At 48.0% G+C, this 65,084-nt stretch overlaps 3 protein-coding genes across 10 annotated transcripts in view; 1 reads left to right on the top strand and 2 right to left on the bottom strand.

The window, feature by feature from the left end:
* Window positions 1-20,529: 20,529 nt before the first annotated feature.
* Window positions 20,530-51,831, top strand: ARHGEF18 (Rho/Rac guanine nucleotide exchange factor 18). 3 transcript variants are annotated; one of them, XM_036399336.2, is made up of 22 exons: window positions 20,530-20,598; window positions 26,712-26,779; window positions 28,312-28,372; window positions 31,244-31,388; window positions 32,137-32,249; window positions 32,410-32,550; window positions 33,013-33,263; window positions 33,981-34,106; window positions 35,326-35,443; window positions 36,268-36,516; window positions 37,330-37,406; window positions 39,135-39,313; window positions 39,660-39,751; window positions 40,055-40,243; window positions 40,868-40,999; window positions 41,977-42,092; window positions 42,493-42,549; window positions 43,048-43,095; window positions 43,630-44,097; window positions 44,736-45,060; window positions 46,774-46,896; window positions 46,991-51,831. In XM_036399336.2, the coding sequence occupies exons 4-22, from the start codon at window positions 31,321-31,323 to the stop codon at window positions 47,149-47,151; spliced, it is 3,033 nt and encodes a 1,010-aa protein (XP_036255229.1). In that variant the 5' UTR covers window positions 20,530-20,598; window positions 26,712-26,779; window positions 28,312-28,372; window positions 31,244-31,320; the 3' UTR covers window positions 47,152-51,831. The 3 variants fall into 3 exon arrangements, with proteins under 3 accessions (XP_036255229.1, XP_036255228.1, XP_036255227.1); XM_036399335.2 differs by having other exon boundaries at window positions 28,309-28,372; XM_036399334.2 differs by lacking the exons at window positions 20,530-20,598; window positions 26,712-26,779; window positions 28,312-28,372 and having other exon boundaries at window positions 30,991-31,388.
* Window positions 51,832-56,780: 4,949 nt separating this feature from the next.
* Window positions 56,781-60,835, bottom strand: LOC118696947 (ectoderm-neural cortex protein 1-like). The gene is made up of 3 exons (XM_036399359.1): window positions 60,784-60,835; window positions 58,228-60,022; window positions 56,781-57,317 (listed from the first exon to the last, which is right to left on the bottom strand). The coding sequence occupies exon 2, from the start codon at window positions 60,005-60,007 to the stop codon at window positions 58,238-58,240; it is 1,770 nt and encodes a 589-aa protein (XP_036255252.1). The 5' UTR covers window positions 60,008-60,022; window positions 60,784-60,835; the 3' UTR covers window positions 56,781-57,317; window positions 58,228-58,237.
* Window positions 60,836-63,234: 2,399 nt separating this feature from the next.
* The window catches only part of PEX11G (peroxisomal biogenesis factor 11 gamma), a 4,427-nt gene continuing 2,577 nt past the window's right edge, over window positions 63,235-65,084 (bottom strand). For 2 of the 6 annotated variants that reach the window (XM_036399665.2, XM_036399663.2), the window contains one exon: window positions 63,235-64,794. In XM_036399665.2, the coding sequence (XP_036255558.1) occupies window positions 64,569-64,794 (226 nt within the window). In that variant the 3' untranslated portion in view covers window positions 63,235-64,568. The remainder of the gene's footprint in view (window positions 64,795-65,084) is intronic. The other 4 variants (XM_036399666.2, XM_036399664.2, XM_036399667.2 and 1 more) reach the window with 3 other exon arrangements.

Genomic DNA, 65,084 nt, shown 5'->3' with positions numbered 1-65,084 from the left:
AACAAACTGGTATTTTAAGATGTTTCGGAGTTGTTTCTTCTGGCACAGGCTTGTTCTCTGGGGATCCTAAAATGCAAAAATAAACAAAGCCACAAAACTTGAACTTGCTATCCCAGGAGGTTTGCTTCTCACTGGGCTCTCTGAGATACTGTGGGGAGGCTGCTGAGGCTCAGACTGTCCTTGTGCCATTATCCCTCATCACTCTTCCAGGCTGCCTGCGCAGCTCAGCTTTGGCACCCCCCAAGCTGTGTCAGACACGTGGCAGGAGGGAAAGAGCTCTTGTCCTTGTTTGAGCCAAGGACAACTCACCATCCCATCAGCCAGAGCAGCTGCCTGGTGTTTAGGAGCTGCCCTGATCTCTGATGCTCATCGAGCTCTTGTGGACTTCAGAGAAATTAAACCTTAATTCCTCTTTGCTCTTGTGGTTTCCTGGAGCACAGGGTAATTGCTATTCTAAATGCTGCCAAAGCTGCGGTCTCTGAGTAATTGGAGTGTGAGTGGTTCTTGTTCTGATTAGGGTTTGGCTGGGGCTGATGAGTGCTCGGGGCTCTGGGATGAGGAGCGTGTGTGCCTCAGCCCACGGGGCTTGTTGGGAAGGAGGGAACGGCTGTGCCAACAAACCCGAGCCTGGACGTGCCAGGGGCTCTGTCTGCTGGCCAGGAGCAGGGCAGGGGCTCTGCCTTGGAGCTGGAGCCTTTGTCTCTCTCCTGTACAGGTGAACATGGTCAGTACGGGCATTTCTGTGCTGTGCTATCACTTCACCCTGTGTAAAACAAACCTGCTGGGCTTTGTGGTCCCTGTTGCTCCTGAAGGTCAAACCATGACGGCAAAGACCAAGGACTCGTTAAGAGGAGCCCTGTGTAGGAGGCTAATGAGCCATGGTGCAAGGAGCCCACGGGCCGGGCTGGTTGTGCGGGGTTTTCAGGGCACACACAGCGGTTTTTCCCCGAAGGGAACAGGAAGCTGTTGCCTCAATAGCTGCTCCTCGCAGCCATCGTGACTTCAGGGCTGCCAGGGCCCCTGCAGCGGCTGCCTCGGGGTCCAGAGCCCTCCTGGCGGCTTGGCTGGACCCTTGCAGAGCCCAGAGCCCCGTGAGGGTGGGAGGGAGCAGCCCTGGGGCACGGCGGTGAGAAGTGCAGCATGGGAGAGGTGGGTTTGGTTGTGCCGTCGGAAAGGGGAAGCGGTGAGAGGGCTGAGCCAGCGGCCCCCGTGAGCAAACCGCCCTCATGGCCGCTGCTTCCCCCGTGAGGCTCCGCTTCTCGCTCTGCTCCAGCGGCCGGAGAAGAAGCCACGGCTGTCAGATGTGAGGACTGTGCACGAGGAACCTGCCACAGAGATGCCTCCAGCCCGCAGGGTAAGTGGCTCTGTGCACAAGCTCCATCCCACAGCAGCGGGGTTGTCACTCACCTTCCTCAAGGCCTTGTGAGGAAACAGCTTGTCGTGAAGCCAAAAGTCCCAGGGCTGGGTTTGGTGCAGCTTCAGTGCAAAACATGGGCTGGGGAGGATCAGCCTACACGGGGTTTTGCTCTGCTGTGAGTGAAGAGGAGGAGGTGAAGGCAGGATTTAACCCCCAGGTGCCATCATGGTGGGCTCTGGGGCAGTGCTGGGCTGGCTTGGCACCCTTTGGGTGCTGCTCTTGGTTCCTGCTGCTGCTGTGCCACAGCTGAATGTTTGCAAAGACAGCCTGGCATTGCCCACAGCTGGGTTTGGGCTGTGCACAAGAGGGGTCCATGCCCAGGACCCCCAAATTCCATTCTGGACAGGAAGGTCCAGAATGGGCTGCTCTCCAGTGTTATCAGGGAGATGGAAGCACAGGGGATGTAGACAGGGCTGTGCTGGGCAGGTGACACTTTGCGGTTTGTGGCTAGGCGAGAAAAACGCTTTTTGACACCTGCTTTTGGGCATCACCAGCCCAACCTGGGCTTCAAGCTGTGGAGGTACCTGTGGGCATTCCCAAACTGGCTGGGCTCTCTCAGTGAGGCCACAGGGAGGAGTTTTGGTCTGGCTCCAGAGCCCAGCATCTCCACTGGGGTAAAACCTGGCTTCTTCAGCCTAATTGAGGGGCTGGGAGCAAAGTTTGGAGCCTCTCTGGGCTGTGGGGCTGGGGCCAACTGGGAGCAGTGGTTTGGAGGGTACGGAGTTGGGTCTCTTGGGGCAGTTTGAGATTGGTCCCACCTTCCTCCCTGTGTGGGAGAGCTGAGGAGGGCTTGGAGAAATGCTCTTGCCAGGGGACTGGGACTTGCTATGAGCAACAGAGTGATGCTGATGTTACAGATGGACAGGGTTTATTGCAGTCCCGTGCAGACGCTCTGCCACAGCATTTGAAAACGAGAAAAAAGTGTACCTAATGAGCCTTCATAAATGTCTTGTAAAGACACCAAGCCCTGTCACTATCAACTCTGACCCTTCACTGAAGGTGAAAGTGACTCTTAGCCAGGTGAGAAGTGCCTGAAAGTGCTCACAAAGTGTCTGTCACGCTCACAGCCACGAATGGAGCCGGGAGGTTTTGGCAGAAGGGCTGTGGTGTGTTAACAGCTTGTTTTCTGTTTCTGTCTGCAAGCCTCCAGCAGCACTCAGGGGCTGTGTGTGCTCTGAGGCCACTAATCCCCAGGCCCAGCTGCAGGAAGTCACTGACCTGCCACACAGGTGGGAATGCCAGGGACCAGGAATGCCTCTCTGGCTACAGCTTCCATCAGCTGATACTTCTGACAAAACACTTGGCTTCTCCACTCCCCCCTTGGCAGCCCCTGGGCTGCAGCCTGCAGCGCTCGCTGCCTTAGAGCGCGCTGAGCTCTGCCGTGCTCCGTGCCGGCGTCTCCTGCTCGGGGCTGGACCTTGCCCGGGGCTCCCAAATGTCAGACTCGCTGCTCAACCACTCCTGGCCATCGTTTTCCAAGCGCTGGAAGAAGAGATGGTCCTTCAAGAGAGGTAATGGCCTGTGGGGACAGGGGGCTGAGCGTGTGGAGGGAGCTGGGCTGTGGCAGGGACAGCTTGTCCTGGACTGAGCAGGTACCAAAGAACCCCAGGGGCCCGGGCAGAGCTTGTTTGGAGGTGCCCCCTGCTCCTCCCTGCACGGGACACTGCTTTAAGTGGTAGTTAACACTTTTCCTTGCATTTAATCTTCTTTTCAAGGCACATAATTGCCTCCAGGAGCTGGGTAATGGGTTAAATATCAGCCTTTTGGTTTTGTAATAAGTTTGTTTCGTGGCTGGCAGTGAGCCGGATGTCCCGGTGCTTGCAGACAGCTGTCTCTGCATGCTGCCTGGCCAGAGTTTGGTGTTTGAGCAGATGTGGGGGAAAAGATTCCTTCAGTCTTTCAGTGAGGGCTGACGAGCAGAGCCCCAGTGTCCGGAGCCCTGGCGGTTTGGGTGGCCCTGGCTGGGCTTCACTGTGTCCAGCAGCAGGGGTGGGAAATGGCAGCAACTGGTGTCAACTGGCCTCATTTCTGCATGTGGTGCCATGACCTGGAAAGAGGGAAGTGAGAGCCCCAGGAAGCAGGACATTTGCAGTCCTGGAGGAGCCAGACACTTGTGTCCTTGTGAGCTAACACTGCCTTCAGGCTGATGCTTTTGGTGTCTTTACCTGCAGCATCAGAGCTCCTGCTCCTCTTTCTCCTTCATTATTCCCCACCCACTCCCAGTTCTCTTCTGGTGTGGATGTGCAGGAGACCAAGATCCAAACTGAACAGTTGGGGGAAGGTTAATTCAGAGCAGGACGCAGGGGGTCCTGCAGGCTCTGGTGTGTGGTGAGCCCCAAGCCCCAGCTGGATACCCCACTCCAGCCATGTCTGCTGGGGGGGTTATGAGCTGGCTGGTACCACTCAGGTGAGCTGATTTCACTAACAAATGAATCAGCCTCACCGTGCTCCCAAGCACTGACTGCTTTGCCAACGGCCTGGGTGCAGCCAGCTCCCTTCAGCAGGTGCTTGCAGAGCAGTTTGTCCTGTTGGGGCTTGTGCTTGGGCACAAAATGCTCAGGTCTCACTCAGCCCCTCTCCCACACTGATATTCTGTAGTGTGGCACTCGCTGGTCCGTGTGGGCCCTTCCCTCAGTACCCCCTGGGGCCGCTGCAGGAACCTGCCCAGTGACCTGGAGGGAATCAGAGGGGCTGCAAACCCCCTCAGCCCTGCTGAGACCCTTCACTGAGAGACAGCAGGGAACTGTCCCAGTCCCTGCTCCTCTGCCCTCCGTGCCCAGAGCCCGGCCCCAGCAGTGTGGTGATAAGGCAGTGGCTCTGTACAGTGTGTTACAGTGTGGGACAGCTTATCTCCCTCTGCTCCTGCCCAGAGACAGTCCCCACTGCTGCCAGGGCTGGCCAGGAGGGGCCCACACCAGGCAAGGGATTGCACTTCAGCCCATCTTGGCACAGGGAGTTCAGCATTTGCTTTCCAGAGGTTTTTCCCTATAGCTCTGCACCCCCTGCAACAAGATACGTGAAGGGCAGCTGGTGCAGGGCCAGGAGGGCAGGGGTGGGTCAGGGGAAGATGGAATAATTTTTATTTCGTGTCTGTGATGCTCTCCATGGTTTCCCAACAGTCTCTATCCCTGACTTCTGGGAAATGCCCAGACATTCTCGTCTTTCCTTCCTCCTGGGATTGTTTCATGGAGCAGAACTGCCCAGTGCCTTTGTCCTGTCGTGTTTGGTGTGGTCTTTCCCCAGTGGGAATGCAGACAGTGTTTGATGTTGGAGGATGTGACTGGTGTGGCCAGAGCTCACATCCATGTTTTCTTCCAACGTGTCCCCTCCCAGCGCCAGCCTGGCTCCAGGGTCACTTGGGGACATGCAGCATCCTGCACCAAGCCAAGGGACAGGCAGGTGAGGCTGGGACACTGCTGGCAGGGCTTGTTCCAGTGCTGGCTGCCCTGGTGCTGTCACCTGCTGTGACACTTGTGGGTGCAGCTCCAGGGACCAGCCTGTCTGAGGGAAATCAGCACAGCCAGCTACAGGAGACCTCCAGAGGTCTGAATGGAATGATGAAAATCTCTGTTGGGATCCCAGTGGCCTTGGGCATGGTTAGAACAGCATGAAGCCTTCTTCCTTGAGCCAGAGCAGCTCAGCCAGCAGATCCTGCTGTCCCCACAGCATCAACCCCCCTGAGACCATCCCAGACTGTCACATGCCGTGGATGCCTGTCACAGCTTCCTTCCTCCTCACACAGCAGCCCAGAGTCATCATGTTTCACCCGTGGGAAGCTCTGGCAAAGTGCAGGAACCATCCCAGCCCAGCAAGCGATGCTTCCTCTCAGCTCTGCCCTGGGAATTCCTCTGAGGAGGCTGCTCCCTGCAGCAATAACCTTTTATGGTTTCCAGCCAGAGACGAATTAAGCAACTGCAATACCTAATCTGCTTAATGTTCTCCTAAAGCAAACAGCATTTGTTCTTGAAAGTGTCATTTTGTTATCCCATCTCCAGCTTCAGCTGAGGAAAGGTGACTGCTGCTGTCTGCCAGAGCCTGGGGGGCCAAGATTCCCTGTCCCCTTGCCACCATGCTGGAGCCTGGCTCCTTCCAGACAGATTCAAGGGCAGAGTATGTGAGACTCAAGGTGCTCCGGAGTTTGCCACACTTGCTGACACATTGGTGACCACCTTGATCATTGGCATGGGGATGTTCACAGCCCCCCAGCCCTGCCTCTTTCCTGTGTGCTCTCCATGCTCAGCTCAAGGTGCTCCAGAGTTTGCCACACTTGCTGACACATTGGTGACCACCTTGATCATTGGCATGGGGATGTTCACAGCCCCCCAGCCCTGCCTCCTTCCTGTGTGCTCTCCATGCTCGAACTTCCTCACCCACCATCCCACAACCCGACGCCTGGAGGGATTTTTCCCCATGAGCTCCTCCATCGCCCCCTTGCCCATGCACGGTGCCAGCCCAGCCTCTGAAGAGGGAGCCCAGCAGTGCCTGGTGCTCACACATTGCCTAAAATGGTGTCCCCACTGCAGCCACCCTCCCGCCCGAGCGCCGCTGCCCCGACCCCGCGCTCGCGGCGCCTCTGATTTATCGCGTGTTGAACGGAGTGTCTGAAGCCTCCGAGCAGGATTTAAATCCTTTGGTGGGTCTGGACCGGGTCTGTTGACTGCAGCCTATGCCTTGGCCAAATCCTGAGCCCTGCATGGCACAGGCAGAGCTCAGGGAATATTTTCCAGGCCTCTGAGGAGATGACTCTGTTCCAGGGATCCACTTTAGGGCTGCATGGAGCTTGGTGCAGGCCCAGAGTAGCCTTGGCGGGATGGCTGGACACTGCTTGGGAGGGAAAAACTCCTTGTTTTAGTTAAACCTTCAGCCCAGGGCTCTGGCCTCTGTCAGGCCACAGCCTTTGTCAGCTCCTGCTGCCTCCCAGGGCTTTGCTGCTCTCCCTGTGGGTAGTTCAGCTGCTGAAGGGATGATGAGAGTGGGGAATCTCCTTTTTCTTCCTTCTTTGGATTTGTATGAGGGGAAGCACCCTCTGTCCTGGCCCCCCCTGGGATGTTCCCCACATCCTGGTTGCTCCCCATGGGTCCATTCTACCTTAGCCATCATCCCAGCCTGTTTGGGGGCATGTTTGGTTTTCACTGCCCACTGAGAGCTTTGGCTGCTGTTTCCTACAAGTTCATGCCAAAATCTGTGCTGGTTCAAGGGTGTATTCACTTTAAAACACTGATTTTAGATTGCAAGCTGAATCCAGGTGCACTGAAGAAAGCAAAAGGTGATGTTTAATAGCTCACTAAATCTCTGCCAGTTGCAGATGCAGCTCAGGGATATCCTCAGCAAGAATTGGTCTATTCATTAAAAATGTCATGTGAAGTAAATTTTACAGCCTTGCTAGAAAGCCTGTTTCAAATTTTCCCTGGTCTTGTAGCTAGAAACCCTTTAATTAAAATAGTGCCTTCAGAAGTGTTTGCTTTCTATATTATTTATAGTCCTTCACTTGAAACCATCACACACATTTGAACACACCAAATGCTCCTTAAAACAGAAAATCTGGCATCTGCAGTGTGGAGCAGGATCCAAGGAACAAACCTCCAAACTCTCCCTCACGTTTGCTGCCTTTTTTTAGTTGGCACCATGCAATTCCTGGCTGAATTGTGTAGCTTTATAATCCACAGCAGGATGCAGGCTTTCCAAGAGTGTGTTTTTTAACAATGTCTTCCTTACATTAATGTTTTTATGCTTGATTTTCCTGGAGTGTGATGGGTTTCTAGCAGTTTCCTGCTGGCTTTTCCCATTGGATAGATAGGGCTTCTTACAGTCTCTTGCTGTTGTTCTCTTCATCTTCAGAGATCCACCACAGTGCTTCAGCCAACAGCCTGGCTTTTTTTCCTTTGCCTCAGCCTTTTGCCTCAGCTGTGTGTGTCTCAAAGGAATAAAAAGCCTCCATGAGTAATGCAATGGTTCAGGGATTGTGGCTAAGGTTTACAGTGTGTCTCGCTCCACAGGAATGTGCTTCAGTCAGCTGGACCATCTATTGTACCACAAACACATCCAGACTTTGGTTTGTTTCTCAGTGAGTTATCAGATGGAATATGGGCACTCAGGTTCACACTCCTTGCCTGGGGAAAATCCAGAGGAGTGATCCAGAACCAGGAGAATTATGTGCTTCTGGTATTGCTCTGCATATTCAGGGTTGTCTGGAGCCACCAATTTGCCTCCCAGTATCCTTTATTACCCACCCACCCAGGAGTCCTTTATTCCTTGTGGATGAAAATAAAACCACTGTCAGTATTTTTATTCCTAGATTTCTGATTCAAAGGTCCATAATGTCAATAACAGATATTAAAATGTGCTCAATTCTTTTACTGTGGAAAAAGCTTCTGCAGCACAGGACACCCTATGAGGGTCTGGCTGGGACAGTGCAAGCCTGGTCTGTCCCCTTGCACGTGTTTCTGTAGAGGGATGAGGTTTCTGCTGGCAGGAAATCCCTGCACCAGGTTCCTACAGGATCAAGGCCTCTGTGGTCTGGAGATTGCCTGGCACTGCCTGTCTGTCAAGGAGCAGAGGGCACGTGGAGCATTTCAGTGCTGCCTGATGTCACCTGTGGGTGTACAGCAGGTTTTCCATCCCTAACAGATGTCTGGTTACCTGCTGAGACCTTCTCTGTCTTGCAGGATCTGACTGCAAGCCGTGCTTACGGGAATTCACTGACCACCACAGCCCTGCTTTGGAGTATCCCAGCCCCAAAAGCTTCCTCCCATCCCTGATCGCTGAGGATGATTCCTTCTGCACCAGCATGGCTGAGGAGAAGGCAAGTGTCCTCTTTGCTGCTGCTACCACCATGCAAGGCAGAGATCAGGGGCAGCAAACTGGGTGGTCAGCACCACATCCAGAGGGGTTTGTGGTACAGTAGGAATGGAGGAAAGTGGTCCTGATCCAGATTGTCAAGGAATACAAGGTTATGTTGCTGTGAGCGACAGCAGGGGAGGGTATAACTATTAGAAAGTCACTTGCAAGTCTGGCTCTGCTCTGCACCCCAATTTCTGCACAGGAGGTGTCCCCTTTGCAGGGTTGGTGTGAGGCTCTCAAAGAATTTGTGCTGCCTTTGCAGGAGGACTCATCTTCCACAGAGCTGGATGTGCCAGCAGCAGACTTGCACAGCAGCACGGAGGATCTCCTCTCAGACTCTGCTCTCCACGGCACAGAGTATTACAAAGATCTGGGACTCCTGAGCCTGCCGTCTGCCAAAACAGCACCAGACACAGCAACACAGCCAGAACAAGGATCCCAGACTGTGTCTGCCCTTCACTCATTGGAAGACAGACCAAGGGCTGTGAGCAAACTGTCTGTGGATGTTGCTTTTTCCAATCCCGTTTCCTGCTCGGTACGTTATGGAGAGGCCGACTGTCGTTTTCTGAACAAAGGCCACCTGTGCTCCTGTGCAGCCATGCCAGAGGGTGGTACCAGCACTTCTGAGCATCCTGCAGAGGCAGACAGCGAGCTGGACCTGCAGGAGGCCCAGGATTCCTTCCCCACGCTGGTGAGATCGATGTCCACGTCCCGCAGGCACAGCTGGGAGAGCCCCGTGTCACCCGTGGACTGCAGGCGCAGGTACGGGGGACTGTGAGTGGTGTTTGATGTACACAGTGCAGTGAGCATCACGCTGCCCACAGCTCCAGATGCTGCTGGGTGGTCTCCCTCGCCTGTCAGCCTCTGCCAGAGCAGCTGGACACCCACTGCTCATGCTGGGTGGGATGTGGAAGAGGAAGGGCTAGGGCAGCAAGAGGCTTTAATGTCTCCTTGCAAGCAGGAAGGCCCTCTTTTCCTGGTGCTGGGGCTGAGAAGAGGATCTCTCTTTTCTGTCTGGAGGGAATCTTGAACAGCATCAGTTGCCCCGATGACCTCCATCCTCTGGCTCAAAGGGAATTTTTCCCATCAAAGAGGGATTAAGAGAGCTCTGTCAAATCCTTTTTCTTCTCATCTGTGAGCTGGCTTGGTGGGGCCTTTGCCAGCCCTCTGCCCTCCACGTGGCTGCAGAGGAGGTTGTGTTTGTAGCACGGTGCTGAGCCCTGGCTGGGAGCAGAGGCAGGCCTGGCATTCCTGCCATCCTCTGCTCCTGCCACATGAATGCCTTGAGCTCCAGGTTCCTCCAGGAATGCTTTCCCTGCTGACAAATGTATTGATCTCCCAGCTGACTGGGATTTAGGTGCAAGCCAGCAAGGACTATTTTTATCTCTCCTCCTTATACGGTACCCTAAAATTATCTCTGCCTGAAATCTTGGCAGTCCTTTATCAAGCTCAGACTTTGGTTCTCAGACCTATTGTGGTGCCATGTGCCATGGATCATTCACAGTTTATGCTGTAACAGGCACATGAGTAACAGTGGCACAGAGTGGCTGTTGGTGTCAGGGACACGTTCTGTCTCCTTGCTGGGTGATGAAGCACGTGTGAGCAGGAGGCCAGGGAAGGGGAATACACCCCACTGTTCCCTAAGCAAACACTTCCTGAAGCCTGCCTGTGGCAGCAGGAATGAAGTGACAGTGATCTGCAGACAGAACCCATGCAGAGACTAAGATTTTCCACTGAGCTTTATCCATCATTTTGCTTCTGTGTTGTCACTGTAACAGCACCTGGTGTGCAGGACACTGTGAGACACTGGGGGAGCTGGCCCACCACTCATTTCCTAGAAAATAACTTTTTTCCTTCCTCAAATCTGGGCCCTGGTGGGAGCAGGATTTATGGCATGATGCCACAGCGGTGATGTGATAAACATCATCTGCCACTTCTAAATGCCCAGAGGGACTTTCCTGGATGGCAGCTGACAGGGCAGCAGCTCTGGGGCAGGCAGGACAGGCTGCTGCCAGGGTGGCTGCACAGTCTCAGGGGTTGCTAAGAGATCAGTGTGAGCCATCCAGCACTAAACATCCTGAGTGACCAGGGAGCTGGGGACTGTCTGGTGGCAGCCAAAGAAGCTGTTTGTAACAGGCTCAGGACTTGGTGTCCAGGCTGACAATTCCTGCCATTTCCTTTCCCTTTGCCTGCTGAGGGAAGCCTCCTTGTCCCAGCTGCATGAGGTTGTTAGGACCACCCAACCAGGGACACTGCAGGGGCTGTGCCATGCCGGGCACAGTGTGCCAGGTCTGCTCTGAGGCTTCTTCCTGCCCCCTGATTAGGTTCAGCCTGGATGTCACAGAGCTGGGCAGTGACCCAGAGCAGGACGATGTGGAGAAGAGGAGCCAGGCCTGCCTCCAGCCTCATGTGTCCCTTCAGCTGCCCAGAGGGGAGCGGGGAGCCTGGAGCAGCAGCCGGGGTGGCACAGTGATCAAAGTGGAGATCGAGCCGCTGCACCCAGACCTCGTGGCCAGCCCCAGCCTGCAGGAGGTGGTGAGTGTGGAGGGCTGGGCATGGGGGCAGCAGGGCAAGCTGAGGGTGCAGAAAAGCACACACAGGTGTCAGCTGCAGGCTGGACTCCTTCAATGCCAGCGTGGAACCAGGAGGTCTGCAGGAATCTCAGCAAGGATGGGATTTTTCAGATAAACTGCCCCATCTTGTGGGATTAAGGCCCTGGGAGCTGCCTGTAGTACAGCCCTCTTTTGCCATATCTTTAGCTGGAATTTCCCTTCCCTTGTGCCTGTTACCTCTTGTCGTGTCACTGCAGCTCTAAGAAGAGTCTGGCCCTATCTTCTCTCTAATCAGGTAGTTGAAAACAGCAGTGTCACACACCTCCACACACACAGCCCTTACACACTGCTTTGCTTTGAGGAATACCTTTAGATTCAATTAATATTAAAAAGACAATTGCATCACAGTGCTGCATGTCCAGTAAAAGTGAGAAGTGCCTAAGAAGGTTTCAGGCATGAGTGTCACTTGCTCCATCCTTCCTGAAGCCAACAAACAGCTGGGCTAATGGTCTCCTGCATCATAACTGACAAAACAAGAGGGAAAGGGTGAGGAATCAGTTGTGATTGAGGCTCCTTTGGTGCAGAAAGCATGAAAGATTTCTGTGACTTTTTACTTCTCCAGAAATGTGTCAGCAATGGGAAGAGACTGAGGTCCAAGTCTGTCCCATCAGCCTGTGAGACCATTGCCTCCCCCCAGATACCTCACAGTTTCAACACTTCTCTTCCAGCTGTGGAAGGTTGGTATAGACTTTATGCTGTTAAATAGGTTCAAGGTGTAATTAAGAAGATAAAAAACTGGAGCTGTAGCCTCTGGAAGTGTGGACAGCCTCTGCTCTCCCTTCCACATGGTCCCAGGAGCTCCTGAAATACAAAGCCAAGCTGGTTCTGAGTGTGGCCCTGGCTAGCAGGGCTAACAGTCTCAGCTCAGACATGCCCATCCTCAGTGACATGCCACATAACCTCCCTGTGCCCAGTGCATTGGTCACTCCCTACTCAAGTCCCACCTGTGAGGATTGCCCCGGAGAAAAATGTGGTGATTTCAGAGCCTGGGAAGTGGAGGGGAGGCTGGCTGTCATGGAGAAGTGTTCTGAGGTGGTACCAGCTCCTCCCCTACTGCAAGCAGGACCTTCAGCAGCAAATATACAGACTGGGGAGGGGAGGAGTAACACAGAAAAGTGATCTGGCCTTCACTTCCCCCACAGAAATGTAGAGCAGAAACTCCTTCCCTAACTGCTCCTGGCATTTCCTCCTCACCAATCAAGGCAGAGTGGGAGCCCAGCACAATTAACAGGATCCAGTTGCATAGATTGCAAGGTGGTGCTCTGCAAAGGCAAAGCAGGATCCCTGCTGAGAGCATTTTGTGTTCCAGGTGTTGAACCCCCTGCTCTGGAGATGCTGGAGAAGGACCACGTGTCCCCAGACCATGTGTAGGTATTGTCAGTCCTGGCTGGTTTGAGATGAGGGAGATTTTTGAGTGTATCTGAGCTACTGGGGATGCAACAGCAAAGGAGATCCCACTCTGTGCTGGGCCACAGCTGAGCAGTTGGTCATAAACCAGCACCTGAGGCTTTGAGGGGTGCAGAATGTCTGCACAAAGATATTTTCTAATCCCTTGCTTTTCTTTTAGGCTAATTGTCCAGAAGGTACTTCAGGAGCTGAAACATTACCATGGGTAAGTGTGTTTGGGACAGAGATGTGTGGGGAGGTCACAAGTCTACCTAAGACACATCTGGAAAAGGACATTTGGTCCCTTGAGGGGCAAATCCCCAGGGTACCAGAATCACTGATTTATTCCAGTGAAACCAGGGTAGAATTGCAAGGAAAAGGGGCACTTTACGTACCTCCTCAGTAAATCTAAAAATGTTCCTGCCCCATCCAGAAAATAAGAGTTTCAGCTGACCCAGAAGTTCTGCTCTTGTGTTCTTTGCTGTGTCTGATGCCTTTTCCCTGCCCAGGGCGAAGCAGAGAGCTTGTGTGCAAGAAGGCAGCGATTCTTCCCAGCAGAACCTCACTTGGTTTGAGTTCCTGTCTAATGAGTAAGTGAGACAGTGGGTGACACACACTCTGTGTTCTGAGAACAGACTGATTTCGAGTCCTGTCCATCTAAGCTCTACTGCCCTGCTAATCCTGTGTGCAGGACACTGGTATCTGCAGGGGTTCAGCCAGGAGTGTGGTACTGAACAAAACCTGCACACATAGCTTGAAAGTTCAGTTCCTTATTCGCAAGTGTCTCATTAATAAGTGACATGGCTGATGCCAAACCAGATCCTCCAGGAGATGGAAAGCTCACACTTGGGGTCCTAAAGTAATGCTTCCATGAACTTCATCAGTGATCTCCCTAAGCTGGGCTTGGTCAGTGAATTTCCCCTTTTTCAAGGTATTTTGGTCTCCTTTCAGAAATGAGGACAGTGGGAAGAGCGATAAAGCAGAGAAAGGCACAAAGGTGATGCGACGTCTGAGTTCCCTGCGGAGCCGAGTCACTGGATCCTGGCAGAAGGATAAGGTGAGAGAGAGATGTTGAATTTGTGGAAGGAATTGTTAAATTCTTCAAGTAGAAAAGGGGATCTGACCATAGGGAACAGTTAGCTGGATTGCTTTGGGATGGCTGAGGCCTCTGTGTTGGTCAGCAGATGCACTGTGACCCCTAAGCAGTAGTAGTGCATGGGACTGAGTGATCCCTGAATTCCAGCTCTCCTTGCTCCAGGGCATGTTCTGGATGCTCTTATGCTGCCCTGGCACTGTTGTGCACAGCAAGATGAGTGCCTTGGCTGGGTGGCTGCCTGGATCACTCTTTGTGGCAGGAGGAGCCTGCAGAGGGACAGCCAAGTGTGTCCTGCCCTTCATCACAAATGGACTTAGACTAGAGGGACTGGCCCGAGCCTTGGGAAGGCATTTGGGAAAAGCACTGCATTCCCACTGTACCTGCTGCCCACCAGCTCTCTGCTCCTTTGTACAGTGGGGAAAGGAACGTGTGGGCACTGCGAGGCCTGTGACTGAGGTGTGTTCTTCTCTCCTTCCAGGGTAAGAACAAAGAGCAGCTCAAGGAGAAAGAGACAAAGGAGACAAAAGAGAGGTGTAAAGATATCAATGGGCACCAGCTTGTGCCAGGGGTTTTCTCCAGTTGCACCAGCTGCTCACTGTGTGCCAAACCTCTTGGGAATAAAAGTGGCCTGCAGTGCCTGAGTGAGTATGGCTGTCACTGCCTGGCTCTGCCCCAGCCTGTGCTCCCTGCCCGCCCTCCAGCCCAGGCCGTGCTCCTAAACCCCCCCCTGGATTGCTTCACTTCTCTGCCTGCCTCCACTCTACCCCACCACTCTGCTTGGCCTGGCTTGGTTGTTTCTCCAAATAGTCTAAATGACCTCTGAATCTTGCCTGGCAATAATTTATCCTCTTTGGTCACTTGATCCTTTCCTGCCCCTTTCCCCCAAGGAGGGTTCTAGATCAACTTTTCTTTCACTATTTTTTATCATGAAGTTCTGCTTTGCCTGAACAAATATCCCAACTGCCTGAGTGTAGCTGGATCTTTTAGGCTGTTTTTCACAGCCTCAGTGATGTCTCAGCTCAGCATCTGCCCTTTGCATGGGCACAGGGATTTCTAGTGCGTTCAAAATTTTATTAACTAATAAAAAGTCAAATGTTGCCTCCCAGGACATGCATGGGTGAGACTGCTCCTTTTCAGCTCTAAGTAGTGCCAGCATGCATGGGCCTCTGTGCTCCCACTGCATCCACTGTGGCATGGCTTTGGCTGACAAACCCTGTCCTTCCTCTTTGGGGCAGGTACTCAGGGCACTGAAGAATGTTTTAATTCCCAAGGGATTGTCTGTGGGCAGAGAAAATTTTCTGGAAATGAAAGGATTGCTCTCTTTCTCCACCCTGTACCCTCAAGCAATGCTTGCTCTCTCAGAGGCTCTTAAGGTCAGTAAAACCTTTCTGGGGCATAAAGGGACTGACTGCCCTCGGACATGTGTGGTGAGAAATATATTTTCCTTTCAGGGCAGCTGGAGGGAAACTGAAAAGGGGCACAGAGCTGGCTATTAGTGAACATTTTTCAGGCATCACAGCAAAAAAGAAGGAAGCAGGGAGCTGAATAAGAATTTTGTGGATATTTAGAGAGAACAAAGATTTAATGGGAGGAGGCAGAGTTGTGCCTTGTCATTCCTGTGTGAGCAATCTCCCAGCCAGAGGCTCTGTTTGCAGTCCTGCATGCTGCTTTACAAAAATACCTTAACCTGGGAATATACAGACAGCCCTTGATACCCATGAGCATGGAGCCATGCTCTGTATGGTCTTGGGAATTCTGAGGGCATTTAGTGTGAGTGATTCTCCTCTGGACAACCCTATGGAGATCTGTGACCTGGAGTTGGGGAGCCAGCTGTTGAAATGAGAGTGTGGCTCAGCATGGCTTGTCCATCATAAATACACAGGGACTGTACATGAGTTATGGCAACTTTCACCTTGTTTCCAGCCCTTCCATAAGGAATCTGTGTTCTGTCTTGTGAACATTCAGGAGAAAAACTCCGAGGTGGCAGAGGCACTGGTTTGTGTTTGGGACTCTGTGACATTTCCTTTGGCTCTTGGCTGCCCAGGCTGCAGAGCAGCACAGCTTGTTTTGTAATGTTCCCTTTGCAGTGGCTTGAACCGAGGCTGAACAATCGGGCAAAGTTCTGAAGATGTCTGTTAAAATTAATGGCCTGTCTGTGGTGAGAGATGGGCTGGGACTTGTGGTGTGACAGCTGATGGCCTGAGAGTGCCTATATTTGGCTGATGCTGAGCTGAAACCTTTGCGAGGTGCTGCTGAGCTGGTAGCTGATATCAGCAGCTCCCGTTACTGCAGCCCGGAGCAGTGTGTGGGCTCCTGACTGGTCCCTGACAGAGCTCTGGGACAGCAAGCTCCGTGGCCACGGCAAGCCAGAGCAGCAGGCCCACTTTTCAGAAGCGTGAGCAGCTCTGTCAGGCTCAGCCTGAGCCGTGGCTGCTGCCAGGATGTGAGGGCCTTGGCAGCGCCTCTTGTTTTCTCCTCGTGGGCTCACATTTGACCATCCCCGCGCCTTGGCCCCCGGCCAGCCCTCGGCCCATCGCTGGTCAGGTGCTGCTCTTGCTGTGTTGTCTCCGTGGTATTTTTAACTGCAGCACCACCACGTGGTCCAAGGCAAAACGGGCTCGTGGAAAACACAGGAAAAGATGGTGCTTAGAGCAAGGGGTAAGCTGAAGGGGGAGGAAGGATGGGAGAATGATTGCAAGCCTGAGATCTTTTCACTGCCCAGTAGACACAAAAGGTCTGGTGACTTCCATGGCTGTGATAAGCTGGGGGAGTGAGAGCTCTTCCTATTAGAGATACTAACAGTAGGAGGAATTCTGCATTTAAGTCAGAACAAAAAACCATTGTTCTGCTAGAAACATGTGTTGAGCTCTGAAGGAAGTGGGCAGCTCGGATAGCCTGGTACATGGTAACTCATTTCTCTCTCCCACTGATTCCTCCCATCTATCCTCACCCCACACACGCAGAGTCTCCCAGGAGAGAAGAAGGCTGTGCTGTGTGTTGAGAGTAGCGATTCAGGAGAGTCTCTGCAGCTCACAGATGTGCAGTTAGGAGCCTGGTAGGGATGAAAAACAAAAAGAAATGATTGCAGTCATAGGGATCTCAACAACAGTGGCCACCCAAACTCTGCCGTTACATAAACTATGAGCTGTGAGTCCTGAGGTTTATTGTCCACCTGGAAATGAAAAAGCTCCTCTTGAGCCTTTGCTATCACGGGTGGAGAAGGTTCTGTGCCTAAATTAATCCTCTGTTATAAACACGCTTCCAGAGTTTATGCAACAAGAGTTAGACGAGTCCCAGGGAAGCCCTGACAGGAGGAGAGCTCTCCAAGCAGGCTGTGCCATGGAGGGGAGCCAGGGATATGCTGTGCAATACAGATGGAAGGAGGATTGCTTCCCTTGAGCTTGAGCACTGGGGTGGAGGTGGGACTTCTACATCTCTAGATGAGAATCAATCTCTATTACTTCATGGGAAAGACAGAGCCCAGGCCCCCACAGGGGTGACAGATTGACCATCCTCTTCCAAGGAAACATATATAGCTGCGAGCAGAGTCTGGCAGGCTTCAGACAAACTCCTTTAAGAGAAGGTGCTCAGTTTAATGAATCTTCCTGAACAATACAGGCTGTGCTAGACTGTCCACCTGTCCTAGGCTGACCCTTGCTGGCTGCTCCTGTGCACTGGCTGATCTCTAACTGGTTGCTGTAACAACTGGTGTCCAGGATTTATTTAAGGCGCATTGTGAAAGAGGTTTGGAAAACCATTTCCTTTCTCACAACGAGAAAGGGAGAGGACACAGATTTCTGCAGTTTGTCAGGCAAACATCCTCCACCCATGGCCAAGGAAAGGCCAGAATAGCTCTTGGTTTAGACCTGAAATTTGGGGTGAAATTCACCTTTCACTCGGCACTTGTGCCTGCAGGGATTTGCTTTTGGATTCCCAATGCAGTACCAATAAGTTAATAGGTGAAGGATAGTTCTGGCTTATGGTAAGGAGGAATCACTTGATTTTCTATCCTGAAATTTCTGTTCACAGCCCTGCACAGAGTCCTGAGAAATCTGAAAAGCAGCAGACAACCTGGAACTTTGCATTTCCGTAGAGAGGCACAGCTGCCAAAAATCTTCTGGTTTTGGGGGAAAAGGAGCTTTGGCTGCCGTGACATGATGACAGTGATAAATGGACTGGGAGTCCCACTTGGAATAAACTAGTACTGACAGGAGTCCAAATAAACAGAGACAAAACCAGAGAGGCCGTGGGTTAAGGTGGTTCTGAGCCAATGGAGCAGGATCTGAAGCAAATGTGAAAGCGGCTGCAGCACTGGTTGCAGAGGAAACACTGACTGAGCTGAGTGTCCTGACACAGAGCTGGCTCAGCCAGCTCCTGAGGGCTTAGAAAAAGGAAACCAAAGTACATCCTCTTCTCAGTGCTTCTCCTTTTCTGCTTTTCACTTTCTTTTTCTTTCTGGGCAGTAGTACCTTGATCTGGAACATCTCCAAATGTTGCTCTTTCCATTCCCTGATAAAACCTCAAGATCTTGTACACTTTGGCTGACAAATGCATAAGGACAGTAATCAGTCTGAGACACATTCAGCAAGAAATCTTTTGCTTTTACAGAATTACACAGGATTAGACAGCTGGTACCCTTCTCTTCTTTGCAATCCAAACCTAGCTCTAAGCTACAGAATCTTGGAGCTGGCTGCTGTGCCAGATTTTGCACTGATTTTGTGGCGATGCCCTGAGGCTGCACAAGCACAGCACATTCTCTCCATGACAGCTGCAGTTGGGCAATCTGCAATGCTTTACTTTTATATTACAGCAAAGCACGAAGTTTGAAGTGCCCAAGGATTAATCAGTCACCAAGTGACAGCCAGCTGTTTACTCCCAAACTGCTTTGTGTAATGATCATTTCTCTGTAGTGGTGACAGGCCCCAATAAACAACTGGGACTGCAGTGTACTCAGTCCTGTAGAGAAGCAGCACAAAAGGGAACATTTTGGAAAAGCTTGAAACTACGAGACGCACATAAAAATAAAATTGATTAAACAGGTGGCAAGGTGGGAGCCAGAGATCACATTGGCCCCATGGCAGGATTTCATCACATCTCCAGCCCAAAAAGTGGCAGGTTCTTTCAAAGCAGTATGGGGAAAGCTGCAGGGTGGATTTTGGGAGGGAAGTTTGTTTTGTAATCGTGTATATTGTGTTTTCAAGCTCAACAGGCAAGTAGGATATGTGTGATTTAAAATATGTCAAACTTTCGATCAGTATTGTAAATCCTCAGAGTGAAATTGGGAGGGGAAGTTGGGTGGTGAGCTCTTCCCAGTTTTCCTGCCTGTGCTGAGTATTCCAGCAGCCCCATGCTAGTACATCAAACCTTATTGGTGTCAGGGAAAAGGTGTTTTTTCCAGCAAGCAGTTTGGTTCTATGAGTCAGTGCATGGATCTCCTGCTAGGGAAGATAATTCCCCTTTCCTCTCATCATTTGTCTGTGCAGGGGCCTGGGCAGACACTGGCTGTTGAGAGGCAGATAGGGAAGCCAGCACCTGCCAACCCTCTGGGCACTGCAGCCTTGCCTTGGCAGCGTGTTCATAAACACTCCAGCACATTGGGATGGCAAATCCCACCGGGCTTTTAATAACAAATTATTTATTTCAAGTCGCAGGCAATGTGCAAAAACATATGACATGCCATGCTGAAGGTGTCACTGGGGTGCCACATGCCATCTATTAGAGGCCTCTTTAGCCTGGGAGGAATTGTGTGTCCTTCCTGAGGGGAAAGTGTGGGCTAATGGTGGCCATGTGTCCTCCTGAGGGGAAAACACAGGTTGGGGGGGGGGCATGTGTCTTCCCTCAGAGAACTTATGGTTTCTGGGCAGCCGTGTGTCCTCCCTGAGGGGAAAGTGCTGGCTGAGAATGCTCATGGTGTCCCTGAGGGAGACATGCAGGTTGGTGGCCCTGTGCCCTTCCTGAGGAGTGACTATGGGTGGCCATGCCGTGCAGGAGGAAGGAGCAGGCAATGGATGGTCATGCGCCCTCCCTGAGGATGAAGCACAGGCTGAGGATGCTCATGCCCTCTGTGAGGGAGACGTGTGTTGGGGGCCCTGTGCCCTCCCTGCAGGAGAAAGGAGCAGGCTATGGGTGGCCATGTGCTCTCTCTGAAGGAAAGTGAGGCTTGTGGGTGGCTCTGCTTCCCCTGATGGACAGTGTGGGGCTGGAAGGACTGCGTGCCCTCCATGAGGGAAAAGGGCAGGTCAAGGGAGACATGTGCCCTCCCTGAGGGGAAAGCAAGAGCTGTGAGAGGCTCTGCCCTCCCTGAGGGGCAGAAGCAGCTGGAGTGGGTGTCTCCTCCATGAGGGGGTCAAAGGATGGCATGGAGGGCCCTGCTCTACCCTGAGGAATGCCCTCCCTCATGGAAGGCGGAGGCTGTGGGTAGTCCTACCCTTCCCGAAGGAAAACACACGCTAAGGGTGGCCATGTGCCCTCCCTGAGGGGAAAGTGTGGGTCAGGGCTGCATGTGCTCTTCGTGAGGGAAGGAGCAGGCTAAGGGTGGCCATGTGCCCATCCTGAGGGGAAAGTGTGGGTCAGGGCTGGATGTGCTCTTTGTGAGGGAAGGAGCAGGCTAAGGGTGGCCATGTGCTCTCGGTGGGGAGCACGCATGGGCTGCGGGTGCTCATGGTGTCCCTGAGGGGAAAACACGGATAGTGTGCCCTCCTTAAGAGAAGCTTGTGGACTAGGGATGCTCATGCCCTCCCTGAGGGGCAAAAGCGGAATATGGATGACTAGTGCCTTCCTTGAGGAAAAAGTGCAGGATTAAGGGTGTCCATGTGCCCTCCGAGAGGAAAACACGGGTTGAGGGTGTCCGTGTGCCATCCCTGAGAGGAAAACACGGGTTAAGGATGTCCGTGTGCCATCCCTGAGAGGAAAACAAGGGTTGAGGGTGTCTGTGTGCCATCCCTGAGAGGAAAACACGGGTTCAGGGTGTCCGTGTTCCCTCCCTGAGAGGAACGTGCGGGCTGCGGCTGCTCTCCCTAAGGGGAAAGCGCGGGTTAATGGTGTCCGTGTGCGCTCCCTGAGGGGCAGGCACGGCCCCAAGCTGCCCCTGCGCTGTCCCTGAGGGGCAGGGACCCTGCCCGGCCGTGCCGCGGCGCGCAGGCGCACCCTCATTCCCATTTTTCCTTCCGGGACACGGGGGCGTTTCCTGTTGCTGTGGCGGTGGCTCCCGGGACCGAGAGGGAACCGGCGGCTCCCCGGGGAGTCCGGTAAGAGACCGGGCTGTCAGCGTGCCCACCGGCCCCTGGCTCTGCTCTCCCCGGCCCCAGCGAGCCCCCGAGCACCGGCAGCCCCTCTCCGGGGCCGCGGCGCGGGGACCGCCCGGCCCCGGTCCCTGTGCGGACAGGGGGGCTCAAAGGGCTCCAAGGGGTCCCGGCGTTTGGCCGGGGCAGCGGCTTGACCTTCGCTTTGCCCCAGTCCCGCAGGTTTACAGCAGTCCCGACCTGTGCAGCTCAAGGCTTCAGCTGCAGGACGGGACGCAGCTTGAAAGATGCAGTGTTTATGGTAGAAAGCTCTTTCGAGGGCTACGGAAGGAGTGAAAAATGTTGCTGTGTGCGGTAGGGAGGCGAGCGGCTGTAGCCTGAGTGAAACCGGCTCTCTTTATGGCACAGCTTGAGTCTGAGCATCCTTGTGATCATTATATCCCGCACCTCTCGGTTATTACACACATTGTGTGTACTGGTGCTGCAGCGGCGAGAAAGTCTGGGATTTGCGTGAAGAGACTTTAAATGTATTAGGGGAAAAGGGGTGAAAACTTCCGTTTGTCCACAATTGCGGAGACGGACCCATTTTAAATATTCCGCATCTCTGGCTCCTTGGGGAGAGGAGCGGGAGATGGTATCAGCTTAGCTTTTGTGTGCTGAAAGGAAACGCCAGCAGGAGCTAGGAGTGGTGATGGATTTTGGAGGAGGAGCAGGGAAACAGGCAGTGATTCGATCAAACAGCTTTCTGAATGTTTCTGCTGCTGTGTTTGGTTTTGCTGCTCTAATAAATAAGCATAATTTCTGAATATTATTTGAAGATTTGGTGTATTACCAAGAGAAAAAAAGGGCTTAGTTGCTTTTCACTCCCCTCTTAAGAGAGTTATATGGCAGGCTTGTTTATTTGGCCCTTTTTGTTTAATTTTATAAAGGTAATAGTTTTTCTTTGGCAGGGTAAAATAAAAGAAAGCTGTGAAACACGGCTCTCAGACAGGAGCCATCGGACATTGTGTGTTGTAGTTCCACCTACTGTTTACCTATGAAATATTTTAAATACCTTTTATGATTGTCATAGTTGCTGCTTCAGTTCTGTAGCGTAGACTGGGGGAAGGGTTCAGCGCGAGACAATTGAATTGAGACTCCTCTTTCTTTTAGTATAACATGCACATTTTACTTGGCAATGTTTAAAAACCAGAAGTATCAGTTGTTTATGTGTTTCTGTGCCTAAAGAAAACCCTTTGGCCACCAGAATTTGCACTTCTGGGAATCACAGAACCCCTCTCTCTGCTTCATCCAACTGATATTTTGACAATAAAACCAGGATACAGTGAGCAAGTAATTATAGGTTGTTTTGGAGACAAAGAGGAATGCTCTAACAGGGAGGCTGAAACTTGATAATTTAGTGCTGTTGCTCTCTGGTGTGGACTGTCTCTGTTTCAGAATGTGAAGTATCTCATCTCCCTGTACCCTTCCAGTTTTTGGTTTCTGCCTCTGCGTAATTAGACAAGTGAGAAAACGAGTAAACACCGACCACTGGAGCCACCAGGACAAAGTTAAATCTGCTCCAAGTTCCTCAGGGTACCTGACCTGGATTTACCCAATACAGAAACTTCCTTGTGCTCCCCTGAAACTCCTCCTCTTTCCTGAGAAGTTTTATCACAGTCACTCTGCATTTTCTGGAATGCTGTGGTGGTTTGTGTTGTTTCTTGGCCGTTGTGTTGTGCATCTCTGTTTATAAATGCAGAGATTATTATGTTCAGTGTTAATCATTCCTATCAGGGTTGTTTCCTTTGTCAGTTCAAGAGGGAGGAGTTCCCTGTGTGGTGTAAGGGTGAGGAAGGAGGGAAAAGATTCTTTTTGATCCCCAAAGCATTAGACAGTTAAAAAGAGAAAAAAAAATTAAAATTACTAATTTCACAAGGAAGCTATTGTGTCCTTGGCTGTTTTCAGCTGATTTGATTTCATAGGTGGTGAATATCCTTGAACTCCTTGTATCATTGGAAGCACTGTTAAAGTCTGTCCCTGTTTGAACTTAGCTGCTTTAAAGTGGTTTGTTTTTAATCTGTCATTTAAAAAATAAACAAAAAAAATCTTTGAGATAAAGAAAGTCAATAGATGAATTTTAGATTAATCACAGCATTTTTGTCTGTGAGTTGTTGTTTGCAAATGGTCTTTTGAGAGTTATTTATTGGGCAGTACCGTTCCAGACCAAAGGTCAGGGTCATAGTGCTCATAATGTCTGCTGAGTCATAGATTTGCCCTGGAATCTGATTCTGGAAGACATTTATAGGACATTGGCAGTGTCTGATCCCCTGGAAGGTATTCCTGCTGGGGGAAAAAATGGAAAAAATGTCTTTGCCTGCCCCTTCCCAGCCAGGTTTGTTGCCCTCTCCTACTGTGAATATGGTGATGCTTTTGGGTGTTGTAATGCTGTCCCATAAAATGCTCCTAGGCTGTAAATTACTTTCTATGAGCCATTGGGAAAACATCTCATTAATAAGGGAAATGTTTTTTATTATACCAGATTATGAATTCATTACCCTCAGCCATGAACATGATCTTTTCTGATGTTTATGAGCCTTTTAGTCTTAAATATTTCTTTTCTGGTTGGTCCTTGCTTTAGTCACTCATTAGGTCATCTTTGGAACAGGCCCCTGCAAAATGCTTCAAGTGAGTGACAGTCCCTGTAGTAAGCAGATCTGGGATAATGGGATGCTCCCAAAATTCTCAGCCTCCATTCCAAACCTGCTGATTAAAGCCCAGGAACAAACCTGGTGGGTTTGCTGAGTTTCCTGCCGTGTGCTTCAGGTGTAGCAGTGGTGCTCCTGTCCCCATCCAGTCAAGGTGACCCAAATCCTTGGGCCCTTTCAGGGTGTTGGCAGCACTGGCCAGAGCTGCAGCCCTTCTGCACAGTCTGTCTGTCTCAAGATGAAATCTTTGGAGGGTCTGGTTTTCCCTGCAAATTCATCTTCCTGCTGTTCAGTGAGTGATGGAGGGAGGAGAAGGCAAAGGAAGAGCCTGGCTGCAGTCCTGAGTTTTTATCTCTGCCTTTTTCAGGAATATCTTCTGTGCCTCTCCCATTTGGGAAGAGCTTGCTGACAGAACTGTTCTTTTTTTTTCTTGATCTGAATAAGACCAAATGCTACTGATGGTAAATGCAAAAATATTTTTTTTGTTGTTATTTTGAGTTTACTGATGCTGCTTTACTCTGGATGACTTGCAAAGATAGAAATCTGGTATTTCTGTTCACCTGTTTGTTAGAGATCTGTTATTTCTCTACACCTGTAAACAACCCTTCATGGGTATTTTTGCACTTACCTCCATGTGTGCAGGTTCCTGTCCCTTCTTTGCTGTCCCCTGTCCCTCATTCTTCTCTTTGCTGTTTTTTTCACCCCTGCAGTTCTCTGATACCATTTTCAGAGAGGCTTAATAAGAATGCAAAGTAATAATCATGAATGCAAAGTAATAATAATAATAATAAATGCAGAAATCTTACATGCATTAAAAGGAAACCACAGCCACTGGTATTCAGAAGCTCCTTCTCATCCTGAAATAGAGTGGCCTCCCTTCAGCACTGCAGAAATGTTGAATAGAAGCTGGAGCATGCTTTAGAAAATGAAGTATGCTTATAAAACAGTCTTCTGGCAGGTTTCAGATTTCTCTCATGTGGGCAAAAATAATGCCACTTTGAAATCACTAAATAAGTGCATTTCAAATAGTCTCATGGAGAATCAGGTCCCTGGATTCAGCTGCAGTTTCCTGCAGCCTTTCTGTAGCATTTTCCTGTTTTCTAGTATGTTCTCCACTGTTGTGTAAAGAACCTTTCAGCAGTGGAGGGAAGTCATACACAGCACTATTAGATATGTCAGCTGATTAAGTGCAAAATGCCTACTGAGAGTGCCACAAGCTGTTATCTTTACCAGAGCAAGGGCATGATTTTAAAATTGAAATTTGTTTTTAAGTGAGATCCCTGTTACAGTTACCTTAACAAGGAACCCAAGCTTTTCAAGTGGAATTGGTCCTACTAATCATTAATAGGAAAACAATTACTGAATGTAATCACTGAAAATGGGTAAATGTTGGGCAATATGAATATCTAGTTAAAATTTGATGTTTCTAGATGATTATAGTACAGAATTCTAGATGAGTTATGTGGATTTCATGGCTGTGTGGGAAGGCAGTGGCTGTAGGAACCTGGGGCATCCATGGGGCTGCCAGTTCTGCCCTGAGGGGAACCCATCTGTGAGCAGCCCTTGAAGCCAAGCCAGCCTGACGTCATGGAGAATTTTCTCTGTTTCCTTTTGTGTGGTGATTTTTGTCCTACAGTTCGTTTCTTTGTCTCAGGAGAAAAGGGATTTCCATTGTCAACTCCTTGTTTGTTGTTGAGGCATGTCTTTTTACAAGCTCTGCGTTCCCTCGTGGTAGGTGGAGGCCTTATCATTGCTGAAATAATGAAATATTTGTTATTCTCGACACAGTTTTAATAAGTGATCATTTTGATCCATTTTTCTCCTGCATTTGCAGAGGCACATACAGTTGAAATTAGATCTGGTGCCTTTTGGTTTGTGGCGTGGGGTGTGGTGGCAGTAGGAATATCCCAAATAAGAGAAGTTGTGGGAGGTGGTAGTTTTTGTGGAGGTTTTTGTTTGTGTGTGTGGCAGGCACTTGGGAGCAGAACTCTGCACTTCATTTCCCACACTTGGGGAAGTTGTGTAACACGTGAGCATCTTGCAGGTCTGTGCACTCAGTTTTGGTTTTATATCTTGATTAATTTATTTCTGTTTAAAGCCAAGTAGGTATTTTGGTCCTGTTCTCTGGCTTTTGCTGAAATTATGGAAAACACAAGTGAGCATCTCTCTAGGTTAGCTAGGAGCCTTAAAGCAGATCCCCAGTCCTGGTGCCAGGCAGGGGTGGTTCTGAAGGGACTTTTAAATTTTTTTGCCTCTGTGCTTTAAACATAAACTGGCTTTTATCTAGCAGATATGATGTTCATCTTTCCAGTTTTGTTCTATTTCTCTTTAAAAGAGAACTAGAACAAAACTGAAAAGATGAACACCATGTGTCTGGAAAAGGCAAATCTGGAAAAGGCAAATCCTGGTGTCCTTTACTGAGTTGTTGGTGTCTGGAAAAGGCAAATCCTGGTGCCCTTTACTGAGTTGTTGGTGTCTGGAAAAGGCAAACCCTGGTGTCCTTTACTGAGTTGTTGGTGTCTGGAAAAGGCAAACCCTGGTGTCCTTTACTGAGTTGGTGTCTGGAAAAGGCAAATCTGGAAAAGGCAAATCCTGGTGTCCTTTACTGAGTTGTTGGTGTCTGGAAAAGGCAAATCCTGGTGTCCTTTACTGAGTTGTTGGTGTCTGGAAAAGGCAAATCCTGGTGTCCTTTACTGAGTTGTTGGTGTCCTGCTTTGCTTTTGATGAAGGCTTGTTTTACAGATGGGCAGAAATGCTGCAGAAAATATTTGGCACTATCAGTTTCCCTTCCTGTTTTCTCAATAAGTAGCTATCAGGAGGAAAAAAAAAAGGAGATTGGATTTTATTATAGTAGTAATAGTTTTATGGCTTTTGGGTGAGAGGGCTGCTTTGGTTCCTGTATGTGGAAGGGAACAATTCCTTGGTGCAGCTGGAAGGGTGATAGTGCTGTGGTGCTGGTAATGCTCTGATGACTCTGGAGGATGTTTTGATCTTTAATTTGCAGCAGTTACTGCAGCCCCCAGCAATAGCCAGTGCAGAAAGGCAGCTGTTCCTGTGGAGCCAAAGAATTGCTGCCCCCGTGACTGGAATCACTTCTGGATGGAGAGACATGGAAATGCCCCTTGCAAAGATGAGGAAAGCTGTGCTCCACTGAGTGCAGGTGGGGCAGAAAACTGCTCCTGCATTCCAGAGTGCCTCTGGGTTCTTGCATGTGTGAATTGCACTCAGTGGTGCAGCCTCACTGAGAAAACTCAAGGGTTTGGTATAAAATCAAGAGCAGAAGATGCACAGCAAGGATGCTTGCCACAGCACCTCAGCTTACTCTGCACCTCTCCCAAAATTAAGATCTTTTGTGTGCCATTATTCCTTTCCCTAGACAGGAAAGAAGAATAATTAAGACCTTTTTTTTGTGTGTGTGTGTGTGCATTTCAGATTGTGCAGTGAATGTCCACAAGAACTGCAAGAGTTTGCTGACTGAATGCAGCAGCATCAGACCCAAGGTGGGCTTTAACATTTGTTCTTTTATAATAACAAGGCTTGACATGATAAGTTTAATTTATGTCAGTGGTTTAATTTACATCAGTACAGGATCTTGCCCTACATCTTTGAGGCATTGAGTAGTTACTAACTTGGTATTATAGTAATTAATGATAGTGTGTGGAGGGAAATTAAAGTGAAACATTTTACTGCTGTACTGTGAATTTCTTAGCCTGTGTCCCAGAACTGTGACTAACCCTAAGAGTGCTCAAACTTTTTGGGGAGTATAATTCAATTATATGGTACCTTTGAATGTTGTGCCCTCTCAAAACTAATGGAAGAGCATGAGGGGTGGAGGGGGATTTGTTTGTAACAGTTGCATTTTATTTCTAAGCTGGAAAACGCAGAATAAGTGATTTCATTTGGGAACTGTGATGAACTTGGTCCTGCTATGCTGTTTATTTTTTTATCTCTGTCTCCATGGTGCCTGTGATTGCATGTAAGGTCACAGGTTGTTTCACATAGATGTCTATCTGTTAGGTTTTTTTTTCTGGTATTGGTTTTGAAAATCATTTCCTCCTCCTTATAACTAATAATACTTGAGGGAGTTTTAGTTTGTTTTAACCTGCAAGTGCTGATGATTTCAGAGGCTGATAGCAGATTAGGGAGTACTGTGAGGAGGGAAAAGAGACAGCAGAGCAGCTCAGCCCTAAACAATTAGAGGTTAGAGGAAATGTGTTCAGCCATTGGTGATACAGAATGTAACTCTTCTGAGGGCAGAAATGTTCTTGTGGGGCTTTTGAAAAATCATTTTAAACATCTCAGGGCATTGTGAATTCTCCTTTTAAATCGAAAACTTCACTTGCTCTGCTGCTTTCATTTCTACTCTTCACCACCACCACCCAAAACTTCATGCCTGAATAAGCCCTGACAAACCACTCCTGAAGAGAGCAGAGAAGGAGTGGTGGCACAAAATGGGGTGAAGAATTCAGTCAGAAATGGGAACCCCAAAGGGAAGCTCCCCAAAAGCCATTTGTTCCAGCCTGTATTATTTATGTATTTAATTTCTTTGCATCTTTGATAACTTGGATCTCAATGGTTTTTAATATCCTAGTGTTGCAAGAAGGACAAAGTTCAGCAAAGTTTACCAAAGATGCAATTTGAAATGGACAATCTGAATTTTGGTTGAAAGTGGCTGGATTAGTTTAGTCAGTATTGCTAGAAACTAAACTACAGCAAAGTGAAGGCTGTCAGCATGAAGGGGTTGCTTTCATCTCATAAATTAATTATCATAGCTTTAATTCAGCTGTAGTTTCAGTTTTGGTTCCATTTCATCCTGATTTATACTTCGTGGAATTTAATATAAAGCGTTAATGTCTCTATGTCATTCGTCTGACATATGAAAAAATCAAAGCTGTTATTGTGTTAAATCTTTGATATTCTCAGTGAACATCTTCACTTACAGTTAATGCTATGGGATGGGAAAAATCTGATTCATTTTGCACTGCAAGTTTGGTCTGGATGTGTAAGAATATTGTATTTTTTCCTATAGCAGAAAGATTTGCAGCACAGACCTTCTGGATCTCCACAAAGTTCGCCCCAGTGCATTTCCCCAGGTTTGTACTAAAGAATGATTTCTGTGCTCAAGGCTTATCTGTTCAATTGCATTTTTTTTCTTTAATATGTTTTAAAGGCTATACACGGTGTGTTATTGAAGTATAGAGAAGGTCTCTTTTAATAAGATGGTTTCATTTTTTTTTCTATTGGGAATGGCTTAGAGGCTCCTAGCAATCTCCTGTGTGTTTTTATCTTTTTATCTTTTTATTTTTCTTTATACCTTCTTGCTGTGTAACCTCAAAATATCATGGTGAAAAGGGATCAATAAGCTCGTTTTTCATTGATTGTCTATTCTCTGGCCCCTGAAAAGACTAGAACTGTGAACTTTGTTTTACATCAGATTTTCATAATTGTCTATTTAAAACTTGCCTGCAGCTAGTGGTTGCTAGAAATCTCTAAGACAAGCTAGTACTAATGGTCTAAACATAAATCTTTGTTGAAACAAAATGAGGAAGAAGGATCTGGGAGGAAAAAAAAAAAACAACCAAGAAGAAAGAGCATCTGTGCAGCATAGGCTTTGAAATATCTTTTTGCTCCTGGAAAAGACCATCCCAGTCACAGGTGTATTAAATGCCATTTTAATTGTACAAGATGTTACAAGGTCTGCATTAACAGAGCAGGTGAGTGTCAGTCACAGCTGACTTGGATGTCTGAGCATCACTCTGGGTGTTTCCAGGGACCATTTGCATTGCAAGGTGTCCTCTTCATGAAATGATTCTCCCCAAGAGGCAGCACAGGGCATAATTGTTCTAAGGAGATAAGTGCCTGCTTGCATTACCCAGAATGGGTCTGTGCATTTAGGAGAAAGTGCAGAGACTAAAATAAGAAGCAAGGGCTGATGAAAATGGGAGAAGTTGTCTGTAGGGCTGGCGCGTGTGAGGGGAGCAGCGATCGATGTGGGCACAGCAGTGTGCAGACAGTGCTAATTGAACTCAGAAAATGGCTTGTGGGCCATTTGTGCAGCCTCTGCTAGGCAGCCAGTGCTCATTTTCCTTAGACAAAAGCAGGAGCTGGAAATTAAAGGAACAGCTAATAGCCTGGGCATTGTATATTGTTAGCCACAGCATAACCCTGCAGACTGCAGTGCCCAGCAAAAAAAAACCCCAAAGATATTGTCTCAAAGTAAAAGAAAATTAATTTCCAGAGAGGTATAAACTGTGTTGTGTGTCCCCATCCCTGTCCCCTTATTTTGCCTCTGGAGATTTTTAGGACTGGCCTATCTTTGTGTAACAGAACTTTATGTTCCTGTGTTCCTTTATGTTCTCTTTCCACAGAAAGAGAACTTGATGGCCAATAATTTCAATACTTCCTCAAATGGAAACACAGGGACATTGGTTATTAAGCCTTTGTTTAAGAAATCTGACTGGGCAAATCTTTCAGATATTTAATTTGTCTCCTTTTGGGGCTTGGTGAGGATGGAAAGGACTCGGTTTACCCAGTTTGTTGTACTGTGTGTGTAGCCAGGAGATTTCAAACCCAAACTGGTTTTGGAAAAAGTATTTCCAGCAGGAAAAGATGTGGTGATATGATTTCTATTAAATGTCATTGATGAGACCTCCCCTGCAGCCCCAAAACAATTCCTCTGTCAATGAAGATTAAATGAGAGAGAAGCAGGTATAGAGCAGGGATATGAAAAAATGTGGAAAAACCTGTTTCGTGACAAGAACCACAAATACCACAAGGTTTAACTGTGCTTCACTGAGAAGGCAGAAGTGGGAGAGAGAATTCTTAGTGAAGGTACACTAAGGAGGGCAGGCTGAAAAAGGGGAACTTTTAGGGCTGGGTGGACATGAGTGTTTTACTAGAAAAGTGATGCATAATCCTTATTTGGGAACTGGAGACCCCCTTGAACTGCTACAGCAGCAGCCCCTGGGACTGGGAGAGGAGCTGGGTCTGTCCCTGTAGTGACAGAGCCCAGGGATCTGTGAGATCCCACTCCCATGTCCTCAAAAGCTCTCTGAAAAAGGGCAGCCACAGACCTTGTCAGGGATCAATTCTAAAGATTGTCTGGCTGAGTCTTCATCTTTGACTCCCCTGAAGTTCCTTTTTTAAAAGGATGTATTTTGTCTCCCGTTCCTTATCATTTATTACACACATTAGTACTAAATAATTGTATCCATTTTTTATAAGTCTATTACAGGCTCCCACATATTGTGTAATAGTGATTAAAGTTTCAAATATCTTTCCAGTTCACAGTCTGTCTAGATTTAAAAAGCATTAAAAAGCTGCAGTATTAAAATTAAATTTAGCTCAGGTATCTATTATGTGCAGTGTGTGTGCATGCAGATATAAATTGCTGTGAGCATTAAGCAGTGCAAAGAACTTGTGGGGTTTTTTTCTGTGATCTCTGATTTTTCTTGTTTGCCATGAAATGTTCTGTGCCCTTATACGGTGGGGTGTGAATAATTGTGTGTAGGTTCTGGTGTTTTACTAAAGGAGAAGATACTTTGCAATTTCCACACTAAATGGGCACAGTAGGGACCAATTTCCTGCACTTCAGACCTGCTGATTTAGCCAATACAGTAAGTTAAGTGGCAGCTTTACATTTCTAGAAGGATCACAGGTAGTATAAAAACAGAGCATCTCTGGGGCCACTTTACTGTGCCAGGTCTGAGGGCAGCCAGTGGTGAGCATGGGGAATACAAATTCAAAAAGCAGCGGCAGAAGCAATGCGATTCCAGCTCACCCCGAGCTGTCTTTTTGTGGTTCCTTTTCAAGAAAATGGAATGAGAATGTTTTTTTGGACAACGAGCTCCTGACATCCAAGATCCTGTCGGTTCTCCGGCCGCATTCCGAGCGAGGGCTGCGAGCAGGCGAGCTGCAGTGCACGCCTCATTTTCTGAGCACCAATTCCATTTTTGCCTCTTTAGCCACTTCTCTGAAGGAGCAGCCCCGAAGTCTCCTCCTGGGAGCGGATGGCACCCCAGCACTGTCCCGCAACCTCGGGATGACTATCGCCCAAAGAGGACATTCCCAGCCTTCACTGAGCACTGCTGGAGCTGTTAATAAATTCGGGTGAGTAAAATGCTTCTCTTCTAATCCACTGGCTTCACATGTCCCCCACCTCCCCCAGTGTGAAAAGAAAAATGAGATTTCAAGTTGTGTTTTCAAGCTCAAAGAGTTTTATTGAGCTTATAATTCTGAAAGTTTTTTTCCCTGACCAATGCTTTTTTTTTTTTTCCCTTTTTTTATTGTCTTTAGTCCCTCTGTCCTGTGTCACAAAAGATATTGTGTAACACGGTGCAGTATTTGAGTGTTTCTGTCTTGGATGTATTTGTCTTGAGAACTGCTGTGAAATTCAGTGATCTTGTCTGAGTTCAGCTATTCTAGGCTGGGCTGGTGCTGGCTGGTGTAGGAGGCAGCAGTGTTTTAAATTGCTGAATACCTTCATTAAAATAGTAGGCAAACTCAAGGCTATCAGCTGTTTTAAGTAGCTATTTACTTTTGATGTGCCCCAGTTATACTCCCTTCCCAGTGAAAGTGCCCTTTGTACTCTGAACTGGCTGTGGCTTGTCACCAGGTGATGTCCTTGTAAACTGTCATACCAGAAGTTACAGGCTTTGCTCATGCTGCTCTAATTAAACTGCAGTATTTCAGCATTGGAGTTGCTTAAATTAATTTAACTGTTTAAAGAGTGCAGTGATATCTTTTATTTATTTATTGTGAGATAATTGCACTGTAGTTTAGGGAAGATGCTTGTTGAAGAAGTTGGATTTTTTAATTTTATTTTAATTGTTCTGGTCTAATTTCTTTGGCCATTTAGGCTAATTTCAGGAGACATGGATGAAGGGGATTCAGGCTTTGTAAAATTTAAGCAGACTTCAGATGACGTTATCTCGCTTGCACCTTCAACAGCAGACTCCATTTTTCTGGAAGGTATGGAATTTCTGTGCTTTTCAGGATTGTTATGCAACCTCTCCCATGGGTTTGAAAGCAGCATTGAGGTGTTTTTCCCCTTGTGGTTACTGATGGTGAACAGGGAATAATAATTGAAACAGCTGAATAATAATTGAAATTGAATGTGCTTTTGGTCTAGATGCATATTCTGTGTCCCTCCGGAGTGAAATAGAAACAGATGCTCATGAGTTTGAGGCAGAGTCTTGGAGTCTTGCAGTGGAACAGCCTTATGCAAAAAGGCAAAGGAAAGACGTTATAAAAAGGCAAGATGTCATTTATGGTAAGAGTATTTGTTATTCTTAAAACTTTTTCTATTTCATAGTGCCACTGTTGTGATACAAAGCAGAAATCATTTCTGTTGGTTCTCATTTTGACTTGTGCTTGAAAACGAAAACTGTGAGTGAAGGTTTTCGAGTCTGTTACCTGCATTAATGTGTCTAATTCCTTGTGTGAGTGCCTTTAAGCATCCCATGGGTTTCAGCAGGGCTCTGTAAGCAGCAAAGCCCAGCTGTACAATTATGGAACAGCCCAACTGCCTCTGGGAGATGTCCTTAAAGAAGTAGGGTCAGTCACTGCTGGGTTGGGATATTAGCAAGGCAAATTTAAGAGCTTCACATGAGTGATGCAAAGACTGTAGTGAAGAAGATGATTGTGGCTTTCAGAGCCTGCTCTTCTGTCTCCTTGCTCACTGCACATCATATAAATGACTTTTGATTTCATTTCTGTATTTCACCTTGCCCAGAACTAATGCAGACTGAAATGCACCACGTTAGGACACTGAAAATAATGCTGAAGGTGTACTCCAGAGCCATGAGAGAGGAGCTGCAGTTCTCACATGCAGTCATCAACAAGCTCTTTCCATGTGTGGATGAGCTGCTGGAGATGCACGGGCAGTTCCTGCTCCAGCTGAAGGAGAGACGGAAGGAATCCTTGGAGGAAGGCAGTGACCGAAATTATATCATCCAGAACATTGGAGACCTCTTGGTAAAACAGGTGTGAATTCAATCCTACCAATGATCTTGACACTATAAAGCTTCTAAAAAGCTACCTGTGAGGCTAAGGTTACGTGATGCAAAGATTGATTTCATCCTGGTTTATGGTTCTCTTCCCAGTTAATGTGTGTTAATGACTCCCAGGAATAATTCTAGTCACAAGTAACATGGAATGCTCATTAATGCTCTTTGGGCATGCATATATATACACCTTGTGGGGTATGTGACTTGTTTGGTTCTATTTTTCATCTATTCCAAGAGTAAAGTCACATATTCCTAGTGTCCATTCTAGACTTGGCTCTCCTGCAGATAAAGCCAAACTTCTTCATTCTGATCTTTTAAAAATACAGTCAGGATCATTTGAACTCATGGCAGCTTTAGCACCATTCTGACATGGAGTGGGTGCAACAATTTCTGTCATATATCATTATCTTTTTTTTTTTTTTGCCCTTCAGCTTTTACAGTTCACAGACTTTTTAAGTGCAGAGATCCAGAAATCCTTTTTAAAAATTCTCATAATTACAGCTATCATTTAATATTTGGTTATCTCTTGGTATTCCAAGCCCTCACATGTCACACTGCATAAATGTCTCATTTCTGGTACAGAAGAAATTGAAATACAGGAGAAATGTTTTAGAAACCGTGTTAGACCTGGAGTTTAGTGGAAATAGGTTTACTCTGAATGATTCATGTCTTTCATTCTTCTATTTCCAATTAGTTTTCAGGTGAAAATGGAGAGAGAATGAAAGAAAAATATGGTGTGTTCTGTTGTGGACACAATGAAGCTGTCAGCCATTACAAAGACCTGCTCCAAAGCAATAAGAAGTTCCAAAACTTAATAAAGGTAAACAGTAACCAGAAGTCTCCTATTCTGACTATGCAAAATATACTTCACTGCTTTGGGCTTTGTTTTGTACTTACTTGAAGATCCCTCAAATGTGAATGAGCAGGGTTAGAGGCATATTCTTACTATTTGGTGGGTTGTGAGCTTCTTGTGTTTTAGATCTTCTGAGTTACTTGGAGACAAAACCACAATTAGGAAGTGTTACATTTGAGGCAGGCTCTTGAGAGCACCCAGGACTGGGGAATAGAGTATTTGTTCAATTCAGGGCTCTGTCCTGCTGTGTGGCCGTCAGGATAAATTGGTTTGTTAATAAATTAAATCAATGATAAATGCTGTTGATGAGCTGCTGTAGAAAAAGCAGGGACTCTTAGTCAGGTTTTGCTCACACCATCATCTTTCCAAAGGCAGAAGATTGACTCCAGGGTGGTTTGCTGCACACTCTAATGTGCAGTTAATAGGAAGGGCTGAAGAGACATGGCCCAAGTGGAAGCTGTAACCTGAATCTCAGGTGGCTTTGCAGAGGCCTAAATATTCTCATTTTCCAGTCACCAGTAAGTGATACTGTGTGAACTTTCCAGCTTACTCTGTACTTACAGCTCATCTTAGCCTTTAAAGTGAGAGCCCTTCACTTCCAAGGAACTAAATAAGTGACCAGAGTTTTAAAACATTTAGCTTCAATCCTTGTAGAGAAAGATCTTGGTACTGTGTTCTCCTGCTGCCAGGTGTGTGCTGTACCTGCAGTACAGATTAACTGGTGCTTTACAGTCCTCCCTTTCTAATCAGGAATGTGGTTCTGGAGGTCAGGCTATTGGGGAGCATACAGTGGTAAAATAAACACTTAATTCCTTCGTTATTGATCTAATTTGACTGGTAGGTGGTTGGGTCTGGTTTTAAAACCACAGAACTTTTCTATGTATTTAAGGTCTGACCCTGTTATAAAGTGTGATCAGTTAGCAACAGGCAGTCAGACAGCTCAGATTTGGAAGTTTGCCTGATTGACTCCACATTTAGTTAACAGTGGTTGAAAACAGTACCTGAGATATTTTCCAATAATAAAGGTAATTTTGGGAATGCTATCAGGATTAGTAGAAGAATGCAGCTGATTTCATGGTGCTGTGTCCAATGTGCAGAAGTGGTTTGGGGCAGAAGGCATGAGAATGGAGAGGGAGTTAGAAGAGCTCCATGCACAGTGGGTGTGACAGTTTCTCTTGTTTTCTAGAAAATTGGGAACTGCTCCATCGTGAGGAGGTTGGGTGTTCAGGAGTGCATCCTCCTGGTCACCCAGCGCATCACCAAGTACCCGGTGCTGCTGGAGCGCATCATCCAGAACACAGAAGGTGGGATGGCTCCTGCAAGCCTCACAGTTGTCTCTTGGTCCTTTTTCTGCCATGTTTTGCATGTTCTTACCTCAGACAGGCTGTTACCTGCTTGCTCACTTCTCTGTTGGCTGATGATGCCAGATCAGTCTCACCTCAGAGGGTCAGAAGAATCACAGAATGGTTTGTGGTGGAAGGGACCTTGAACCCTTGCCATGGGCAGGGACACTTGCCACTATCCCAGCTTGCTCCAAGCTCCATCCAGCCTGGCCTTGGACACTTCAGGGGCCCAGGGGCAGCCACAGCTGCTCTGGGCACCCTGTGCCAGGGCCTGCCCACCCTCACAGTGAGGAATTTCTTCCCAATATCCCATCTAACTCTGCCATTCTTCAGCTTAAAGCCAATCCCCCTTGTCCTGTCTCTCCAGGCCTTTGTTAAATAGTATTTCTCCATCTTTCCTGGAGGCTCCCTTCAGGCCACACTTAGATCAATCTGAAATTTCTCTTCTCCAGGCTGAACAATCCAAATTCTCCCAGCCTCTGCTCAGAGGAGAAGAGAAGCATTTAAAGTCTGCAGCCACAAACCCATAGTAGTTAAACCTGTTGGTTCATTAGCTTTTTCAGAGCTTTAGGTTATTATATTTTATTTTTAAATAAATAAAAATTTTAATAAAATAAAACGAAACTTTATAATAAAATTAAATAATAATTTTTTAAAGTAATTTTTTTCTTAGAAAATACTGTTAGGTGTCCAGTATGGAACCCTTATGCTAAAATACACTTGGATGGCTCATGTCTTGAATTCCAGAGTTGAAAATGTGGCTGACTGCTTCTCTTTTCCCTTAGCTGGAACTAGAGATTATGAAGACCTGACCCAGGCCCTTGGCTTAATTAAGGACACCATCAGCCATGTAGATGCCATGGTAAACGAGTGTGAGAAGGGGCAGCGACTCAAGGAGATCATGCACAAAATGGAGCTGAAATCATCTGGGAAATGCAAGAATGGGCTTTTGTTCAGGAAGGATGACATGGGCCAGAGGCGGCTCCTCCTGGATGGGATGCTGTACTGGAAAGCTGCATCAGGGAGGCTCAAAGGTACAGCACCAGCAAGGGCACAAACACAACTGGGAAACAAGATTTATGTTGGGTTTTTTTTTTTAGTAACTGTTTATTACTGATCGATTGGGTATAAAATAAGATGGCAATAACCTGCTTGTTTAATAGGATATTGGAGGAAATAGCACTTGTTCTATTCTTGGCTTGTCCAATAAGCATCTCTGTAATGGTGCATGATAAGTTCCTTATGCTGCTCGCTTATTATCTGGCTGGTCTGCTTCCCAATTCAAGAGGGAAGTCTTCAGATGGATGACAAAGCTTTGAGTCATCCTGACTTAGTCTCCTGTGGAAAGGCATTATCTCTGCTTCACACTTTGCAAAACCTGTGTCATGTCAGCTGCATGACACTTAATTCTGCATTTGCCAGAAAATCAAAGCAGTGGCCATCAGGGAATATTTGAGCAGCTTCATTGCTCAAGTGTTCAAGAAGAAGCTTCAGTGGCACAGAGAGTGCAGCCAGGAGTAGGTGGGACCCTAAATGGCTGCAGTTCCAGAAGAATCTGCTGTTGAGAGAGATGTGTTCCCTCTGGAGTGCTGGAGTCCATGTGTAGGATGTGTGTGGGGGTGTTCTCAAGCTTTAAACGGGCTCTGTTTAAATCAGCTGGTGCTGCATGGTGCAGCCTGACTGGGGACAGCCCAAGTGGAAGGCAGTAACAGACCCAATATTGAAAATGTGACATGCTGTTCCCTGGCCTGCAGGAAATACAAGTTCAGTGATTTTTGACTCTGGACTGGTCTTTCTGCTTTGAAATATGACTTTCTTTCCTTTTTTTGTCTCTGTTGTTACTGTAGATATTCTGGCAGTCCTGCTCACTGATGTACTGTTGCTCTTACAAGAAAAGGACCAAAAATACACGTTTGCATCTGTGGTGGGTATTGTTCTCTTTATTTAATACATGCACTTTGAGGATTCATGAAAGTGACAGTAACTACAGAAGAAACACAATTAGGGATGTTAGATACTTGTTTTAGGAGCGTCAGGAAGAAAATTAAGTGAATAAACCAGCCAAGTATTATGGAATCACTTTTTCTGAAGGAGTTCTGCTACTTGTTGAGTCCTTTTCCCACTCTCCCAGTGCAAACCAGTATTTACCTGCACTGGCCAGTTGTAGCTGCCACATCTCCCATGGTTCTCACTGTTCCTCTTCTTGTGCTGTGACTTTCCCTTTCACTGAACTGTGTTAGGCTGAGATTTTGTACACAATGTCACGGACATTGCACATGCTGGAACTGTGCTTTGAAAAACTTGCAGATAAATCCTGCTTCTGTTCAGTGTGCAGGGAAAGAAAAGAATCTGCCATCTCAGTTAGGGACATGGTAACTGTGGTCATAGTGCCCTGAGATTTACCAGGGGCAGAGAACTTTCCTGAAAGCCATGGAATAAGCACTAAATGCAGATGTTATTACTGCAGCACTCCAGAACATTCCGTGAATTCTCTTGCTTTTCTAGGGCATTTCCACAGGTGTCCTCAGAGAAGTTAATTTGTACATTTTGTCCTGATCTAGTTCACTGATGGCTCTTGTAGAACCTGTAACAGAGAAATTATTTTATGTAATTGTTTTCTTGGATGTATTTTTTTTTCAAGACATTAACATTAGAGCTGAATTCTAATGGCAAAAGCTATTTTGGTGACCTCAGGGCTGTACAAACAACTGCTTTTCAATTACCCTTCTCCTAATGCACAGAACAGGGTGCTGTGTGGTGGATTTTTTTTTTCCCTTCTGGAAACGTGCTCTACACTTAGAGTCTGACCAATTTTTTTGCATCTCTGTATATGTACAGTTCATTTGAAATTTAATATCAGTTCTCCATAAATAAATCAAGTGAGGGAGCAAATGGATCTGTTCAGTGATTCTGTTTTTCCAGTGAGCTCTGTTGGTGGCTGGAATTGCAGTACAGCTGCTCAGAGAAGCTGGCAGAAGCTGCTGCTCCTGGTGTTTGCTTCACACTTCAGTTCTCTTATCATGGCTCTAGATGATTCTGTGAAGGTTCAGCAGTCACAAAGAGCTGCTTTATCCTGGGAAGGAACTTTCTAGGCTGCAGATGCTGGAGCTCTGCTGTAGGAAGCCTAGACAGGTTTTTAGTAACTTATATCCCTCCTGTAAATGTGTTTTCACTGCAAAGGCTGACAGCTAATCCAGTTAATCCTCATTATACAATACACTACCTGTCACCTGGTGTCATTTTTATCAGGGCCTGACTCCCTCTAACACCTCTGTTTTATTTCTTTTAAAACCTCTAACACTTCTCTCCTTTCACTTTACAATGTGTCATTAAGGTTTTTGTTTTCTTTTTCAAATTTTGGGGTTGCCTCCTTTCGAGCAAAATTTTTTGAGCCTGTTCTTGACTCCTGGGACTCAGTGGGAATCTTTAACTTGACACAGGCTTTGCTGTTCAATCAGGTATCAAGACCTCTTGTTCATGACATGCATATTATTCATTCCATGTTTTCATTGATCAAATGGCAACATCAGAAGTGTCATGTGAAAAGGTCAGAGTTATTTCATGATGTTACAGCTCCTGGTGGCTCTGGATAAACAGGAAGGAAACACAATTCCTAAAGAACACATCTAATGTACTGTTTTTTATTTTACAGGACTCTAAGCCACCAGTTATCTCACTGCAAAAATTGATTGTGAGAGAGGTAGCTAATGAGGAAAAGGCAATGTTCTTAATTAGTGCTTCCTTAAAAGGACCAGAAATGTATGAAATTCACACCAGCTCCAAAGAGGAGAGGAACTCCTGGATGGCACACATCCGCAGGGCTGTGGAGAGGTAAGGGGGGGAAAGCAGGAGTCTGATTTCTTGCTTGTCTTCTACTCACAGGTGTAAATTTATCTTTAAAACCCATTTGACTCTCCACAAAATTTCTTTGTAAGACTTTAGTGTGCAATTCTGTTTGTGTTCGTTGGGAAGAAACTACTGATAAAGATGAAATAAAAACTACTCAAAGACTTTAACACTCAGTGATGTCAAATGCAACAGGGCTTTGGAAAAGGGAGGAAGATTTGACAACCAGGGTAAACCACAACTGAGGCAAAAGCTTCAAGTTGAATCCTGAGATGGTTTTAAATTATCTCACATGCAAATCAAACATAAATCTGTCTTTTCCTTTGGACAGCTGTCCTGATGAGGAAGGAGGTACATTTAATGAACCTGAAGCAGAGAGGAGGCTGGCTGAAGCAAGAGCTGCAAAGTTAAAAGATTTTCAAGGTAATGACTTAGTTACATATTCTAAAGCTGCTTCTCAGCATTATTTGTGATTTATGGCTGTCTAATTCTTTATCAAGATCAAGTTTCTCCTTCATATGTCTTTCAAGGTGGTGTAAGATACTGTAGAAATAGTGGCTAAGGAAGTTTAATAAGCTTTGTCTGCTCCATAAGTTTGCTCCTTAACTGTTAATTATATCTCTGCATTTGATGCTCTGGCCATAAAATCAAAGATAATCTCCCAAATTGAACACAGTCCTGTGACAGCGACAAGAAAGGCAAGACTGAATTTGTTTCTTCCTTCAGAGCGTTTGAACATGAAAGATGACCTGATTCTGCAAAGTCTCACTGAGAAACAACAGATTTATCTGGAAATGTCTGAGGTGAATGGCTTTGAAGACCATTCCCAAGGATCCCGAGCCAGGCTGCTTCTTCGGGGGGATATCTCAGAGAATCTGCAAGGAGAGGCAATTCTGAAGTCTGCAGTGACTGAAGGTGAATGGAATGTGGGAATGTGTGGGCATTCACTCAGGTGCTGGGGTGGGGATAAGTACCCAGGATCTAAGTACAGGCCCTGCAAATCTTCCTGTAATGACATAATGCTTTTATGTAACCCAGTTCAGACTTCCTCATCCTCAGAACCAACCTGCAAGAAAGGTGAAGTGCATTTGTGGGTTTAGGTAGAAGACCTGCACAGCTTGGATTGTTTTATTTTTAAGGATCAACCCAGTGGAATCTTAGGACAAGTCTGTTCAGAAAGGGTAACAGAGTGCTCTAATAACACACAGTCCTCAAATGTAATATTATAGCAGGGTTATCTATTAAAAACAGCCTGTCTAAAGATAGTGTGTTTACAAAGAAAATAAGCCCCAAAGATAGTTTCTATTTTAAAAAAGGAAAGAAAAAACAAACACTCAAAGCTTGATAATCTTAACTTGCAAGTAAGGAAGAGCTCATGTTCATATAAGAGCCTGTCATGCAGAGCTACTCACAAAGGAAAATTCATCTGTACTGGAGGATATCTCAGACTGCCTGAACTTACAGTGGACTCATTAGCATGATAACTTGTGTTGCTGCATAGACATGGCTGTTTACATGACATGTTCTCCTCTTCCCCAGCTGAAAATCTCCAGGAGTTTATCTTCACTCACTTTGGCAGTGCATCCTGTCAGCCTGAGGATGGCTCAGGACTCCCCCGGAGAGCAGAGACCTTTGGAGGATATGACAGTAGTCCCTCAATTTCAAGTAAAAGTAAGAAAGGGAAGACTCAGAATTTTTCTGATCTTTTTACTATGATTACTGTACAGAGAATAAGAACAAGGAATTGAGGCTCTCATGTAAGGAAGCTACACCAGGCTCTAAAAAGGAAGATCAGAGCAAATCTCCAGCACGTTTTGCTCCTGATACCAACACTAGAGAGCAGAGTAGGGCTCTCAGTGCTATGCTAAGGCATTACTGTAACCCATTCTTTATAATTACCACAATTCCATGCAGAACTTTAATTTTGTTAAAAAAAAACAATAAGCCTGGCCTGAAAATCTAGAAAATTTGAATTCAACTGTCTGCTTTCATTATGTCATGAACACTTTTTTCCACTTTGTATCTGCACAGTCACTAGAGGTTTGCTGAATCCTTAGATAATATAAATTGTTCTTTTGACACAGATGATTTATCAGTTAATTAATGAAATAAGAGGAAAGACCAGATACTATTTATCTTCATTTTTGCTTCATGCATTAATTGAAAAAGTGAATGGCCCTTATTTCACTGGTTGTTAATCTCTAGAGCACATTCTGATGTCTCTAAAAGGCTCCATACAGCTGTCATATACTTTTTTACAAGAGGGGGTCCATCTTCCCTTACCTCCTTCCACACTCCCAGTGGTGCTGCAGTGACTGCAGTATTCCTGCTGGCCAGTATTCCATGTCATGAACTTGCAATTCTGGGAGCTGATTATTTTCATGCAGACATTGTGGTTGCTTCACCTAAAATAGTGTAACGTAATTTGAACTTACCCTCCCTATTTATCTTAACCCGGTCTTCTCAAGTTTTTTAAACTTTTTTGAGCAGCCCTGTGTGTCACTGATTGTCTGATCTTCCACTTGGGATCAGCATGGAGAAGCCATGCAGTTGCATTTTGGTTCAAAGTCACCAGATTTTTCTGCACTCACTGAGTTATCCCAGGCCTTGTGCTGGTGTGAGCTCCTCATACTCCTCTCCTCTTTCAGGTGGCAGGAAGAGCAGTGGAGGTGACCAGAGGCAGTGGGACTGGAGGGGCCCTGCACTGAGTTCTGATGTGCAACTCCATGACCCCTCTTCTGATGCAGAAGAAGGATCTCAAACTGTATGTTGAGCTTATGAGGGATTTAAATGCTTTTCATTGCGCTTCCCATCGTGATAGTGGTGCAGAACAAATCTCACAAAGTTCAAGTTGTCATAGCTGGCAGGGCTGGACTGGAACAGCTTTGTCTGTAAAATTACTCGACTCTTTAAGGATGTTTTGTGGGGTGACTTGGTAGCTCAGCACTTGAGAAGCAAGACAATTCAGTTTTCCATTTGCTCATTTGATGCTGTCCCATTAACCCAGCTTGAATCACCACACTGCTGTTTCAGCTTGGCTTATGAACTCAGTATTTTTGCTGTATATCCTTCAGTGCATGGGAGCAATCCCAGCCCTTTCTGGCAGCACTGCCAGTGCCCAGCAAGTGTCCCTAGCACAAATGTTGGTTTTGTTTCCCTTACAGAGTGATGGGACAAGGCTGGATGACAGCAGTGGTGCTCAGCCCACCGTAGAGTCTCAGGTATGTTATTTCTGCTGTGAAGAAATCCAATGGCAAATAGCCACAGTGTAATAATAGCATGTAAAATCAAACCAAACCACCTCCAAAACTCAGTGTTTGTAATGTCTGTGGAACCTGGCATGTTAACAGCTTGCTGGCCAAACTTGCCTCTGAATCCCTGTGACGTTTGTACCTATGCAGTGATTCAGTGCTGGGGCATGGGAGGAAGTGATGGTTAAAGAGTTCAGGTGAAGAGATGATGATGAAGATGTCTCTGTGGAATCCCAGGGAGATTTGCTGGGTACTGATTCATATCTGCACAAGGATAATAAACTGAAATTCCTTGTGCCTGCATATTGGCTTTTGCTATGCTAGAGTTTTCTGGTGGCCATGCTTCCATTGTGTGTCTTTTTGTATAGCTACCATGGATTATTTTCACTGCTAATTTTTTTTTTTTAAAGTCTAAAGCCTCAAAACAGAGTTCTGCTCAAGTACCTAATGTTTTTTCCTCCTCTTCAGCTTGTCCATAGGATACAGACACTGTTGCAGTTGCTCTTCAGTCTTCAGGTAAACCACTATTTACTATCCAAGAGATTTGTTAGGCACTAAATGTAATAAAACTTATGCAGGTGTGGAGAGGAGCTACCTTGAAAATATCCCCTAAAGCTGGAGTGAAGTGCAGAATTTAATCCTGAGAGTTAAGGAAACTGTGCCTGGTATTTTGGAGGAAGTGTTAGAGCTGTTGTCTTAAGTAATTATTTCCTTTTTCCTTCTCACTTAATTCTTTTCCTGCTTTGAGCTCTATCTGTCATCGTTGTTCATACAAGTGTGTATCAATTAGTTGTTTTTATGTTACCTTGTAATCAGCAATATTTTGACTGGTTTGATTCAGAGTAGCAATTCTAGGTGCAAGAAATACCCAGTTTGGCCCACATAAACATAATTTATTTGCTTGGCCATCTTCAATATCGTGTCAATCAAAGCTGAAATTTATATGCTCTGGAAGAAAAAGCCTCTGTAACCTCACCTGCTAGATGCTGTTGTCTCCTGCTTAGCTGTGCCTGTTTTTTGAACCTGAAGCTGCACTTGTACCCCCTGCAGGCTGTGATATCTCAGCAGGACAGCTACATCGAGGTGCAGCGAGCCACCATGGCAGACCGGGAGAAGCAGTACCGGCTGCAGTCCACCCGGGGCAATCTGCTGCTGGAGCAGGAGAAGCAGAGGAACTTTGAAAAGCAGAGGGAAGAACTGATGAATGTCCAGAAGCTCCAGAGCCAGCTGAAGCTGGAGCAGCAGCGCCTGGAGCGGGAGAAGAGCCGGCAGCAGAGGGAATTTGAGCTCAAGGAAGCGCAGCTGCAGGAACGCGCCGAGGAGATGCGGCAGCTGCGGGAGAGGCTGAGCCAGGACAGGGAAGAGCTGGAGAGGCAGAGGGAGGCCTACCAGCACGACCTGGAGAGGCTGAGGGAAGCCCAGAGAGCTGTGGAGAAGGAGAGGGAGCGCCTGGATCAGCAAAAGAAGCTGAAGAAGCAGAACACGGTGTCAGGCACCTTCTCCCCAGAAATAGGCCAGGTTTGGGATTGGTTTTCTGTTTTATTCCTGTTTACCTGCTTGCTTCTGAATGAAGGTTGTACTCAAACCATCACCTGAAGTAGCTGGTGTTGGCTGCTCTCAGAGAGACCAGTGTTTGTGAAGTTCCACCCAGATGTCTGGCAATGAGAATATATTTTAAAAAGATAGAAATAAAGAATAACTTATTTTCAATTGTGGCTGACTGAATAGTTTTCAAATTCAGGAACTTGCAGGCAAATGATTGCAGAAGGAAGTTGTGCTATGTCAACAGCATTTTGTACAGTTGATTTCTAAAAACATTTCTTGTGCTTTAAACAGAAATTTGGAGGTCTGATCAAATTGGTTCATTGAAACATTCTGAAAGTCCTGCTTTCTCTCTGCTCTGTCATCACCCCGTGCATTCTGCTCTTTCCTAGGTGCAGTCTTAAGCAGTTTGGAGCTGCTGATGTTCCTTTCAGTGTCCAAGGACTTACACCTTGCTCTTCTTTCTGTTCCCCAGGAACCTTTAGGCTTTGTTTCTCCTGTTCTGCTGTGCACTAGGAAGTGCTTTGTGCCCTTTGGGATGGGGATGGTCTCTCCTTGCGCTGGAGAGGCTGAAAATCCCCGTTTGCCTTAGAATGCCTTTTTTCCTCTTGCAGAGCCAGATGATCAGTCATTCCATCAGCTTCAATGGAGAAGGGGTGGAACCATCTGCAGCTGGCTCCAAATCCTCAGTGAGAGTGAGCTCGGTGGCCGGGCTGGAGTTCCTGGAGCGGCCGGAGCTGGCGCGCAGGGACAGCACCACCCTGGAGAACCGGCCCTCCCTGAAGAACGAAGTGCCAATCCATCTCCTGAGTGCAACCAACCAGATCCAGAAACCAGCTGCAGTCCAGCAGCAGATCCCCACCAAGCTGGCCACCTTCACAAAAGGAAGCAAGGAGAAAGGTGGCAAGAGCAAAGCATCTCATAGGACAGACAGTTCGGGTATGTGTGATTTTAAAGCCATTTAAATGTTTCTGATCTCCACCAGGATCACAGGGAGAGAGAACCCTGCATGAAACAGAACCTCTGTATGAAACCCAGAAATGAATATGCTACAAGTTATTAGTGTGTTGGCTGCAGTTAAAATCTCTTAACCTCCTAAAAATCCTGTTAGAAGTTCCATGTCTATACTATTTGAATTTGAAATATAACCCAAAGGGATAATGCTGAAAACTGTTATGTATTCCAACACAACAGAGTGGTGGTGAGAGGTTGTAAACCTGAATGCAGAATCTTCTTGTCTAACTGTAGTGTTAAAGAAAAAGAGCAAAACCAAAAAAAAAACCAAAAAAAAAAGGAAGCTGTTGTGCATGAGTGAAATGTTTTGAGGCTGGCTTAGCCTTTTCTTGCTGTCTGTCCAGAGTTGTAGTGACATTGAATGCAGTGCTTTTCTTAGCACCAGTCAGTCATTAAATACAGATCTTCAGGCCAAAATTGAGGTGCTGTGTGTGTTGTAGAGTTGAAAGGGGCTAATTTTGTCACAAATAGAAGCAAGTAAAAATGCAGTCACCCTGTCCTGGTATAATTTCTGCTTCTAACTGCTGGGTACTGGAGTCGTGATTTTTGCCAATGACAGACACACTAAAAACCCTTTTATCTCTACCACTTAAAGTAGCCCCACTGCCAGCTGAGGGGAATGGCCTGTAATTTTAAGTTACAAAATTATCTTTTTAGCATTGGGCCGGATTCAGACTTGGCAAGCTTGTCCATCACTCTCTGCACTGCCACAGAGGACTCAGGGCCAAACCTGACAGAGATCAGGGAGGGTGGTTTTGGCACATTGCAGAAACATCTGTCTCTGTCGTGCATAAAGTTCAGTGCTTTTGCAAACTTGCTTATGGTTTTGCACATAAATGAAGCCTGTATCCTCTTACCCTGCATACCAAATGCTGGTGATATAAAGTTCTAATGCCACATCTCTCCAGTTTATTTCTAATAGCTCTTACATAATGGTCTCTGCAGTGGAAATGGACTTAATGGTGTTTTTCTGTAATTTATGAAAGGTATAAACCACTAACATATTGGTCTCTCTTCTTTTGTGAGCATTAATGGGCTTCATGCTTGTTACGCCCATGTGTTGATCTTAGAATAAAATGGAACAAAACTTTCTGTACCAGGGGCAAAATGCTGTGTATTGAATTTGGGTTTTGTGACATGTAAGGAATGTGTACTGAAAGAGAGAAGTTCTTTAGATCCAGAATAGCTATTTCATGAACTGCTTTCATTGTTGAAACTAAGAAACTGGGAGGCTGTAACACCAGAATCAGTGGGCTGTGCTGCTGAGCAGCTGTGAGACAGATGGAGAGCAGAGACCAAAGTTCATCACAGCTCTGTGTGTTACAAGTAGCACAAATGGCCATTTGCTATTTGAATTCTACAGACAACGATTTTTTTTCTCTCTCTCTGCTGTGCTTGGTGATACTGGGTTTTAAATCTGAGATTGTCAGGGTCTGCCAGTAACTGAGCTAGAAGTCTCAAGGAAAAATATTCACAGTTTAAACAGCTGAAGAGAAAATTTCAGTAGGACCAGCTCTTTGTTGTTTTGCAGATTTCTTGGGTGTGTAAAGGTGTCAGTACAGTGGCCCCAGCATGAAGCAGTGACATTTGTGAAGTGCTGCTCACCTCAAATACTAATTTATGAAATATTTTCTTCAGCCTCTGTTGATCAGAAGCAGCTGCTTCCCCCCAGGCTTGCAGGACGAGAGGAGGCTGTCCTGAGAGGCAGGAGGTCAGCAAGCCCATCCCTCCCAAGCAGCCAGACCTCTGCATTCCAGCCAGGTATGCCTTGGCCAACTTGCCTGTGCCCTGGAGGTGCCTCAGGCTCTCTCTGCAGTGTCATGAATGTGTCTTCTTCCTTTTATTTCCCCTCTAGAACTGTATGGCCCTACAGATGCTCAGCCAGAAGCACTTTCATCTGCCTCAGCGACCCTCTTCAAGCCCAATAACGTTCAGGTTCAGCCCCTGGTGCCCTCTCAGCCCAATCTGTTGAATGTGCAAGATGATACCAGCAAAGAAGATGTCATTTTCTTCTAATTGTTTGCATTTGAAGATGAATCACCTGGCACACTGTTTCAAGAACTCAGGCCCCAGTGTGCACGGTGATGGAGACCCAACGTTGGATGTCTTCTGATCCCTGCCCCGTTACTACAAGCAAGGACCAGACCAGGATTACTGTCCTGCTTTGTTGGCTTCTCTGCCAGCAGCTCAGAATGAGGGCACAGTAGTAACAATTTGCTTTTAAATTCTCCAGTGTGTTGACACATGGCATGGCTGTATCAATTCAGAGCATGTTAAAATTCTGACATTTATTGTAATGTGCTCTTTTTGGAGAATGTAACTGTTCATGGGCACCATCTTGTAAATTGTTATCGGTGATGTTGAACCACCCAGATTTTTATGTAAAAAGTTTTCGTAGTAGGCCCCAAAATGGCTGCAAATTTTTAAATCTGTTTTCCCAGGTCCAGGTCAGTAATGGGTTGTGTGTTGGTAACCAGGTGACAGCAAGCCAGTCCCCTCCCTGCCAGGTGTGCCAGGCACTGTGAACCCAGTGGTACAAGCCCTGTGGCCAGGTACAGTGGAAGAGAAGGTAAGGGGAGCTTCTGACAGCATCTGCAAGAGGCAGGAGCTCCACCTGTTTGTGGAGGAGAAGGGTTGGACGTGTGAGAATTCACAGTGAGGATGAAGAGTTGGACTGAATGCACATTTCATTGGCCACCAGCATCACTGGGATCTGTCTCCCTGTTGGGGACAGCAGTACAGGTTCCCAGGTAAACTCCTGAGTTGGTTCAGAATGAACTTAGAGACTTGGATTTTGTTCTGTGCTGAAGACATGTCTAAGAAGTGTTCAAATGCAGTAATTTATTGTCTTGTTTAATCCTGTTTTCTGCATCCTTCGTTTGTCTGTTAATTTGTTGGGACTTTACTCCCAGTACCAGAAGATATCAAAGCTGCTGTTGCTGCAGAGACTTCTCTGCAGCATCGTGTTAGGAATGAAGGGAATAAGAACTGTTTGGTTTTAGAATTAAAAATAATTATAATAAACAAAATACTCTTAGCTAAACCTGTGTTTAGCTGCTTTTGGCTAAACCAGCTTTGATACCTCTTGTGAAATGGGTCAGTTCTTGATCATGGAATGGTGGTGACATTAAGTGTTCTGCTCAAAAAGGCATTATTTCCCTTTGTAGTAATTTGCACAGTCATTTTGTGTTGTGTTTTTCACTCTGTGTCCCAGATTCTTTTCCCACCCTCACCCAAGGATGTTTGTTCTGGTGTGTGTTGAGTGTGACTGGTCAGATAATGATGCACAGGAGAGATTGTTTAGGAGGATTGTTACAGAATTTAAGGAATCAGGATCTCAAAGCTTAAAATCCTGGATTAATACCTTTCAAGACATGATTGGAAATAGCTTTTTTTTATACCTTTAACTGATTTAAAGTGATTTTAGCAGCAGTGGATGGAAGGTCTGGTCAGTTCTCCATCCAGTGTTATGGCAATGGATCCAGTGGTGTTTGCCAGTCTCCTCTGAGCTGTCCCTCTGATTAGGCCCTGTGTGATGTTAGTGATGTCTTCAAGGCCATAACTTCTCTTTGCTTGAGAGTTTTAAAATTATTTCAGTAGTTACAGTGCAAGAAACATTATCAATTTTCAGCAGAAAACAGCAGCAGTTTATATTTTCACGTGGTGATAATTTGAAATTGAAGAAAGGGGAAAGATAAGCTACAAAATACTGAATAGGTCTTAGGGACAAGCACTCCTGCTGGAGCAGTTCTTGGATTTAAGGGTCTTTTTCTCAGCTGAGTGGTGCTGGTACAAACCTGAGGCAGTGGCACTGAGTTCAGTGAGAGGAGACTCCAAACTGAAGGGCTCATTACCAGAGTGGGGATGCTCCCCCAGCCCCCAAGAAGTGAAATTGGACACACTTGGCTTTAATACCAAAGGACTGCTTGGTGAACCAGCAGCAGTGCAGAACCTGGAGTGATTGTCAGCAGGAAACAGAGTGGGACTGCTCCACTGGGGATTTGGTGGTGTTGTTACCTTTGGTGATTAGAACAGAGTTCCACTCCATGTTCAGTTTTTGCATTCCAAAAGGTTAGCCTGGAATGGAGGGGAATTCTTAAAACCAGCGTAACTCCTGATCCATGCAGCAGTGTGGGATCCAGCAGCTCTGTAGGACTGGCACTGATTTTTCCCCTGGCCCCCTGTAATTTCCCCTGGAAGCAGACAGGGAAGCAGCAGGAATGCACAGAAGTTTTCTCCTTCATGCTGTGGTTTGGGCCAGTCCTAGTGAAAACTCAATGCCCCCACTGCCTTAAATAACCAGGTTTTTAGGAGGTTTAGCCCAAAGCTAATTTGCATCAGTGGAGTAAATCACCTCAGCCAAAAAGGGATGTCAGTTTGGGTGCTTGGAAGCAAATTTTGGAAACACTTATTTAGGTTTATTTTGTGCCTGTCCAAAAGTATGGGAGGGAGTGTTGGAAGGGCTGGAGCAGCTCATTGGCTGCTTTCTTCTTCTGTGCAATGGACAAATTTGAATATAGAACAGTGACATGTGCAAAATAAAGTCTGCAGTGAGGTCCTATTTATTTTAATGGTTTATCTTTAACATTAACTTTTGGAATACTTCTTGTCAGCAGTGCTTGAAATAAGTTTTGGCTGTTAACAGATGGACCCAGGCCTGTGACAGGCCAGGCTGTTGGCTCAAACTCCAAAAGCTCCTTGGAATATGGGACTTCAATCTGTAGCTGAGAAATGACCTTAGAAATCATTCTCTGTCCTCAGTGCACGTGTCTGGCTGCAGCTCCTTTGTGAAACTGTTTGCACCCTGAGCAGAGGTGGTGTCTTCTGTCACTTGGGTCAGCCTGGAGAAGGTTTTGGCATTAGCAGGTGCTGGGATACCTCATTGCTGCCAGAGTGTGGGCAGGGGATCCATGGAAGGCTGAGGGAAGCAAGTGAATTATTTTCTTTTAATGAATATGACTTTCTTTAAATGATTCATGGGTCTCTTCACTTGTGCAAAACTGAATCTGTGAAATTGTTAACAAATCACCCCAGTTGAGTGAAATGGTTTTGGACTCTTCACTCAAATCTTCTTCCTAGAAAAATAACTCTTCTAGGTGAATTGGTTTGCAAAGTACTGCTGTGTCCTGGGCTCAGTAACCTGCTATTGATTCTGAGTTACATCCTTCCTATTGGACTTCAGCTAAAACTTTCCTTTTAAGTGATTTCTGAGGACTAGACAGTTCAAAATTCTGTGCCTCCCAGGTGCCTTTTGGCTTCTTTCTGAGCTGGGATGTGGAGGAAATGCCAGCACGAGCTTTGAACTGCCGCCCTGTTTGCTTGGTGTCCCAGCCTTAAAATTTATCAGCATGTTTGTCCTTCAATATTGTGATGTTGCAATGTAGAGGCTGTTTCTATGGTTCTGATTTCAATTTGAACTCTGGTGTTAAGGAGGCTTCCTCTTCCTCTTCCTCTTCCCATCTGGAACGTGGAGGTTCCGTGCTCCGGGCTGAGGAAGCCTCCATGGCCACTAGTGCTGAGCACAGCTGCCCTGTGTGTGTTGTGGATGCTTCCCTGGTTTTTAACTGTGCTGTCTGTGGATTGTAGCTGTGGCATGTCCCACGAGTGGAGATCGCTGCTCATCCCCCAGCGTGAGGCAGAAGAATTGGTGTTCCTAGAGACGCTTGCTCATCCAGGTACTCGCCTTCCTGCACAGCTAGGAGTCATTCTAAATAATTTGCAGGCAGTTTTGTCTTTCTGAGTAGTGGTCAGATGATTCTGCATACATGGAGCTTGGTGTTTGTCATTTGCATTTACAATGAGAGTCGAAACTTAAACTAGGAAAGGGTTAAAAATACTTCTTTCATTTTACTTCTAACTCTGCGGAATGGGAGCTGAGGCTCCCCGGTGCTGCTCAGTGGAGTCCCTGTGTGTTGTGCCCCCCATGCAAGGGAGTTTGGAGATTTTGTTGTCTTCCCCAGCAGTTCTCACATTTACCAGGAAACAGATCTGCATGCCAGGTTACACAAGTGCTGTAGGCAAAGCAAAGCCTTTCCCCTGCTCTCTCTTCGAGACCAGACCCAACATCTTCGTAACCACTGGCGATTCATCATCCTCCATCATCTTCAAACAGCATGTGTGAGCTCTGGTTCATAACATTTGTGCCATGTTTATAAATCAGTTTTTTATATTTTTGTACTGAAAGAAATTGGAGCACTTTAGAAAAGTTGATTTCAAATTCCATTTCTGTCTGTAGCCGGAAGGAGATCTCTCATGGGTGCAGATCCTGTTGGCATAACTGCGTGCATCTCACCCAGAGCTGTGAACTCTCTTGACACTCTTTAGTCTTAGGTCTGGTTTCTAGGCCCACCTTGCACTGTAAAGATTTAATAAATAATCATGGTCCATGGTTAAATTGACCATTTTGTTGGGGAAGAGTTTGGTTTTGTTTTTTCGTTAGGGTGTAAACATTGTAAATATTTCCTTTACTGTTGATACTGCAGTAGCAACATCTTTGTAGTCTTTATTTTATTTGTAAAGTTGATGGTTAAATGTTAATATTCTGTTGAATTGTGCACTCTTGATTAATTGTAAACATGATCTTAGCACACCAAATGATGATTTTTACAATGATTGCAATGTTTCTCCACTGAAGGATTTCAGAGCTGCAATAGGACTGAAACCAACTTCTAGCAATAAAAAAAAGAACATTTAAAAGCTGTCTGCCTTTATATCTATATAATTATTTATTGTTTTCTGTTTGAATGAAGATCAAAGCAGCTGCCACTTCTCACATGCTTCTCATTTTCTACCCTGGACAGAAACAATGTGCCACAGGAACAAAACTGTGACATTTTTCCAAAGGAGAGGACGGAGCACAGGAGGTGTTCAGTGCAGAATACAAATAGCTGCAGCCCTTGGCAGTGAGGTGAACACCTGAGGGAAAGATCAGCTGCTCCCAAACATCTGGACTCTGCTGGTGAGAGAGAGAGAGAGAGAGAGAGAGCTTGGTTAAGTTGCTTACATTAGTGTGGAGGTGCTTTGCATGGTGCCAGCCTGAGACATGCCTGGCTCTGTCCCAGGCAGTATCGGTTCCCACTTGGAACAAGGAGAACAAAAATAGAAACTTTCTCCGGAGTGCTCGTGCCAGTTTGGCAGCCCTTGCTGCCAGCACCATCCCATCGCCTCTGCCTGGGGCTGCTCTTCCCAGCTCTGCACAGGCTGAGCTTCCTGCTGAAATCCCCACTGCTGGCACAGCTGGCAAGCAAATCCAAGAGTGTAACCTCCAATCGTTTCTAGAGAGCAGAGCAGATGTAAAACCAGGGAGACAGTGGGAGAAGAGGGCCCTGGATTGGTGCTCTCGAGGAGGAGGGAGGGGTTTGCAATCAGGATCCTGCTGCAGCCAGGGCTGAGGAAAACCCTGAGCCGGGGGGTTTGGTCTGCCTGCCACTGCCTTTGGGGCTTAGCAAAGCAGCTTTGGGGGTCCCTTTGTGTGCAGCAGTCAGTAAAATGAGCCAGCATTTGTCAGCCTCTGAAGTGCATCCGACATCTGGGTTGTGACGCAAACTGGAACTTCACTGGAAAAACAAAATTTTTTTCTGCTTTTCCACATCCATAAATAATCAAAGACTTCTAGACAGACCAGTGTTTAAAATTTGGTCTTTATGGGAGCTAACAGGGTGTCATGTGAGAGAATGACGTCTCAAAGTGAGTGTGTGAAGAAGCTTTTGCTTGTGCTCTTTTTAGGAAAATATTTCTTCCATCTTTGGAGCTGCTGGGAGTGAGCCACAGTGCCTGCTGGAGATCAGTCACTGCCTCTGTGCTTCCAGACCTCGTGTCTGTGTCACCACAGCAAGGCCAGCCACTCCATGTCCATTTCTAAATGTTTTTTTGGCAGGAAGAAGTGGAATCAAAGTGGTTTTGTGGGGGACAGCAGGGAGGGAGAGTCTAGGAGAGAAGCTAAGAGGAGCTGCACTGTGCTCTTGTGCAGTCAGACTTGCAGGAATCGTTTCCAGGAAGGCAAGAGGAGCCTGGATCAGGGAGATCCAGGGTTAACGTGGCCAGGAGGGATCCCTGCAGCACAGATTCCCACTGGGACCTGCCCAGCTGCAGCAGCCAGAGCTCAGCAGAGGCACGTTTAAACCCTGGGCAGAATTTGCATGTGTTAGAAGTTGGGTGCTGCTGCAGCCATCCGTGTTCCAAGGTGTGTAGGTGTTGCTGTGTTCGCTTTTCGCCACAGCAGCAAGGCAGACAGACATTCCCTGGGGATTGCGAGCACCTCGCAGTGGCGCTGGTGACGCTGTGGCTCCTGTGTGGGACACGAGGGTGTGATTCCGGCCAGGGTGGGACTTCAGGACACGCCGGCGGTGCCTTCAGAGCTGCTCGCACGCCGATATCCCCGCGGCTCCGCCCGGCCTTGTCTCCCTCCCCGATCTGCAGCTAATTAACCCGAAACCCAAACCACATTCTTTCTGTGGGTGAATCACGCCGGGGCCATCGGCAATGACCAGCTTTATGCTAAACCTCCCTCTTTCATGTGGGTGAGACGAGGCTGATGGTTCCCATGCGTGCATCTGGGATTCATCTGGGAGCCAGATGCTCGAGGACAAACCTGCACGGGGGATGTTGGCTCCACAGCGCGCACTGGGAATGTGCTGCTCGCTGCCTTCCCCTTTCCTCTGTGACTCAAATCCGGTTTCATTTCTCATCCCAGCCATGGGGCCAGCCCAAGGCTCGGCAGATGGGGGATGTGGGGCCTGTCCTGCGTTGTTTGCTGCTGCTGTGCCCCTGGGATCTGGCAGAGGAGAAAAGCCAAACCCTGCTGGAGCTGGCAGTGCTGGAGTGTGTGACACAGGGTCCCCAGCTCTGGGACTGCCACAGGCACTGGAGGCTCAGGCAGGGCAGCATCACTTCGTGCTGGGGCTCCTTGACTTTGCACAAGGGCCTGGAGTGCCAGGACACAGGGAATGGCTTTAAGCTGAAGGGCAGGGCTGGATGGGATCTTGGCAATCAGGAATTGTTCCCTGGCAGGGTGGGCAGGCCCTGGCACAGGGTGCCCAGAGCAGCTGGGGCTGCCCCTGCATCCCTGGCAGTGCCCAAGGCCAGGCTGGACAGGGCTGGGAGCAGCCTGGGACAGTGGGAGGTGTCCCTGCCATGGCAGGGGTGGCACTGGATGGGCTTTGGGGTTCTTTCCAACCCAAACCATTCCATGATTCCCTGTGCACAGGACCATGAAAACTCCTTGCTGACAGCACAGTGTGGATGAGCCTCTCCCATGTCAGAGCAGCAGCTGATGTCATTTCTGTGTGGAGCACAGTGTCTGGCTAGACCTGAAGCCATCCCAGATGACCAAACATGAAATGCAGATCTGCCAGGGAATTTCAGGTGTGCAATGTTCCTCTTCCCTTCTGGAACATTGGAAATCATTAACAAAACCACACTGTGTGTCATTAAAACTTTGTTTTTCCTGGGCTGCCATGAATTATCATTGTAACCTTTCCTTGCTAGATGTGAGGTGGGTGTGCTGCAGAACATTGCCATGATCCATATCCCACCTTAAGCAGGAAGGGGAATTTCTCAGCCACTGCTGTGCTTGGAAGGGAGAAAGGCCACAATGCTGTCCTGGTGCTCTGGCAGCAGGAGGCACCTACAAACCCAAGCAGCAATTCCCTTAAAATCAACCCTGTCTGTCTGTCTTGTGGCCAGGAGGGAGGTGGATCTGTCTGTTCCCAAACTTCTCTGGCTGTGGTGGTTTCTAAGCTGTGTGTGAGAAGAGGAACATCCCATGGGACAGAGTGATGTCCCACTTGGATTGTTTTGCCTTTGAGCCTTGTCATGCCCATGTGGCATCACATCTTCAGGTGTGACTTTGGGCTGGGGTCCAACTCCTGCAGCTGGAGGTGCAGACACAAAGTGGGGGATCTGAGCTATGACCTGAGCTATGCTCTGAGCTAGGAGAGGTCTAGGTTTGAGATATGCTGATATTCTAGATGAATTCTATTAATGGGAGATGAATTCTATTAGTGGGGGAATTCTATTGGTGGGAATTCTGTTAGTGGGGGATCTGAGCTATGCTCTGAGCTAGGAGAGGTCTAGGTTTGAGATATGCTGATATTCTAGATGAATTCTATTAATTCAGGAGGATTTCTACCCAGCAACCAAATTCACCTCTAAACCAAATTCACCTCCAGCTCAGCTGGCCTGAACCTTCTGGCCCTGGCACTGAAGCAGATCCAGCATGGAAATGTCAAACTGGGAGAACAGGTCTGTTGGGACAGCTCAGGCACGCACCAGTGAAGCTCCCTGATTTCCCCAGGGTACTCCTGGAGCTGGGAGCTGGTTCCTGCCAGGAGGAGGTGGAGCTGGAGGGACAGGACGGGGCTCTCTGCCAGGTGAGGGAGGATGAACCCAAGCAGAGCAGCCCGGGCTGGCTTTGTTGGAGCTGCCCAGCCCAGGTTTTCCCTGACAGGGGGTGGGATTGAAAGGAGAAAACAGCAGCAGCAGAGCTGGGGCTCTCTCCCCCAGCTGAGAACACCCGGGCCTGGCTCAGGTACGGCCCAGGCAGGCGGATCCGTGCTGCTGGAGGCGGCTCCATCCCCGAGCAGGGGCGGATGTGGCGGGCAGCCAGCGTTTATTGCTTGGCACCACCAACAAAACAAAACAAAACAGCTGCTGCTGCTCAAACGGCCATGAATGAAACCTCCACTCCTCCGGCTCTGTCCAGCCCTCGGGAGGAGCTGGAGGTGTAACAAAGGTGAGGCAGCTCCTGGCTGGGATAACAGAGCTGGAGACACTTCCCAACAGCTGCTGGTGCCAGCAGAGTCCTGTGCTGTGATTTTCCCCTCTTGCAAGGCACAGCCAGGCTGGGATGATGGTTGGATCCCATGATCTGTTTAACAGCCTTTTCTCATCAAAATGAGTTCTGTGTCCCTGCTGCTGCCCGTGGGCTTCTCTCCCTGCAGCCTGAGCAGCTCCCGTTGGGCTCAGCCATGGAGGGGAGGCACAACAAGGGTGCACGAAAAAAGGCCCAGCCCGGGGGCTGAAAATGGCAAAAGAATCAGAAAAGGGGTTGGAAATGAAGCTGATGCATCTGCTCCAGCCCCCAGCAGCAGGGCAGCTCCCTTCCTTCCCATCCTGCCAGCTCTTGCCTGTGCAAGCAGCTCGGAAGAGTTGTGACATTGATTTATTTAATTCTGAAATAATGGCTCACACCCAAACCGTGCTTCTGTGGTGAGACAGTTGGTTGTACCTTTGGTGCCTGTTTCCTCTGACCATGCTGGTTCCTGTCCCACCTCCTCCCCTTAACAGAGCTTTTCTTTCTCAGGCACTGCCTCACCTGGAGCAGGGCCTGGAGCACACAGCCCTTTGGGACAGAAGGGGCAGCACCTTCTCCCATTCTTTTGGATAGTGAGGAAACCCCACTCTGTGCAGAGTGACCAGAAAAGGGCAGAGAATACCTTAATCTTTGAAGTTTTGAAGAGATTTGTGTCTCCCTCAAAGCTAGAAGGCAGAGTTAGATCTGAGCTTTCCTCAGTCCCAAGTTACAAAGACACAGGAAGATCTGAGCCCTTGATTTGGACTGCAGCAGGGAATGCTCCTCACTGTTCTACTAAATATGGTCTCAAGTGTGGGCTGGGAAAACCTGCACCTTAAGCACGCAGAACAGGCAAGGGACACAGTGGATTTTATTCAGATTTATTGAAGCAGCTCCAGGCTGAGTAATAAACACACCAAACTGCTGTATAAAAAAGAAATAAATGTGCAGAACCAGCCCGTGGGCAAAATACTGTCACATGTTCTGACATTCCAGGCTACTGCTCGGGTGCTGAGAATCCCAGCAGTGCAGTCCTGCAGCTGGTCAGGAGTGTCCTTTCTCCTTTCTAGTATCACTGAAACCAAAACAATCCCTCTGGTTCCTGCTCTGAGATCACACAAGGTAGGAGAACACTTGGAAACCTTTTTTGCTGTCTCAAGGGACAGCACAAGCTGCCAGCCCAAGGAGGTCCCTCCGTGCCTGTCCTCTCCCTGGCCAGACCAAGGGGATGGATTTGCAGAAGCAATTCAAAGCCAAAACTGAGTTGCCTCGAGCCCTGCTGGTGCTGATGGCTCACAGAGCTGCCAGTGGGAGGAGGTGCTCCTGCTGCCTGTGTGTTCCATCTGGGTCCTCAGTCAAGGGAGGCACTTGGCAGAATCAGGTGTGAAGCCTGTGGTGCAGAGCAGAGTATTGTGAGACCAGGGCACAGCAACCCCAACCCCTCTCCTCAGGCCTCAAATCCCAGAGAAATCCCAGCAATGCCTGCTGATGCCCCTCTACAGCCAGGAATTTTCTAAAGGTATCACTGGATATTTTATTACAGTAAATAATTTTATTTAGACAGCACGACTCCTGCAAGGAGAAAAGGAAAACCCTGCAGGGTCTGTGATTCACTGGCATAGTTTCTGCCAAAAGCCTTTAGAAAGATTTAATTCCAGTTGCAAATGTTGAAAGTCAATCTCTGTGTAGCAGAAAAGCAATGGCATGAAAGGGACACCAGGGAATAATTAGAAGCAGAGAAACCCTGTGTTTATACATAGACAAGGCTTGTCTTATAAATGCAATTACCCACCATTCTGGGACTAAATCCCAGCTATAATCTTGTTCTGGCACCAGCTCACAGCCCTGGCGTCCCACAAGACATTTGGGTGCCACTGGCAGATTAAGTGTGGCACCAGGAGGAGGAGGCTGTGCTAAAAGCAGCAGCTGGAGCCGGTGGCACCACGGGGTCTGTCCCAGCTCCTGCAGACAGCCTGCCTGCACAAACATCAGCTCCTCCAGCCTCCTGACCCAGGCACGACACCCAATCCCTGCACACAGCATTCCCCAAAATCTTTGCACGGGCCAAGATGCCAGGTTGAGAGTCTTATTATTTATACTGATCCTTCTCCCTGCAGCGTTTCAGCACCTAGAGAGATCTTCTCTCTCCTGCAGGGCTTTTAGATCCCACACTACCAGCCTGAAGTTTTGGATCTGAAACACAAAGCTGCTCTCTAGGACAACTCCAGTCCAGAGCCACGTGCACCTGCCCCTCAAATTTTAACCTGATACAGAGGAGCTCTTGACCCACAACTATTTACCTTCCAGGGCTCAGGCTGACAGGTACTTCCAGGTGCTGACGAAGGCGGTGGGGATGAGCGAGTAGGGCACGGTGGTGACGCTGCTCCACGTGTCGGACGAGGGGTCGTAGCAGTCCAGGGTTTTGCAGCGCTGAGCCCCGCAGTAGCCGCCCACCACGTAGAGCCTGTTCCCCGAGGTGACAGCGCGGCAGCTGATGCACTTGGCAGTGACATCCCCAAACTTGGACCACTGGAAGGTGTCGCTGTGGAAGCGGTAAGCGGAGCTGGCCGAGAACTCCGTGTCGCCGCCGATGACGATGACGTGGCTGCCCACCACGGCGGCGGCCGTGTAGCGCCAGGGCTGGGGGCAGCTGGCGGGCACCGTCCAGCGGTTCTGGCAGGGGTCGAAGCACTGCACCTTGGGCAGCTTGTTCTGGTTGGCGCTGGTGCCCCCGAAAACAAACAGCTTCATCTTGGCTCCCACCACGGCGGCGTTGCTGACGCCTTCCCGGAGAGGAGCCACCAGCGACCACTTGTCCAGCTGAGGGTCGTAGTGCTCCACCTGCTTGAGGGACACGGAGGGCGAGGCCGGGAAGGCCCCGCTCATGGCCGTGTGTCCCCCCACCACGTACAGGCAGTGGTCCAGCTCGGCAGAACCGTGGCCAAACCGCGCCACCAGCATGGGAGCAGCTTTGGCCCACTCGTCGTGGAGGGTGTCGTACACCCAGACGTCCCTGGAAGCGCCGTTCTCGGAGCCCTTGCCGCCGGTGATGTAAACCTTGCAGCCGATGGCGCAGGCGCTGCACTCCTTGCGGGGGCTGGGGATGTCGGCACGAGGGATGATCTCGCTGCTTTTATGGTCCAGCATGTAAATCTTGTCACACATGAAGGTCTGGCCCCCGAGCAGCAGCAGGGCCTGGCTGACCTTGCGGGGCCGGGCGCAGCACCCCGTCACCAGCCCGTCGTTCTGGAGGATCTTCATTTTGCAGCGCACGGCGTCGGCCACGATCTCCTCCCCCAGCTTGTGGCTGGTCACCAGCTTCTCACAGGCCACCTGCTTCCTCAGGTAGGACTCGGGCAGCAGGGCCAGGCGCACGGAGCGCAGCAGCTCGGGCAGAACTTCGTGGCGCCGGGGCAAATCGTAGCGGATCCAGCCTATAACGGCTTCGTAGACCAGCGTCTCATCCTCCACCTCCAGCTCCTCGCTCTCCACCAGCTCCAGCAGCTTGTCTTTGGGCAGCCGGAGGAAATCCTCAGTCTTGCAGAGCGAGGTGAAGTTGGCCAAGGCCATCCTCCAGGACAGCTCCAGCAGCCGCTCGCAGCAGTGGGCATCGGACAGCAGCAGCATGTTCAGGCAATTCCCAGGGTAGAGATTCTTCTCCAGAAAGTCGGCCGAAGCATCCCGGATATCCTGGAACTGCAGCATGTCCCCGGCCTCCAGCAGGGACTCGGCGTTCTCCTCGTTGATCAGCACCCGGGCTGAGTAAGCGTAGTCCAGCAGCAGCTCCAGCACCTCGGGGTGCAGCGTGTCACGGAAGTTGACCTCACCATCTCTGCTCTCCTTCAGGCCCCCGCTGAACATGGCGTTGAAGTAGCGGCTGCAGGCGGCCAGGACGGCGCGGTGGCACGGGAAGCTCTGGTTCCCCGCCCGCAGCACCACGTCGGTGAAGAGGTTCTGCTGGCGGAGCAGGTTCAGCTGGGTGAGGAGGCTGTCGGCGTGGCCCGGTTTGTGGAAGAGGTGGATGTTCATGGAGCCGGAGCTCGAGCGGGATTTCCGGTTCTCGTGGCTGCTGACGGACATTGTGCTGAGGCTGCTCTGCGGGGCAAAACCGGCGACTCAGCACGGGCAGCGCGGGCCCGGCCGGCACGGCCGGGGCTGCGGCGGGACGGGGCCGCCGGGAGGAGCCCGGTAACGGGAGCACGGTGGGGCTGTCCCGAAACGGGGCACCGGGAGCACCGGTCAGCCGCGGGGCACCGACCGAAACGGGGCACCGGGAGCTCCCGGTGATGCCCGTGCCCAGCCCGCCCCGCGGTCCCGCACCCAGCTCAGGTCCCGCATCCGGACCCGCGGGGTCTCACCCGGCTCCGCTGTCCCGCGCCTGACTCAGTTATTCTGCACCCGGCCCCGCGGTTCCTCACCTGGTCCCGCACCTGCCCCCGCGGTCCTACACCTGGTCCACTTGTCCCGCACGGTACCCCCCTATCTCGCACCCAGTTCTGCACGGTCCCCTTTATCCCGCACCCGGTTCCGCACCCGTTCCCGCACCCGGTGCCGTACGGTCCCCGCTGTCCCATACGCGGTGCCGTACCCGGTTCCGCATGACCCCCGCTATCCCGTACCCGGTCCCGTACCCGGTCCCCGCTATCCCGTACCCGGTTCCGTGCCCAGTTCCGTACCCGGTCCTGCCCAGGCCCCGCTGTCCCACACCCGGTTCCGCGTCCGGTCCCCTCAATCCTGTACCCGGTATCCCATACCCGGTCCCGCCCGGTCCCCGCTATCCCGTACCCGGTTCCCGTACTCGGTTCCGTACCCGGTCCCCGCTATCCCGTACCCGGTCCCGTATCCGGTTCCCGTACCCGCTATCCCGTGCCCGGTTCCGTGCGCGGTCCCGCCCGCTCCCGCTCCGCTCCGGCTCTGCCGCCGCCCCTCCGCCGCCGCCGCGTGGCCGCTCCGCTCCGGCCCCGCCCCCCCGCCTCGCAGCCAATCAGCATGCGCGGCGCGCGGCACTCTCCCTTTGTGAATGGGAGGCGGGGCCAAAAGAGCGCATGCGCAGCGCGCTGACCCCGCCCTGCCCGCGGGCAGCGTGGCCGCGTCCCCTCCCCACGTGCGCGGGGGTCGTGCGGTGTCACCCGCTGTCCCCCGCTGTCCCCCGGTCCCAGCATCGCGGCACGGCCCGGACATCGCGGCACGGGGGCCGGGCCGGCGGATCTGAGGCTCCCGGGCTTTGCGGACGGAGCCACCCCGCCATAAAGGGCCATAAACGGGGCAGCCGCGCCGGGACCGGCAGCGCCCTTTGGATCCCGGCTGCTGACAAAGGCAGCTCGCGGCCGGAGCAGCCAGCCCTGCTCAGCAAATGTTTCCTGCATGGAGCATGTGAAAAACGCCAATCACTTGTTTTTAAAATTTTAAAAGTTATAAAAATAATAATACAATTAGAGTAATAATAATTTGGACAATTTGAATTAGGACAATATGAGACAATAAAAACAAAGAGTTACGGACGTCCGGATACCTTTTTCTGCGCAGCACGAGCCCGAAAAACGACACAGTTAACAGAGGATTAACCCTTAAAAGCAATAGCCTGTTGCATATTAATACATCTCACACATGATGCATAAATTCCATTCAAACACAGGATTCTGTCTGGTCACTGTCAGCTTCTTCCTCTGAATCCTAACAGCACCTTCGAGGCGGGAAGAAGTTCGTTTCTTCTGATAAGAAGGCAATAAATTCTCTTTCTCTGAAAGATTCAGGTGTCCTGTGGCTGCTCTCTTGCTGCGAGTCCTTTCTTTAATAAAAATATCTTACATAGCATCGTTTCTATTTTAACATTTTTTTTATAACCCAAAACTATATTTACCACACACTACTTAAGAGAATTAATACATCATTACTTTCTAACACAACGCATATAATATTCATTTGAATATTTGCAAAAAGCCAATCATAAAATCCATGCATTTTTCACAGAGCAGCCTCAGAGCTGTGGAGCCCCCCCCCCATCATCGGCACCACCGACCCCAGGGCTGGCTGCTCTCCTGGCCAAGGGAAGGAACCGCCACCCTCTCTCCGATGCCACATCGGAAAAGAGAAGAAAATCACCAAGTTTTGGGAGGATCGGGTCTGCCTGCACAAGTTCTTGTGCTAAAAATGAGTGAGTGCTGCCCTGGAGAGGCAGCAGCAGCCACCACCTCAGCAGGGATCAAAACCACCTCAAGAAAAAAATACGAATTCCAGAAATTCTGGATTACCCAATTTTGATTTATCTCTGCACTTTCCAGCTTTACCAGCTGCAAATTAAGGTCATTTGTTGAGGAATTGATGAACAAATGCACTTAGAGCAGTTTACAGTGTCTTTTCTCTCCATTAAAATTAATACATGGTTAAGATTATTATTAATTTGGCATCAGAGGTTATGCAGGATTTCTTGTCTTGTTTTTTTAAAATTGGCAGAGCTACAATTGTCCTGTATAACATTAGTATTAATACTATATGAATACCTAATGTATAGTATATGAATACCTAATGTATAGTATATGAATACCTAATAGTATTGTCCTGTGCTGAGCAGTCCAGTGAGTCCTGGAGGAATAATTCAATGGGGTGAAGAACACAAAAGAAATCTGATTTATTATTAAAAACCACTAAAATGCAGCAGGAGCCACCACAGTGGGTGACAGGAGCAGGCAACAGCCAGAGGCCTTGGGTGCTCCCCCTGCTCAGGCACAGGACTGAGAAAAGGAGAGAATAAACAAGAATAAACAAACTCCAGGTAAGCCCTGAGCTGTACCAAATCCTGCCAGTCTGGCAGCAAATCCCCAGCACAGGCACATCCTCAGGGACACTGCAGGGTCAAGGTCCAGATAAACACCAAGGGCAAAGGATAAAGAATATCCAGGGCTCCCTGTGCTCTTTGAACACAGGCAGGACACAGCTCCCCCTGTCCAGGCCAAAACCAACCCCACAGAGCACGGTCAAAGCTCCTGGAAGTGCAGCATGTGCCGAGCTGGGGGCAGGGACATGCAGAGTAAGCAGAACTCTTTTCAAAGGATGCATTTCCATGGCAGTCAGGCAGGGACTGGGAATTACTGCAGCAGGAGTGTGAAAAATGCGAATTTTATGATTGGCTTTTTGCAAATATTCAAATGAATATTATATGTGTTGTGTTAGAAAGTGATGCTGTATTAATTCTCTTAAGTAGTGTGGTAAACATAGGTTTAGGTTATAAAAAATGTTAAAATAGAAACGATGCTATGTAGGATACTTTTCTTTAAAGAAAGGACTCACACTGAGGTAGCAGCCACAGGACACCTGAATCTTTCAGAGAAAGAGAATTTATTGCTCCATTATCAGAAGAAATGAACTTCTTCCTGCCTTGAAGGCGCTGTCAGGATTCAGAGGAAGAAGTTGATGATGACCAGAGAGAATCCTGTGTTTGAATGGAATTTATGCATCATGCATGAGATGTATGAATATGCAACAGGCTGTTGTTTTTAAGGGTTAATCCTCTGTTAACTGTGTCCTTCTTCGGCCTTGTGCTGTGCAGAAAAAGGTACCTGGACTGTCCATAACTCTTTGTCTCTATTGTCTCATATTGTCCTAATTCAAATTGTCCAAATTACTATTGGTCTAATTATATTACTATTTTTATAACCATTTTATTACTATTAAACTTTTAAAATTTTAAAAACAAGTGATTGGCGTTTTTCACAAGGAGGAACGCTGGTGACACATGTGGAGCTGCAGCTCACACAGCACTAATGCTTTGGAGCTTTCCAGAAGCAAAGGTAAAGAACTTCTCCCTGTTATCAGGAGGAATGATCACTCAGGGCCACCTTTGAAGCATTTGTGTCGTTTATTATTGGCAACGCCCAGAACTGTAACTGCCAACCCCAGCTCGGCACTGGTTTGATTGCTCCTTTGAAAGGTGATTAATTAAAAAGAAAAAAAAAAAAAAAAAAAAGCAGGAAATTTATTAAAAAAGGTCGGTTGGAGGCTGCCGGAGCCTGGTGGAAGAGCTCCACCCGGTGGCACTGCACAAAGGCACAGCTGGAGCCTCAGCTCTGCAGGAATCTCCACTCCCAACATTTCTCCTCAAACGGGCAGGGCAGGTTAGGAAGGTCCACGCTGCAATTCCTGCCCCTCTCACCTCTGAGGAAGCACAAGGATCACAAACAGCATCCCCTGCTGGCTCCTGACCGAGCCCAAACCCCACATACCTGGAGAATTCCCAGCACAGGGGTCCCACCCTGGCTCAGGTGCAGCCCCAAGCCCACAATAGGAGCTCCCAGGATTCTTCCCTTACCAGCTCTCTGTGACAGAACCGTGGCCACTCTGCTCCTTTAAGTGGCAAAAACCACTGGCAGGTTGCATTTATCTTTTGAGACTGATGGAAGCAACTTTCCCCCTCAGTTTTACCCATTGTTGATTTTCAGAGGATTCACCTGAATTATTTCTCTGAAGAAGAATGATAAAAATTATCAGCTGCAAACAATCCCCTCTGGAGCAGCCATCTGGATTCCATCCCAATTATGGGATATCTGGAAGGACAATCATCAACCCAGGAAAGTTAAAATACACCCTGCCTCACCAAAGGCACTTTTACCATGTGAAAACTGAGCTTGTGAAGCTCAGCTCTAGCTTAAGCAGCTTCAGAATTTGCTCCTCTTGATGCCTGGTAGATTCCAATCAGGGAGGAGATGGTCCCCAGGAGTCCTACCAGCCATGGAGGGAACCTTCCTGCCCAGAGGAACCCTGGAGGCAGCCAGTGGATTGCATTGCAGAGATCTGCTGTGTCCATGAGGATGCTCAGAACTTCAGCCTTCACCTGGGCTCTCAGCTTCTGCTGCCTCTGAGGTGAAGTGCTGCTGGAAGAAAAGGTGGTGTTAGTGACAGTCTGTCACATTAAACCCTTTTCTGACCCAGACATGGGGTACTGAGAGGTGTTTTAAGAACTTTTATTCCATTTTCAGTCTCATGTGAGGGGTGAGACAATACAGATGTTATAATTCACACCATTACCATGAGAACTATTTCCTAATTACAATACATTATAAACACTTCTTGGCCCATCAGCTTTAGCCACACCATGCTGTAAATGCCTTAAAGCCAATCATCCAAAATTACCCCTCATGAGCCCTACTACAATTCATCTTTC

This window comes from Molothrus ater, chromosome 26 (genome assembly GCF_012460135.2).
Source record: "Molothrus ater isolate BHLD 08-10-18 breed brown headed cowbird chromosome 26, BPBGC_Mater_1.1, whole genome shotgun sequence".
Lineage (NCBI taxonomy): Eukaryota > Metazoa > Chordata > Aves > Passeriformes > Icteridae > Molothrus > Molothrus ater.
This window is presented reverse-complemented; position numbering and strand designations above follow the sequence as displayed.

Coding starts and splice junctions, on each gene's coding strand:
- ARHGEF18 (XM_036399334.2), top strand. CDS start 31,006: ATGGGGAATACAAATTCAAAAAGCAGCGGCAGAAGCAATGCGATTCCA. Junction 39,314..39,659: donor ATCCGCAGGGCTGTGGAGAG/GTAAGGGGGGGA, acceptor TCCTTTGGACAG/CTGTCCTGATGAGGAAGGAG. Junction 41,000..41,976: donor TCCCTCAATTTCAAGTAAAA/GTAAGAAAGGGA, acceptor CTCCTCTTTCAG/GTGGCAGGAAGAGCAGTGGA.
- LOC118696947 (XM_036399359.1), bottom strand. CDS start 60,007: ATGTCCGTCAGCAGCCACGAGAACCGGAAATCCCGCTCGAGCTCCGGC.